Source organism: Scylla paramamosain, chromosome 10, assembly GCF_035594125.1.
Source record: "Scylla paramamosain isolate STU-SP2022 chromosome 10, ASM3559412v1, whole genome shotgun sequence".
Classification (NCBI taxonomy): domain Eukaryota; kingdom Metazoa; phylum Arthropoda; class Malacostraca; order Decapoda; family Portunidae; genus Scylla; species Scylla paramamosain.
In genome coordinates this window covers 6,047,990-6,120,078 of record NC_087160.1, presented here as the reverse complement: position 1 = coordinate 6,120,078, position 72,089 = coordinate 6,047,990, and the positions used below count along the sequence as shown (strand labels likewise).

The window sequence follows — 72,089 nt, the reverse complement described above, 5'->3', positions numbered from 1 at the left end:
CTTCTTCCACACTGTAGCCCTTATTTGCCTGGCAGAAAACGGATACAGTTTAGGAAATCAGGAGTACTGACCTTGCCGAGCAGGAGTGGCTGGGGATCAGCAGTCATGCCTTCATTATGTGTGGGTGTGTGGTTCTGTTGGAACAGAAGACCAACAACCCTGCCTTTTTGTGTGTGTGTGTGTGTGTGTGTGTGTGTGTGTGCATGCATGAATATGTATTAAGAGAGAGGGGGGTGGGCTGTATATGAGCATGAGGTTCTTTCATGCATGTTTCATTGAAAGTGATGGCCAGTTTGGTATTTGTAGTTCTTTTAAGGGTATCTTCCCTATTACCCATTAAGACATTTTCTCCTCTGGTAAATGGTGGATGACTTTCCTATAGGAAGTCATTGCTACTGTATTGCAATTTCAGGTATCTTGACACTCCCTTAGTAACTCTCTTCTCTCCACTGGTCATGGGGTGAGTGGGTCAGGTGGACTGGATTTATCAATTTATGCTGTTTTTGTTGGTGTGATTCCTTCTCTCTTCTGATTGGTTGAATCAGGAGTGGTGGTGGGCAAGTAGCCTCTCAACCAATCAGGATAGAGGAACCACATTTGCCCACAAAAACAGCCAAGCTCAATCCACCTGAGCCATTCACTCCATAATCAGCGAAGAGACAAGAGGTACTGAGGAGGGGCCAAGAGGCTTCTGAATTGAGATAGAGTGGCAAAGATTTCCTAGATTTCCTACAGCAAAGCCATCCATCACCTACTAGAAGAAAAAAAGACTTGCTGAGTAATAAGGAGAAAAGAAGAATACCCTTAAAAAATTATAATAGCCAAACTACCAATCACTCTCATTTAATGAAATAGTTATTTATTCATTTTATTATCTATATTTACCTAGTTGTGACATACAGGAAAGGAACCCTATTCATACTGTCCTATCTTCAACTTTTCCTATATTCATGTATATTCCTTGCATGGATTGCTTTCTCATCAGATAATTCCAGGCATTTATTTTTATATGGGGAGAGCTGTGTTTCTTGATGTTTCTCCCATAAATGGTCTTCAGTTTTCTTCCATGTTCCCTTGTGTCCCTTTTGTTCTACACAAATGGCAGAACATGGAAACAAGCCATTTTCAAAACAGGACTGGCCATGAGGTTCATGGTCCAATTAGTAAGACTTGTCCCTCCAGCTTATCAGATCAGAATTCAAACTCCATTTACATCCACCTCCCTTATTTGTAGTATATGAATTTCTTAGTGGTTTGTAATAAAGAACATAGTTCTTCATACAATCATGCCATCGGTGGTAGTGGTGGAGTGGTGAAGATTTGGTAAAGAGGGAGGGATCAGCCTAGTTTGAGCTTAGATGGTGTGATATAACTGAGTCAGCCAGGAAGTGAGTGTTCCCCCAGTGAGAGAGAAAACAAGGATTTTAGTATGTACTGTAGTAAACTTCTTAAATTCCATAAACATGCTTTTGAGAGATACATACCTACACCTTGGACTGTTCAGATTCTTAAATTACCTCATTAAATCAACAAGACAACAGTAGTAATGAACCTAGGTGGAGAGCCATGTAATGTTGTGGCAGGACACACAAACATCAGCCAAAGCAGGGCTGGCTATGAGGCACCTGATATTCAGTCAGTTAAGGCTTGTCCTTTTGGCCTGTCCGATCATGGATTCACACCCCCATCACATCCATCTCGTTTATTGATAACAGTTTATCTTTTTTTTAAATGTTTTGTCACAGATAAAATTGTTTTTCAAACAATTGTGTTTGCAAATATACAGACAGTACTTCAAATTAACTCAAGTACTAAACAGCTGATAATGAAACAGTGATGTGTGTTAGGCCTGATTTGGCAGAACCATGAAGGGACTCTTGTAAAGGACAATGCCCAAACCAATTTAATTTTTTTGGAAAGACTATAATGAACATGGTGTGTATTTACCTAGTTACCTAATTGTATTGTACAAGGTCCAAGCTAAAGTTTATTTATCCTGCCTCCATATCTACAGTTATCCAATTTCTCTTTAAATTTGCTCACACTAACAGCTGTAACCACCTCCTCGCTTAAACTATTCCGGAGATCAATGCTTTTGTATAGGAAACTATATTTCTTAGTGTCACTGAGACATTTATTCTTCTTAATGTTTTTTTTTATGTCCTCTTACATCTTGCCCCCTCATCCATATGCATCTCCAACACTTGTCTGTCTACCTTTTCCATACAGTTTATTAATTTTATATTGTTATCAAGTCTCCCTTTTCTCTTCTCTCCAAATATTATTAATCTCATTTCTTCCAATCACTCTTTGTAAGTTCTTTCCTTCAATTCTGGCACCATCTTCATTCCTGTCCTCTGTATTTTTTCCAATATCTTTATATCCTTCTTTCTATGTGTGTGTGTGTGTGTGTGTGTGTGTGTGTGTGTGTGTGTGTATTTACGTAGTTGTAGTTTACGGGAGGTGAGTAATCTCACAGTATCCCTCATAGTCTCTATATCTATCCAGTTTGGTCTTAAAAGCATGGACAGTTTTGGGATTCACAACATCTTCACTGAGTTCATTCCATTTGTTCACACTTCTGTGAGGAAAACTATGCTTCTTGATGTCTCTTCTACAGTTAACTTTCTAACTTCTTATTGTGTCCCCTTGTACTCTGTGTGTGTGTGTATGTGTGAGAACTTCCGCTATAAGAGACCATGGCAAGAATGATTCTAGAGATGAGACAATTTTAAGACTTTAGAGAGATGAGAGATGAAAAGAATTATGAAGATAAAAAAAAAAAAAAAGAAGGATGAAGGAAGGTATAAACTTACAACAGAGTGCAGAAGAGGAGGGTGGATGATGGTTATTATTTTGTTAATCACTAGTGACTAATTTTGAGAGTATATGCCAGACAAATGTTCATGACTACATTGTTAATCAAATGCTCAAAAACTGTTGCCTAAAAAGTTAATTTAAAATAAATTTGGGTAATAAATTATGTGGAATGAAAACCTTAGCAGTAGAAGAGTGAACAATCAAGGCTTCAATGATCTATTACTGATAAGAAATTAAAGCTTTAACTAAAAGTGACAATTATAGTTGCTGGAACATTACTTAATTTAAATGCATTGTTAAGTCTATCAAATTTGACATGGAGTCATTTTGATATTATTGCCTCCTATTTGTGTCCTTATTTAATCATTCAATAACAAACCCAAGGAAATATTTAGGATCACATGTCTCAGCCCAGGTTGCTTCACAGGTACACCACGAGGAGGGCTGGAGAGCAAATTCCAGGTTTTGTGTGGTTGCTGAGCTGTAGCAAGACCAGAGCAAGACTAGATCAAAAATCTTGCCTTTTGGATGCAACTCCTCTCAAGATAATTCATCAGCGAAATGGGAACCCAAGTTTGTTCATCTTTGCCAAGTGATTGCCAGAAAAGAAAAGAATTATTATTCATGTTGCCACAATTGTGAAGACCCTTAGATATCATCACTACTAAAATTGAGGTATTTATGTAGTAGTTGTTTATCAATACTTCAGTTAATCTCTACTCTCTAGATATACTTTTAAGTTGCCTAATTTACCTACAGTGATGAATCAATGCCCTAGCTGGGTATCCTCTGTAAGGATTATCTATACCTTTTATGCACTAGTAAAGCAAGAATTATTTGGATGCCATTTGCATATCCTGGTCAAGATTTAAACCTAACCTGGATCTGCACCATTCAGATTATCACTCTGTACCTGTATCACTCTGTATCTCTGTATCACATCTGTATCTCACATTTGTTCTTGGGAACTGCAAAAGTGGTTGACCAAAACCATTCTGTCTTTTATATTCAAAGCCTTTCATTCTCCTTTCACCCTTTTTCTTATGCACTGTAGTGGTGTGTTCTCATATTTCAATGAGGGTCTTTCATTAGCACCTTTCACACATATAGTACTAATGCATTCTCCTAAGTTATCTCACCTTTAGCCTTCCTTCCCATGTAACCAAAGTACCATAGCGTACTTCTCTTGATTCTGTCAACCCTGACTGGACATTTCAGATCTATATATTTTTTCACCTTCTATTCTTCACAAACATTTGTTCAAATAAATTATTTTAACTGCTTGAATTTGGTCACACACGTCTCTCATACAAATGTGGACATTGGTACAATCATTACAATATGCAGTCTCATTTTAATCCCTTATGCTCTTATCATGAACACTAGAGATGAAACTACTTTTTCCCCTTTACTTTTTTTTCTCCTTCTCTTACCTTTGGTGTTTCTTTGCTTGCACACCATCTAACAGGTATTTAACTTACCTAGATATCTCCCTCACTTTTTTTTCAATATTTCCAGTTATCTGTAAATCCATATTTGCAATACTTAAGTCTGACTGTTGTTTTCTCTTTAACTCATATCAGCACAGACACTAGCTCTCCACCTTCTACGCCCATGCCCGTACTTGACAATTATTTCAAAGTTACTTTTCTTTATTCATTTCACACCATACTAGTTAAAAGAATTCCATCCTCTCTAGTTTCATATTTCCACCCCTCCATTCTCTCTCTCTCTCTCTCTCTCTCTCTCTCTCTCTCTCCAAACTTCCTGCAACAGCAAGTTGTTATTCATAATGAACTCTTCAATTGGCTTTCTGACAGTCTTCATCTACTCTTCATTCATTTTCTTAAACCAAATCCTTTACTTTCCTTTTCCTAGACTTGTTATTCAGTATTCCTGCTGCTCACTATTACTTCCATAGATATCTTCCTTCATACTCATTACACATGCTCTCCTTCCCTTTTGTAGCTTCCTGTTAGCTCACAGTCCATCATGCATTTTTTTTTATAGCCCTCATTAGATTTTACCCAACCACATCTTAGTCACTTCTTTAAAAACCAGGTCATATGACTGTCATCAACTTTGATTCTCAAGTTGAACATTCCTTTGCATATTCTTCTCTGACTTTCATGCCCATCCTCTCACCAACTAATACCTTAGCTTTCTTCATCTTTCATATTTGCCTTGAAATCATTGCTAAAATGTAATCTGCCTGTTGAGAGGCTTCCAGCATATGCATATTTCATGTTGGCTCAAAAAGCACATAATTTCCAATTGCATGGCTATGGCTAATGCCAGAGCTCATCACCAATCATTGTAGTCATTACAGTGTTCTGCTACTCAGTAATGGTGTTAATCTAAAAATTAAATTCATACAAAACAGTTTATTAACACTTATAAAATTCAAATCTTGTTTTCTCCACTTTGAGCGTGTAAATGTCAAAAATAACAGGAGGGGATTGCTTTGCAATATTTAAGTATGTAATGTAACAAATGCATGACAATAAATACACAAGTATAAATCTCACACAAACATCAAATGAACGATTAGGTAGTTAGAAAATAAAGCCTAAAACTTTGTCCAAATAAGGTAAATGAACATACCCAAAATGACAAATAACACCACGCAGGAATAAGAACAAGATTCAATGCCTTTAAATGGATGGATATCAGTATATAATATAGAACCATTTAGCAATGTCTGGCATTGCTACATGTGAACCAATGATGCAGGAAATTCTAATACAGTTCAGGGGTCAGTACTGGTAAACATAATGATGCACCCAAAATAAATAACCACCCACAGTCAATATCCTAGAGTCCTATCTTTTTACAGTTCCCCTCTCATATATTTAGGTTTTAGCATCTCGATTCTCTTGATGTAGTCACCCTTCTCTAGACAGTCATTACATGATTCATCCCAGTCATTCAGAATCTTCTTGAGGTCACGCACCTTTAACTTCTTCAAGTCCACATTGTTGAGGTCAATCTGCTTTTCTGTAAAGAAACATCATTATTATAATGTTGCTTTATGTATGATAAAATTCATCTTCCAAAAATTCCTTCCAGAAACAAAAAATTATGTAACCATGTATCTTCAGTAATCAAAAATAAGTCCTCTTCAGATTCCTAATATAAATGTTACTAAACACTTAATGCGCCAAGTATGTAATTGGCATTTCAAATAATGCATTATTTTTCCTGTCTTGTATCAGTCTTTGTTGAAGATTTGGAGAAAATTATATATGCAAGGGGCAGTGGTGAGTGACTGTGGTTCATAAACATACTGTGGGGAGACATTCTGTGGGTCTGTGAGCTGTGGAGAGAGAGAGAGAGAGAGAGAGAGAGAGAGAGAGAGAGAGAGAGAGAGAGAGAGAGAGAGAGAGAGAGCAAACAATATTCCAAAATTTCCCAATAAGCATGTTGCCACAAATGATTCTACTTTAATTCATATGTATCAGTGGACTTTTAACTTTAATTTGTATGTATCAGTGGACTTTTAACATGCATGAGTTTCATATTATTAATATTACTCAAGTTTGTTACATCAACCTGGTCAGTTTAGTCTATGAAAACCACATCCATGTTACTAAGGGTGCTGGGTCTGACTGGTTGCCTGCCTGTTTCTCTGTCTTGTCTGGATAAAGAAAGGGGTTTACCTATCACCACAACTATAATCCCACCACTTTTAGCTAAAACCAAGGTTTGGGTGGGATCAAACCTGGGCTTTCTCTACCTGCAGCAATTGCTATATATCCTCATCTTCTTTTCCTCACTGAAACTCAGGTGTCTGAGGCAAATGACAGTAGCCCCTTTTCTGTTCCCTCGTACTTTCTCTATCCTCATTTTCGATCCAAAGCTGGATGTTGCGTTTATGTGTGCCCTCACTGTGACTTAACCTGCTCTCATGCCCACGCTCTTGAATATTCCAAGTTTTCCACCATCTGGCTACGACTACAGAGTCACTCTCAAACTAAATTTATCTGTGCTGTATACCTCTCACCTAACTCCTCTGACTATAAGAAATTCTTTGACTACTTAACTTCCAAAGTGGAGCACACTCCGATTCTCTTCCCTTTTGCAGAGATCTCCATTATTGGAGACTTCAATGTTCACCATCAGCTTTGGCTTTCCTCTCACCTTCACTGACCATCCTGGTGAACTAGCCTTCAACTTTGCTATCCCCCACAACTTAGAGCAAATGGTGCAACACACTACTCATATTCCTGACTGTCTTGAAGATACACCCAACATTCTTGACCTTTTCCTGACCTCTAATCCTTCTGCTTATGCTGTCACCCTCTCTTCTCCGTTGGGCTCCTCCAATCACAATTTCATATCTATATCTTGTCCTATTGCTCCAATCCCTCCTCAGGATACCCCTAAGCGAAGGTGCTTCTGGTGTTTTGCTTCTGCTAGTTGGGGGGACCTGAGGAGGTATTTTGCCGATTTTCCTTGGAATGACAACCGCTTCTATGTCAGAGACCCGTCTTTGTGTGCTGAGCGCATAACAGGGGTGATAGTGTCTGGCATGGAGGAGAACATTCTCCACTCTTTTTCTCAACCTAAACCTTCCAAACCTTGGTTCAACAGCTTCTTCTTGTGCTATACATGATAGAGAGGTGGCCCAGAAAAGATACTTAAGCCTTCCATCATCAGAATCTCATGCACTTTATATTTCTGTCCGGAACCATGCCAAGTCTGTTCTCCAACTAGCCAAAAACTCCTTCATTAACAGAGTGTCAAAATCTTTCAAGATCTAACTCCTCTCATGACTTCTGGCATCTAGCCAAAAGTATCTCCAATAACTTTGCTGCTGCTTCTTTCCTTCCTTTATTTCAACCAGATGGCACCACTGCTATCACATCTATTTCTAAAGCTGAACTCTTCGCTCAAACCTTTGCTAAAAACTCTACCTTGAACAATTCTGACTACTTCATGCTACCTATTAAAATTCTTCGCAATGACATTTTCCATGCCCTTGCTGGCCTAAACCCTCAGAGGGCTTATGGACCTGATGAGGTCCTTTCTGTTGTTCTCCAAGACTGTGCCTCCGTACTTGCACCTTGCCTAATCAAACTCTTTCAGCTCTGTCTGTCAACATCTACCTTCTTGCTGGAATTTTGCTTACATTCAGCCTGTTCCTAAAAAGTGACCATTCTAATCCCTTAAACTACCATCCAATTGCTTTAATTTCCTGCCTAACTAAAGTTTCTGAATCTATCCTCATCAGAAAGATTCTTAAACATTTATCACTTCACAACCTTCTATCTGATCACCAGTATGGGTTCCGTCAAGGCCGCTCTACTGGTGATCTCCTGGCTTTCCTTACTGAGACTTGGTCATATTCTTTTAGAGATTTTGGTGAAACTTTTGCTGTTGCCTTGGATATATCAAAAGTTTTATCAAGAGTCTTGCACAAAGCTTTTATTTCCAAACTATCCTCCTACAGCTTCTATCCTTCTCTCTGTAACTTCATCTAAAGTTTCCTTTCTGACCATTCTATTACTGCTATGGTAGACGGTCACTGTTCTTCTCCTAAATCTATTAACAGTGGTGTTCCTCAGGGTTTTGTAATGTCACCCACTCTCTTCTTATTCATCAATGACCTTATAAACCAAACTTCTTGTCCTATCCACTCCTATGCTGATGATACCACCCTGCACTTTTCCACGTCTTTTCACAGACATCCAACCCTTCAGGAAGTAAACATTTCACACAGGGAAGCCACAGAATGCCTGACTACTTCTTTCTAAAATTTCCGATTGGGGCAGAGCAAACTTGGTATTGTTCAATGCCTCAAAAACTCAATTCCTCCATCTATCAACTCAACACAACCTTCCAGACAAATATCCCTTCTTCAATTACTCTCAACTGTCCCCCTTTTCTACACTGAACATCCTCAGTCTGTCCTTTACTTATAATCTGAACTGGAAACTTCACATCTCATCTCTAGCTAAAACAGCTTCTATGAAGTTAGGCATTCTGAGACGTCTCCGCCAGTTTTTCTCATCCCCCCGGCTGCTAACTCTGTATAAGGGTCTGTCCATGTATGAAGTATGCTTCACATGCCTGGGGGGAGGGGTGGAGGTTTCATTCATACCGCTCTCCTAGACAGGGTGGAATCAAAAACTTTTTGTCTCATCAACTCCTCTAACTGACTGTCTTCAGCATCTCTCATCGCCGCAATGTTGCATCTCTAGCTTTCTTCTACCACTATTTTCGTGCTAACTGCTCTTCTGATCTTGCTAACTGCGTGCCTCCCCTCCTCCTGTGGCCTCACTGCACAAGACTTCCTTTTTTTTCTCACCCTATTCTGTCCACCTCTCTAATGCAAGAGTTAACCAGTATTCTCAGTCATTCATCCCTTTCTCTGGTAAACTCTGGAACTCCCTGCCTGCTTCTGTATTTCCACCTTCCTATGACTTGAATTCCTTCAAGAGGAAGGTTTCAAGACACTTTTCCTTCAATTTTTGACAACTGCTTTGGACCCTTTTCTGGGACTGGCATCTCAGTGGGCTATTTTTGTTACCCTTGGACAAAAAAAGTGAATGATGGCCTGACATCAGTAGGCTTTGTTGCACCCTGACCTGACTGTGTGTGTGTGTGTGTGTGTGCACCACAAATTTTACAGAGCGAGTGAGATATTAAGAGTATCATCCTCGATAGTTTTCTCTCTCTCTCTCTCTCTCTCTCTCTCTCTCTCTCTCTCTCTCAGTATTTATATTTAATTACATGCTGGTTATGGTTTTTAATTGCATTGCATAGTATGTATTAATATTTTGACTATTTCCACATCATGGCAAATGAGCCATGGAAGCACCCAACCCATCCCAGGTCATACAAGTGACATGTCATGAGGCCTGGATGTGTAGACCAAGTGCTGCCACTCACCAGGGTTTAAACAGACTATTTTCATTATGAAAAAAAAAAAAAGCACATTCTATTGATATTCCTTCCAGCTGTATTATAAACAATTATTTCACTACTTATCCATCTTAGAACTACAGAGGAAGTCTGCAAAACCAATGCTATTTTTCAGCTGCACTAAAATAAGTATGCCACATTTCATTGTTGTTGTATAATTACTTACTATGCATAAACTTTGTTTTTCTTCGATATACTTTTATACATTTACTTTAAATTGCAGTGGTAGTATATAATTACCTATTTGTGACTTCTTTTACATATATCACACCAAACACATCACTGATTTAGGAAGCTTGGCCACACCACAGGCAGGGGAATCCCTAAGTTGACCCCACCCAAACCTTGATTTTAGATTGGTGGGACTATAGTACTACAGTTGCCACTAATACTACTATCATCACCACTATAATCACCAAAACCATTACTACATTTATTATCTTCCTAATCACTTCTCACTATCACCACTGCCACCACTACTTTTACACTATATATTGAAACACATGCTCTACCATTAATAAATCTATCACTTCACTCCCCTGTATGTACCTTCTAACTTATCCAATCTTAAAATCCACTAACCTTTCCTATCTATTCTAGGTATCTAAATTTATCCTTCTTTTTAAGCCACACTGCTTCTCATATTGCTTCTTTATCCCCTCGATCTACACTGCCATACATCACACCTTTAACACAAAGTTTTTTTTGTACCTCTAAAATAAAATAACCTGATGCCACTCACCCAAGCCAAGCAGCACTATCCTACTCATGAAGCATACATTCAGCAATCTGCCTAACTAATAAACAACTGATGCAATGCCACTTGTCAAATATTCAACACCACAGCCATACAACCTAAAAGTTTTACCAACATTCATGTCATTCACTGCCTTGTGCACCATTTTCCTGTTCTTTATCTTTAATATGACACCATCTTTTATGTGAAGTCACACTTCATGTGCATGCCTCTTTTTTGCTACAGCCACATACTCAAATCATTCCCTTCCCTTCCTCCCACCACCACTCATCATCCTACCATAAACCTCCAATGCACACCCAATCACAGGATTCTTGAACAACTTCCATTCTTCCACCTCACTATGTACCTTTCAACTTCTGATACTCAACACATTCTCCTAAGAGCATGACCAATTCACTTTCATAGCTTCCCTGTCACACCTGACTCCTTGCTCCCACCCTCCTTATATCTACTCTGAATTTTTCCTCAACTAGCTTGTGGTCATATCTTAATGGAATCAAACTTTATTTTGAAGTGTTCTAGTCAAGACAAAATATGGGACATTTAATCATGAGTGAAAGGTTAGCTTACTGTAATCCACCTAGTTGAGTTACCATACAAGAACACAGCATTACAAATTCATAACATAGATAAAACTTATGTTTTGTTGTAAATCAAACCTCACATCACTTACCATATCTGAGATCACAGATTTGTGCATCCTTCTTCTTCAGCTTTTCACACACTTTGTCCATGGGCATGCCCCACGAAAGAGGCTTAGACATCTCCCCAAGAATGCCTGTGGCAGACTCCACCAGACCACCTATGTAATAACAGAAGCGGTTCTCTTTGCCTGGAAAATAAAAACGCATATTAACAGGGGGAATTTTTAAAATTTCTTTTTCACACATGATTGTCTGACTTCAATGAATGGCTCTGTGCAGGAATAAAATTTTTTTACATTGCCTCTATGATCTGCCTTCAGAATAACCAAGATGGAGTACCTCATCAGCCTATACAAGAGCAATGCAAGGCAAGCTGGCTAGGGCATCCTGGCATGGGGCCTACAACATCAGACAAACCTAAACTTACACCACCCAGCCGGGATTCCAATTTGAGTCCTCTTGGGTGTGCACCATGCACAATAATCTCTACAAGTACAAGACCTGGCAGAAGTCACTTACATATCACACACCCTGGGTAATTCAGTATTAATGCACTATCTAAATTTGATGATTCAACATCACAGTGACAATTACAGGAATACAAACACAGTTGCAAGGAATATGAATCCAAAATATTGCAAATGTCCTTTTGCTTATTCACAAACAATTTGTCTTTCTGATGGCCTTTTATACAAGGTATTAAATGAAAATTGTAGTAATTTAACAAATCTTAAATTATTATGGAGAAATACGTTAACATTCCAATTTGAACTGCTAAGCAACAACCATTCACACAATGCCAAAAAATAGCAGCTAAACAAAACCACTATTATTACTACAAAGCCTACAATATATAAAACTAGCTAGTTTCAAAAATACCCAGACTTATGGAATTTCAAATTCTGTAGAGTAAATGAATGGTCTGGTACCTACAGTGACCCTGCCTTCACTGTCAGACACTGGACAATATCAATAATGCCTTGCATAATCCCTCCTAGTGATCGTAGTTAGTACAATAACAAAGAAAATTAAACAATAATTAAAAACTCACCTTTTGCTTCTGCACAAGTTTCCTTAAATTTTCTTTCAATGGTTTGAGTGTCCCTCTTTTCATCTGATGTGAGCTGTTCCGAAAACTTGGTCATGAATGTGATGCACACTGCAATGTGAGAATGGTTTTTCAACATTGATAAAATTAAATAAAATTGGAGGGAAACATTACACACCTGCTATTCTCAATTGCCTGTACTTAAGATAAATTACAGACTTACAATGATATAATACATAATCTGTGAAATTTATATACTTTTGAAATAAAAGCATAAAAATTCAGAATAGTTTTTATATGTTTCTCTCTCTCTCTACTGCAAGATTAAGATTTTGAGATAAGTTGTAGTTGTTCCATAGTCCCCTTATTTGAAAAGTACATCAACTTTGTATGGGAATGTAGCATGAAGGAATGCAGGAGTTTGAATGTACAGTAAAGGAATGTAGGAGTTTGAATGTAAAGTGAAGGAATAAAAAGCTCAATGAACTAAAAAGTTCTCATTATAGTCTTTTCATGAAATCAGCCACTGAAAAAAAAATAAGTAAAAAACAAAAACATTCTGAATATGAAGGTAAGAATATGAATACAAAGAGGAGGAAAGGATGTGAAATTACTTAGTTTTAAGAAGCAACATAGGGAACTCCAAAGCTTAGATGACACTGCCTGTACTGAATGAGAAAATAAATCAATGAAGAAACACCTTGTCCATTTCCTTCCATTTAATGACAATCTGTCCATTTCCTTCCATTTAATGACAATCTGGTAACACTTTGTACTCGAGAAAACTCATTCTACCAAATGCCATCACTTACTATTACGATAATAACCAAGAAAAATCTGACAGCACAATGGAAAATTTTTAATAAATAATTTTATTCATTCGTATTCACTGAAATAATTATCAACTTCATTTCATTCATTCCTGATTCAAGACTATTCTATCCATTGGCAAATTAAAAAAACATTCTACAACAGAGCCACCTCAGAGTGGCCTGTTTGTAACAAGCTGCCTAACACAACTAAATATAACTAACTAGTCAGATGAATTTAATGAGTTCAACTCCAAATACATCTTAAGCAGCTTAATGAAAACTACATAACTACCAACTAAAAGTGTTGGAAATACACAAGCTAGACTTTTGAAGTGTTCCTCAATAAATCAAACAAGCAGCACCTGGCATGCTACTCTCAGGAAGTAAGGTTCTTCTAAGTAAACAAAGATCAAATCAATATTATGCTATTTATATATAATATTTTTATATACTTAAATTTTCTATTTAATGTAATCAGGACACTGAACTTTGTCTGTTTATGTGCATGATCCAAATAAAAGTTCAATTACTCACCCTCACAATCTTCCAACTTGAGGGCTGTTGTGGTGTATATGGTGGCAAGGACCAACACTGCTGCTACGTTCATTAAATTCATCTGTTGAAAAAAAGTATGCATTATTAATATTGTATCATTACAGGAAATGGTTCACATCCCAACACAAATCTTGAGTGGCTGAGTCAATGGGAGACTTGTGAAGCTGTCTGCCACCAGCCACCACTGTATGGGGCCCTACAACTAAAATACGGATCCTGAATTACTGACTTTCCTTCCTTCTTATGAGGTGTATTTCTAAGTAGCTATTAACATCCACACACATGAAATTTAATAATAATTAGTCTGACAAAAATGTTACAGGAAACTACTCTACTTCATTCTCTGAAAACTTTGCTTTTTTTTTTAAATATAGGAAAAAATTTGACCTTTTGTATTATCTGTAAAATACAAAAAATAATAGAAATAAAAAATAAAGTTTAATCTAATGTGAGGGATACCTGGCTTCTAAAAATATTTTACTTACGCTAAAAAGGCTTCTTTCAAACCTATAAAAAGTATGGTTACATTATATTTTGTTAGAAGAAAATTAATAGGGTTAGAGAAATCCCATCACTGAGTACTCACAGTGCTTGAAAATAAATGTGGCAGCAGACCATTAGTTTACAAAATGTCAGTTTCTTAGTATCTCACAGAATTGCATAAATATTGAAAGTAAAGTGTTTTTACCCTACAATTTCCTTCAATCTTAATATCCCTGCCCAGTAACAAATTATTTCAGTTTCTTAAACAAGGAGCAACACTTACAGTTATAGCAAAACAGACTTTACAAAGCTCAAGAAGCATTCTTAAGAGAACAGGACTGTCTTACAAAGTAGGAGATCCAATAAAAATTAAAGCAATTTCTCAAAATTTACAAGGAAAGAGAAAGATAACTTTGTGCCCATGATAGCAAAGAAAGAGATAGGTGACAAAAGTGGTTCAATAACATATGTACACTTCAAGACCATAAATAGTCTCCCACCTCCACTGACCCTGCAACAAGGCCTGGGGTTTTTCTGGATGATGATTCACAGGCAACACACACATGAACACTCAGATGATGTGTGTTCTAGTTACATTTCCAGGTTTGTCTATCTTATCTGGTATTTGTTACCTATTGAGGACACTGGGGTAAAGTATGTAACAATGGAGTACATGAACGTCTATGAGATATTTGTTACCTACTGAGGACACAAGAGTACAGTATGTAACAGTGGAGTACATAAACCTATTTGGCCTATCTCGATTAAAAGGTTATAAATGTGATATGATGCACTGGTTTCGAAGCCTCAGCCTATAGGGTTCATGGAGTGTGTGTGTGTGTGTGTGTGTGTGTGTGTGTGTGTGTGTGTGTGTGTGTGTGTGTGTGTGTGTGTGTGTGTGTGTGTGTGTGTGTGTTGGCCATGAAAGTTTGAGCCATCATTCAGGAAGGCCCCAGGCCTCGTCTCAGGGTCAGTGGAAGCGGAAGACTTTTTATGGTCTTCAAGTGTACATTAGGAAGAGCCAACAGTGAAGGCATAAAAAAAATGGAAAAGAAGGAGACAGATCAAGTTATGAAATAAAAATATACAAACAAGAACTGAATACATAAAAGTAAAAAGAGGAAAAAATCAAAAGGATAAAAATACTAAATGTGAGGATGAATCCAACTTATTCTATGAATGGAAACCTAAAAAATAAAGATGGTATCAATAAATTAAAGACAGAAGGCCAATCACAATGTATATGTGGTGGCCACAGCAGCCAGCCAGCTAACTACATGGATACTCAGCATCAATGGACATACATTTAAATACCAGGATTCATTGTGCATTTCCATAAGCAAGACAACTTGGGTGTGTTTTGCCGAAATAAATTGAGTGGTTAACAATCAGTGGCACCAGTACCCTTTGAGGATGAAAAAGAGGAGGTTGACTAGCCACACCCTGAACCTTTCAGTTCCTATTAAAGTATACATTTAGGTCAAGTTAGGTTAGGTTAGTTTCCTAAAGGGGATGTCCAAATCTAGGTTAAGTTAGGTTAGGTTATGGGGACTCATTGCAATATGTGGTCCATTTGGTGCCAGGCTGGCTGGGCCAGCATCCTGCAGGTAGGAGTTGCCAATAAAGCATCTTCCTTGCAGGGTTACCACATTGAGTGAGCGAGTATACTCTCTCTCTCTCTCTCTCTCTCTCTCTCTCTCTCTCTCTCTCTCTCTCTCTCTCTCTCTCTCTCTCTCTCTCTCTCTCTCTCTCCAGACAAGATATATGATTACTTTTACATCACTAGACGTACATAGTGTGTGTGTGTGTGTGTGTGTGTGTGTGTGTGTGTGTGTGTGTGTGTGTGTGTGTGTGTGTGTGTGTGTGTGTGTGTGTGTTCGATCTAAAGAAATGCATAACCCCCTCTCTCCCTCTCTCTTTCTCTCTCTCTCTCATGATTGTATGTCTTGTCTAGAGAGAGAGAGAGGGGAGAGAGAGAGAGGGGAGAGAGAGAGAGAGAGAGAGAGAGAGAGAGAGAGAGAGAGAGAGAGAGAGAGAGAGAGAGAGAGAGAGAGAGAGAGAGAGAGAGAGAGAGAGAGAGTCCTTACTTGTCCAACACAGTAACACTGCAAGGAAAATGCATAACTGGCAACTCACCTGCAGGACACTGGCCCAGCCAGCCTTGCACCACAAAGACCACACAAGAGTGGGGCAAAGCTCCCCTGGTTAAGTTGGGTGTGGCTTGTATCCTTATGGGGGATCCAGCCAGGGAGGACAAAGCCCCCTGGTTAGGTTAGGTTAGTGCCCTTAATGGGGTGGGTCCATGGGGGAGCACCCTCCCGGTTGGGTTAGGTTAAATTAGATAAAGTTGGGTTAAACTAGAAATTTTCAATTTTCAAAATATGGTGTATCATCCTTAGACTTTCATGAATGTCCAAATTTGGCCTAATGAGGCTTCCCGCTACCTTAAAACCAAACTTTTCCACCAGGTCCCCAAGTTTGTTGGAGATTGAGGAGAAAAAGAAAATATGTATTGTGTTAAACTGCAATTTTACCTCCTTTCCTTCTAATAAATTCATTTTCATGTTGGGATGAGTCAGCTGGACTAAGATTAAACTGCTCTCGGTCACTCTGATAATAGGAAAATGATCATATATAGCTTTTTTTTTCCAATGTAAGTGAAAGTTATCGTTAGAGTCCAGTCAGTCAGTCAATCAGGTCAGGCCGCTAGCGAAGAACAAGAGTATACAAGATCACCTTACAAAATCTAACTAAAATCCTGTGGACAGACTGAAGGACATATGACTGAGAAAGAGCATTAAGCACTATGAAAATGTATTGAGCAGGATACTGGACTACTGCTAGAGCTTGGCATGATGCACCGTACCTTGACTGTCTCGTGGCGGGTGGCGGCCAATTACGTAACAAGACACACGAGGATGCTTTTGAGGACTCCTGCTTGTGGGATGACGTGTGTGAGGCTGGGGCGTAGTGTGAGGCAGCCTGGCGATGTGAAGAGCAGCAGGGGTTAGTGTGGCGGGGACGAGGTGGTGTGTGCTCACGGCCGCCACGACTCACACGTAAACACAGTTGGCGCCTCCTGATTGGTCCGCCACCATGCCGCTCTCGACCTAGGGACTGTATCGCTTTTTTGCTTGTTCTTCTTCCTTATCTTGCGATAAACGTATCAAATTCTTTATTTTCTCCCTCTTCTACAAATTTTAATAACTTTTTTTTATCATCAAAATGCAAGTAAAATAGGTTGAATTAAATTCCAGTGCATCTCTCATCCCAAGGACTGTACTGCTATTGTTACCTTTCAAAAATTTTACATACTTTTTATCACAAGCTGAATTATGTCACAGTAATGTTTTATAAAATTTTCAATCAAAGAGTTCTACTGCTTTTTTTATTCTACTTATCTAGTTATCATTTTTTTTCCTGTAACTTTGCTGTAAAATTCCATTATTGTCATGATACGTTCACAATATGTTGCAATAATTTAACTTTCCAATATATATGCAATAAATCTTATTAATATGATCACCATCGGTTATTTTCTTTGTTCTTGTAATTAGGCTTGTTATTACACATACGCACATTTTCATTAGTAGGAATGCCTACGAATGAAAATGTGCGTACAGATATACGAGAAGATAAAGAATAAAATGTGCAGGAATCGGCAGATATACATTTATGTTATATGAATAGAGAGCCAATCATGACTAAAGTAAACGCACATCTTGCCATGAATTACTGCTACCTAAAGATCCGCCTACATTTTCTTAAGTATTGGTGTTGAAAAATTTCGTCTCCGGCTGCCTACACCCACCCTACGTGTCATTAGAGATCACGAGCTCTGACCAGTGTGCTGTTGAACACTGTTGACACCAAAAAAGTTATTTTCTTCTTCATAAAAAAAAAGAGCATACGTGTCATAGAGACACGTATGCACACCGACCAGTACAGTGCTGCCTATATAAGGCTCCGCATTACCTTAAAATCTCTCTCTCTCTCTCTCTCTCTCTCTCTCTCTCTCTCTCTAAAAAATAAATAAATAAATAAATAATAATATTATTATTATCATTATTATTAAATAACTAAATAAATAAGTAAATAAATAAAAATAAAAAGTAATAGTCTACTCAAACCATTTCTGATTTCATCCGACACAAGCACTGCTAAACCATCCGGCGACGAGCGTCCTACAATACTCACGAAATCAATGGAGCTCTTTATTTTTCCTTTTTTTAAATTTTTAACATCCTGCAGTAAGTACACATGCATCACTCTGCTTGACGTCCTCTATCCACAGAAAACGCAGGTAAATTCTGCGCAAGTCACCGCACCATTTATGCAAGTTCGGTTTTCTTTTGTACAGAAACCAAAGAAATCATACCTACAGGGAACTGTTGGGAAAGTACAGTATATGCCTTCTTAAAACCTCCCACACGCCGATTGTGCTGTATCACGTGGAAAAAATATAATAATAAAGAAATTTAAAAAAATAAGAAAAAACGTGTGAAGCAGGCATTACCGATTCCCCAAAGTCATATGTCAGTGACTGATAAAATTATTATATTGAAGCTGCAACAGAGGTCGCGTGTGATGTCGCGCTGTAACAATGTTCAAACATAGATTTAATAAAGACAATGCTAATGAATAAATAAGTCAATAAATAAATAATGTAATAACAATAATAAAAAAGTCAAGTTAAACATCTATCTAGCAGGAGAGAGAGAGAGAGAGAGAGAGAGAGAGAGAGAGAGAGAGAGAGAGAGAGAGAGAGAGAGAGAGAGAGAGAGAGAGAGAGAGAGAGACTCTGGAATAGTTTTTGTAAGTCTCGATTTTGAAAATGCTCTGTTCTCTTATTTGCATCATTTTTAAAGGTCTCAGGGATTATTAGTCGGATATTTATGAGTCTTTCCTCTTGACGATTAACAATGAAAACACCATTGAAAATATTAATTACTTCCATTATAAAGTTCGCTGAAAGTAATCTAGTAAGACGGCAGTGTTGGAGGATGCAGTCTCCTTCAAATGCATTACTGTTACCGAGGAATCGATCTAACAAAGTATCTAAGCTTTATCACGAGGAATAATGAACAACAGCAGTATTTAGATTATCCCGGGATTATATTTCACTCTAGGGTGCATTTACTTTTTAATGTTCATTATTTTTTTTTTAGATAATGATTTTGGCATCGTCACTTCACAATGGATATAATCAGAATTTTGTAATCAACACAAATAAAATTACAAAAATTATTCAAAAGATGAAACATTTACCGTATAAAAATCTCAACTGCATCCCTTAGAAAGTCGAAGGGTGCACCTAGGTCACCTCTAATGTTTCACAAGGACGACATAAATAATGTTCTTACAGCACAGTATGAGTCACTGTAATTAAGTGTTCAAAAAAACAGGCATGTGTATGAGTAATATTCCTGCAGCAAATGAACAGCGCGCTAAGATTCACGACAATGGGTTCAAGTTAAATAACAGATACATATAAGAAAGATTGGCACACATCACGGTACATGTAAACATAATAGGATAGAATATAAACAGTACTGATGGAACACGTCTGCTGTAGTTGTAGTAACCAGGCAGTATAAGAACGAGCGCGATAAAAAGTTTTAAGAGGAGGATATTAAGTTAATTTTGTGGTTAAGGATGAACAATTGAGTGGGCAGGAGCAGCCTCGTGTATACTGGCACTTTGTACACACACTGGATTACTATGTTCTTACTGTGGCCGTACAGGTCCTCTATTTCATTCAAGATTTACGTCCTATAAACCGATTTTTTGAGTGGACAACTGCTCTCTCTCTCTCTCTCTCTCTCTCTCTCTCTCTCTCTCTCTCTCTCTCTCTCTCTCTCTCTCTCTCTCTCTCTCTCTCTCTCTCTCTCTCTGTTGTTTAAGCAGGATAGGCATGATAAGGATAACCTTGAGATGAATAGCTTGTGCGTAAGTGACACCAAACTTATTCTTCCTACTGAACAGTAACAATATTTTCTATATTACCTTTGCAACTTTTACTTACAACACCTGCTTCGTTTCTGGCCGTGAAGGGATGGCCGTGATGCCACACATGTGGGACGTACTTACAGTATTGGCGCCTACGTGAGGCTAACGGCCTTGATGACCCGATAATCCACTAGGTGCTGTTGTTGCATCACCCACTATCTCGCTATCTCTCGGTGACGTGTCGACCCATACCTGTACTAATAATTCTAACTCCAAAAGTTATCGACAAACAATTCTACACGATTTCAAGATACTTATTTTTGTATTTTTTTTGGACAGTTCTCCTTTGAAACTGGTATCTCCAGTGCTCCCCTCCCTTTTTTTTTTTTTTTTTACTACCAGAACCCGTCTTACATAAAATCATGAGCAATTATAAATATCTACGTTACTTTCTTCGTTCATGCAGGAGGTGACAGAGAACCCCTCGAATAGCAGTACTCAACACTGCAGAGCTTAAAGTGATGGGGCATGCAACCTAACCACCGCGATATCGACGAACAGATATGCCATCGAGTGAGGCGTTGGTCTGGGAAATCACTAATAATAGACGCTACTGGATGCATGTTTGATAATTTCTTGCGAAATTTATGTGTGTGTGTGTGTGTGTGTGTGTGTGTGTGTGTGTGTGTGTGTGTGTGTGTGTGTGTGTGTGTAGGTGGGTGTGTGGATTATCAATGGACAGAGCCGAGGTGGCATGGCAGCAATCTTCTCTTGTTGTGTACGTGTTGAGGGAAATCACATCCACCTGTTCCATTGGATGTGATCAGTACATTAATTCTTTGCTATCTTGTACAATGCATCTTTTCCACCACTGATGCATACGAGTGCCTATACAGTATAATCTGAAAGTTGATTTACGAGATGGATGGTTATGACAAGAGATAGACGAAGGGGTTACACAGCTGACAGGGTTGACTTATAGTACGGTCGTAAACCCATGGAGGTTTAATTGAGTCTAATCAATGGCTTTCCTTCTTTTTTTATCGTACTTGCAATGATTCACTCAACAAATTTTGAAGGTTCTCCCCACAGAACATCTGCTTCTTCAGAAAACTGACTTACGGGTGGGATAATGCCAGAGGGCAGAGCTTTCCAGCATCTACCACACCGACAAACCCTCTCATGCCTGTTCAGTCCCACCCAGTGTGCCAACTGAGGTACAATTCCCAGCAGAACTGACCGAGCAGTAGTTCATGTGAACTGTACTCCAATGCGCTGATGGATTGTGTCTGTGTGTATGGAAATGAACATTTGTGGGAGAGACGAAAAAAAATAATAACAGTGTGACCTATCAACTAACATAACAACTTTATGTTGTGTTTCCTCGTACTTCACAATTCGTGCTATTGTGGCGATGCCTTTAATCTCCCATTCTACAGTACTACTTCATATGAGTGTTTTCCTTATATGGGATTGGCAAATGCTAAAGTTAAATAAATTCACCCCAGACGCGGACTCCCTCTTGAAACATCATAGGTTTTGTTGATAGCTTTTGATAGCGCGGGAATTTTATTTATTTATTTTTTTTATTTTTTTTTTTTTCGAATGTTTTCAGCTTTTTCATATCAGGGAGCCTGCCCAAGGACATACACAAAAATATGTATATAATAAATAAATAAACAAATAAATTCATTAATTAGAAATCCCGATAATACTGCCGTTTCCAAAGAAAATAAAATATGAAAAAATGAGCATAGAGGCAGCTAATTGATTTTTTATTCGTTTTGATACTCATTTAGTTGAAACAGTTCAAGTCTTAGTTAGGCAGAAATGCAGGAAAACGATTTCACAGTGTCAGGCATGAAAAAAAGTGAAGATACTGCCTGGTCAGCTCTTACATTAGCAAGGTGGACAGAACATGGGTGAGAATAAAAGTTGCAAATCTTGACTCACGAGCCGCGAGGCCGCAAGAAGGGAGAGGTGTTTAGTTAGCAAGTCTAGTCGTGTTGGTTTATATCCGCAAACTAAGCCTTATTGCTGTGAAAATATGAGACAAATGGAGAATCACTGCACTCTTAGTGTGTGTGTGTGTGTGTATATATATATATATATATATATATATATATATATATATATATATATATATATATATATATATATATATATATATATATATATATATATATATATATATATATATATATATATATATATATATATATATATATATATATATTGTATTATTTAGTACATAAAAGCGTACAGCGTTGGTGTTAGAGATGGGCTATGATGCAAGGCCCAATGTGTAATCAATGCGGCACGGGCCGGGTGTTGGGTGCCGCCGCCGGTACGGTCTGCTGCTGTAGTCACGGACACAGACGGTAGTCATGGCGCTGTCTAAGGTGCAGGACGATACCGGACTCCCAAAATGGAAAGTAGCCCTTGCGGTAGGGGGCACTTTGGCCGCCGGGTATGCCATGTACTACTTCATATTCAAACAACCAAGTGAAAAACAAGAAAAGAAGAAGACAATACCTAAGCAGACTTCTGACGAGACCGAGAGCCTTGCCTCACCAAACACTGAGGACACAGCTCACTTAGTAAGTGGAATATTTACCTGATGCTTATGGTTTTGCATACAATTATGTCTTGTGAGGAAGGTTACACCCAGTGCCTTGTGTGTCATGCAGGAGTGAAAGCCCTGCTCATGTGATGCAGGCAACATGTATAGGCTTACTGACGACCATCGCATTACGTGAGAATTTTTTTTTTTACTGTAGTTGTACCGTTTTAGAATGTTTCGATGACATGATTGGCAAGTTTCAACCATGGTGTTCACACCAAAGACGCCAAATATTGACTTGTATAATGGAGAGCTGGACGTCTTGTTAAACCACAGTCGACACTTCCAAGGACATTACAACGGTATACTAGTTTCAACCTACTGACCCAGTGTCGTAGTCAGAGTGCTGGTGTTGCCTGCTACAAGTGCCAGGTCTGGCACTTGCATAGGCATAGAGCTGGCATTGCTAAAGTGAACACTTGCTTGTCCACTCCACATGTGACTTCCTTGACAGAAATGTTCCTGTAGTATTTCATCTAAATGCCATATGTGTGTCCAAAAGCCCTTTAAGATGCTGTAACTCACCATATGTGCTCATAAAACTGTATCTTTTATTTATTTTATTTTATTTTATTTTTTTCACCAGCAGGGCTCCTTTAATACATCACACAATTCCTGTAAAAAAAAAAAAGAAAAAAAGAAAAAAAGAAAAAAAGAAAAAAAAATGCAGCCTTTTTGTGCTTGCTTAATGATGTATGATCCAGCCTTAACCAGAAAACCAAAGCATATTTCATGCTGTTATTGTAGCATTTCGAAAAAATATCCAGAATCATTGCTTTATGTCAGTAGGTTTACATGAACAGTGTTAAGCAAATATTCCCTTTTTAACCAATATTATTGCCCAAGTGTTAGAAAAGAAGGCTTGACATATAACTACTGATGGAAGGTCACGATAAGGGAAAAGACTGCCAGGCTTAGTGCTTTTATAAGCATGTGGATGTGTTTTATAAATCTTTGTAAAAAAAAAAAAGAAAAAAAAGATTCACAACCTAGTTTTTGAAGCAAATGCTACTCAAGTGCTGATATCTATTCTATGCACATTTTGTTTGAGTAACTACAAAGCACCATAATCATTCAGACATCTTTGAACATTGTTTAATTCTTGATGTTATTAATGTTACTTTGCCTCACATTTCTTTTGTAAGGAGTTATTAATATTTCCTCAATTTTCTGCTCAGAGTCCACTTGAGAGGGCACAGAGTTACAAGAACAAGGGAAACAAATACTTCAAGGGCGGCAAGTACAAGGAGGCCATCAAGTGTTACGATGATGCTATTGAGGCGTGTCCACCGGAGAGCAAAGCTGACTTGTCTACCTTCTACCAAAACAGGGCAGCTGCATATGAACAGCAGGTAAACTCTACCTTCACTTCACATGATAATATTTTGGAAACAGCATATTTTCTTAAGATATGGATTTAAAATTTTTAAGCCCATTGTAAATGTAAACTGAAAGGTACTTAGAATCTTCTAAAGAATGACAAGCTGTTATTAGGTACTATGTGCACTCATGAAATCCTCACACATTCAGAAAAACTGGGAATGTGTACTTCGGGACTGCACAGCTGCTCTGGAGCTGAATGAACGTTATGTAAAAGCCTTACAGAGGAGAGCCAAAGCCTGTGAGGTACTAAAGGACCTGGAACAAGCTCTGGAGGATCTCACAGCTGTGTGCATAATAGAATCATTCCAAAACCAAGCTACATTAGTCAATGTAGACAGAGTCCTAAAAGAACTAGGTAAGTCATTGAAGTATGTATTAATTTACTCAGGCTGATTGAACCTACCAAAGAAATTGTTTTTATCCCTTTTGGTTACATGAAGTTATCAAGGATGACTCACATAAAGGTGATATATGCCTTTTACATGAATTATGATAATGACAATAAAAAAATGGCATAATATGTAGACTGGACATGCATCTATCCAAGTCACGCATACTTTTCTCTCTCTCTCTCTCTCTCTCTCTCTCTCTCTCTCTCTCTCTCTCTCTCTCTCTCTCTCTCTCTCTCTCTCTCTCTCTCTCTCTCTCTCTCTCTCTCTCTCTCTCTCCATTAAAATAATGGAAAGACACAGTGTTTACAAGACTTGTGATGCAATTCTGTAATGAAAAAAATATAAAAAAATTTTTAAATGTATTAAGGTAGGCCCATATTCGACACCTTATAAGATATGTGGGCTTATAAGACGCGCCTCAATTTGGGCAGGCACTGGAGGGAAAAAATAATAAATAAATAAATAAATAAGCAGGTTTAAGCTCTGAATATGAAGTGAAGAGTTGTGTGAAGCCTTCTCATATGTATTTAGATAATTATTAGATCCCAATATTTTACATTTAAAAAACCTTAATATTTGCTAGTACCTACCAAAACTGGTCCTTAAACCAATCCTGCTGTGAAATGTAAACAAATATGGCATAGGCAGTGACATTGTTAGAGCCCAGAGGAGTAACAAAGTTTGTTTCATCCTCTCTTCACTTATAAAATCTTTTGTTTTGTTAAGTAGTAAGCTATTTTCTAAAACAGCAATAGTTTCTCATTAGCTTCAAGTTTTGTTGAACATGTACACAAGGTAAGAATGATAAAAGATAGCTGCTATTTCAATTCTATGAATCTTTCCTCAAGGAATAATGGTATCATACTAATGAATACAGTGAATCTTGCATGTGTCACTAGGTTTGGTGTGTAACCGACAGCAAGTTTGGTACATACAATGTAAGCATCATCACTTAATTTCTTCCTGACTGGTGTTATTTTAGGTAAATTACCAGTAAGTATGATCAGTTATACATTGTTACCTCACAAAAAAAAAAAAAAAAAGTTGTTTTTGTGGTGTAGAAGCCACCATCACTTTGTTTACATGTGTGAAGATGTTTGGAGTGTGATTTAAGGGCCACTGTTGCCATAGACTTATCACCAGCCACTGCCCCAAAGCTGAACCTTGGCCTTATAGGACGCAGGCTCATTTTCTGAGACTTTATTTTTAAAAGGCACGTCTTATAAGCCATCAAATATGGTATATAGAGTATAGGGCATTATTTCATGCAAAATGTAGTGCTGCATCAAGTTTTCTTGTCAAGTTGTTAAGTTCCAGTATATTAAGATATTACATAAATTTTGTTGGTGAAGATTCTCTGTTGTTTGTGACATTACAATATACATACCTTTTTCCTTACAGGCCGGATACATGCCAAGGAAGCCATGGAGAAGCGAGAGCCCATCATGCCTTCCAACCACTTCATCAAGACCTTCTTTGAATCCTTTGCTGAGGATCCCATCTTTAATTCTGTTGACAAAGAGAAGGAAGGGGATGTGGATGAAACTGAAAATCAACCTGGGAAGAATGCCACTAACAAGTATGCACTTTAAAGAAAAGAATATGAATAATAAATTCATTCTTTTTATGTAGAAGAGATTGGAAATATGCAAGAGAAAGTCATGTTGAAAGTTTTTATCATTACTTTAAGAATAATTCAGGGTAAGAGCAGGATTATCCTAATGCATTACTTTGAATCAAATTCTCAAGAAAAAAATAGTTTTCCCAAGGATAGTGCTTTATTTTGGATAAATTATGACTTGCTTTCCTATGGTGAGAAGTTATTATTTAATCAGCTATTTTAAAGCTATAAAAAAAGCTCCCAAATTTTCAGCTGATTATCAAAGTTCTTGTGTTCATTGTTTCAGCGGATACATGAAGGCAAAGAAACACCTCCAGGATGGAAATTACGGGTCAATAATCGAGTGTTGTCAGAATGAGTTAGCAAATCCCCTCACCCCATACAAGGTTGAGTCCCTTCTGCTGCGAGCCACCCTGTATCAGCTACGGGGAGAGAGTAAGAAAGCCATGGATGACCTGACAGCACTTATCAATATTGAAAACAGTCCTCTAAAGGTAAGATATTATCATTATTACCATCATCACTACCAATACCACAGATTTACTATTATCTCAGTACAGAACATGCTTTTCCCCAATCTGGTGAATTCCTTCTCTTATGAATTTAACATGGCTGTGAATTTAGGACAGAATTTCTAATAACTTTTGTCACACAGATGAAGGTGAATGCCCTGGTGAAGCGTGGGTCACTCTTCATGCAGCACGAGAAGGTGGATGACAGCCTTCGAGACTTTGACAAAGCTGCCCTCCTTGACCCCCTCAACTCAGATGTTTTCCATCATAGAGGACAGGTATAGCATTTGTATCACACACACACACACACACACACACACACACACACACACACACACACACACACACACACACACACACACACACACACACACACACACACACACACACACACACACACACACACACACACACACACACACACACACACACCACCACCACCACCACCACCACTTTAATATTGGATTAATTAAATTTTTACCGTTTTTTTTTCAGTTGTGACATTTTTCACTGCACTCTGATTGCTCAAGCTCTGGCCTAGATTGAGTTTTTAGGTTGATTATGAAATTAAGTCAAGAATAGTCTCAAGCTCATAATTCAATGCTTTCTATAGTTTTAAACAAGTTATCTGTATTTTGTTAAGTATCAAAATATTGTTTTAAGCATGAGTATAGTCCAACATACAGTATGCAAAATTCTAATTATTGTGTCTTATCTTATAGATCCATCTGTTGATAGGCAAGGTAGATGCAGCAATGTCAGATTTCAAGAAAGCTGTTGAGCTCAACTCCAACTTCCCCATTGCATTTGTCCAGCGCTGTTACACAGACTACAGGTGAGGATGGTTTTGTGACCAATGCACAGCATGGTTGTCAGGCAGGTCGATGAGACTCAGTTTTGGAAGCACTAAAAGACCTGTCACTTACCATCCCCTTGAAAAAAGATATTGATTTGAAACACCAAGCAAACAAATGGTGTCATTGTTATGTTAATATAAGAGAAATGGTACAAACCCTGGATGAATAGGACATGATTTGTGCTATAAAGAAAATTATCAGGAAGGTCTTGCAGATAAAGATGAGTTGATCATATGATGATAGACATGAATTTATGTAAGATAAATTTCATGTGTAACAAAAATCCTTCCAATCAAATATATGATTGGTGGATAATGAAGGAAGTGAATGATATTACAAGTAATGTTTTATAGAATGGTTTCAAAATCAATTGCTTCTCTAATTAAAGAGTAAGTTGCCTGGAAAGGTCAGTTGTGGTACTTACAAATTTGCTGTACAACTGGTGAAATTATAAATCCTTTTTTACTTGTTTACTGAAAAAGAAGAAACCTATTCTGATTAATACAAATTTAGAAAAAAAAATGGTCATCCATGTCACTGTGATTATTGGTACTTTATGATTACCAAGCACAATTTTTCCATATTCACACCATCCACTCAGCTAATACAATGCTCTAAACAGGTATGCGTATCAGCTTGGTGATAAGGCAAAAGTAGAAGAGGTCATGAAGAAGTTTGATGAAGCTCTGAAGAATTTCCCCAAATGCGTAGAATGTTATGTTCTTTATGCTCAGGTAATATATAATGCTATTTAACTATTTAATTGCAGTATTTAATGTTTCTAATAAATCCTGATGATACAAACCTACTGGATATATACAAGCTTAGTTCTACCATGATACCATTCAGGGATATATTTGTTGCAAGGATGGCTCTTTAATGCATATCTTCATTGTGAATTTCCTTCAGGTTCTGTGTGATCAAGGTGAACATGAACGAGCAGACAGCTATTATGTTAAGGCCTTGGAAGTGGAGCCTGACAACCCCACAACACTAGTCCACCGTGCCCTGCTCATTCTGCAGTGGAAGGGAGACCTTGCCCAGGCCCGGTCTTACATTACACAAGCCCTTGAGATAGATGACAAGTGTGAGCTGGCTTATGAGAACTTGGCTACCATTGAAGTACAGACGTAAGTTACATTTCTGTATATCTGTCTGTTTTTGATGTCTTGCTCCCTCCATTACTACTAGTACCTGTGGGTTAATTTGTATCCAAAACCTGCTTGTTTCCTCTCAGCTCATCCTGTCTCTCATTTACAGGTGCATACACACAGACCAGTACTCCTTTGAGCCTTCTCATAAATATACCTTCACATCACATCATTGTTCATTCCATCAACCTTCATGTAGGCTTCCTGTATCTCAAAAACATTAAATCTTTCCCTGTCAGAGCTCTCCACATATTCTCTTCTCCACTGCACTAATGTCTTACATATTAATAGTTGTCTCCTTCAAGCCAAACTTCATCCCCTGTGGGGGAGGAGGACTCCCATCTTAGCCCATAGCCACCTTGTCCTCTTCCCTCAGGTCTACTGGCAGCTGCCAAGACTGACACAGTGCTCTTCCTCAGACAGACCATCTAATTGACACTTCCATTTATAGCCTAGTTTTTAAACTTAAAGTTAATGTAAGGAGCATATATATATATATATATATATATATATATATATATATATATATATATATATATATATATATATATATATATATATATATATATATATATATATATACACACACACACTATGTTTGATGTAAAAAGCTTTAATCATTCATTCGTTGGATCATCATTGGATTCATATTAGTGTGGTTGTGGGGAGTGGGTTCAGTATTCATTCTTAATGATCTTCTGTCCTAATTATTATTTATTTATTTTTATTTATTTATTTATTTATTTATTCATTTATTTATTTATTTATTTTTTTTCCAGTGGTAATTTGAAGAGAGGAGTGGAACTTTTTGACAAAGCTATTCCTTTGGCAAAGACAGAAATGGAAATGGCCCATCTATTTTCCCTGAGAGACGCTGCTGTGGCACAGCTGAAAATTGTAGAGAAGATGGGCATCAATATCCCTAATCTTGGGTCTTTGTAAATCATTATGTAAGTGTATTTTTTATATTTTTTATTGAACAGAGTTGTTTTCCTTTAGTCATTATTGTTAACTTCAAAACTTTGTAATAATCTTTTCCTTTTTCAATAACTGTGTGAATGGAGTGAGTGAAACTTGGAAGCATTAAAGATACAAAAAGCTAGAAAGTTAGAAGCTATTACTTGTATATTCCACAGAACAAATGCATATGCTAAAAATCAGAAAATAAAATATTTATCATTGTCATGGAGTAGCCTGTTATTGATTCAGTCTGCCTTTTGATTGCTACTGTATTTTGTGAGGCAGAAATCAGATTATTTTTATTGTCATGGGCTGGTGAGCTGATGCGGCTTTCCTTTGCTGAATGCTAATTCTACTTTACTATTGTATGCTGTCACCATCAATATTGAGATTGGTGCCTTTGGATACAGTACTGCCAGTCCCTTCATGAAACATTGAATAATATGAGTAATTTCTCACTAACCACCATTGAACAAGCAGTGCACATGTTTTGAAGAACTGTGGGTGAAGTTGTTTGGACAAGATATCATTGTCATCGTCATTAGTCAGCATAATCATCATAGTCATAACAGTGCCATTCTTAACAGTGAGTAAGGTGGGGATAGTAATGTGAAGCATGCAGAGCTGGATGCAAGTGCAAGGATGTACTGTAACTATGAAGTCTATTTTTCAGGAGGTTATTTAAATCATTGACTGTTGTAAGTTGTAGTATTCAAGTGTAGGATTTTCTTAGACACACATTATGGGCATGCATGGTGTTTGGCTCCAGTACTCACACAGTACAGTGAGAAAGGTGTATATATACAGCCATACTGGTTAATGCAAAGATATTCACAAGCATAAACTTTTACATATTTACCTATTTTTGGACAGCCGTGCCAGAAGGTCAACAATTCAAATTAATGTATTAGATTATAATGTTACTTGTAGCCTTTTTATGAATGCCATACTTTCTGAAGGAAAGGGATGGTTGTGGAAAAAAATATTGAACATAAGTCTTATTGCTCTTATTACAATTTGTTTATTGGCTTTTTTATTTATGTTAAATTAATATGATTGTTCTTTGATTTATCTTCAATGAAAAAATAAAATAAAAAAAATATTACAGATGCATTGTTATTAATGGCATGATTATGGCATTAATGGCATTAATGGCACATGTTATGTGAAACATACTTAGGTATCACATTGAATCTATGCTGAGACTCTTGCTGTCCACCAAGAAGCTCTCAAAAGCTTCCTCCACATTACCGTCACCAAGGAATTGTCTTACACGTGTTAATAATGCTTATTTTTCTGACTGTCATCATTGTTGGTGGTGCTGGAACAGTGGCAGGCTAAGGATATCCAGCAAGGTATCAGGTTTTGAGAGCTTGTTGGCCAGCATGTGCACACTCCTTAAGAAAAGTGATTTGCCAGATTCTATGGAATTCTATATGGCTTCAGTACTTTTATGTCTATCCACTATTTACTGGAAGATATACAGTGTGTGTGTGTGTGTGTGTGTGTGTGTGTGTGTGTGTCCTCTCCAGAGTGTACTACAGAAGCCTCCATCTCCTCATAATAACATAGCTGATTCCTGTCTTGAAGGTGAATTTATTAAATAATTTCCAGACCATTAACACTGACATCATTGCAATGTAAACATTTTAATTGCTGAAAATTACCAATAGACAATGGACATTTGTAATTATAATCACAATGGTATCTTGAATTGTAATTTGTCCTTGGAAATTATTTTTTTAATTATTTAGTTTTGTTGCAATCTCTGCTTATTCTATTTCTGCTGAAACCCAATGCTTGAATTTTGATGGTTGTCAAATGTTGATGTGAGGACCATTTCAAGGAAGAGTCATTACAACTGGCCATCAATACAATAATCCAGTGGTTTAGCAGTGAAATATATTAGATCAAGATCGTTTTGGGCTGTGCTGCAAATTACAAATAGCGAATCAGATTTTGCTGATGAGTTACCAAGTATTATACATAATTAATTACTCTTTGACATTATGATCATATTTCCTTTTTAGACAGTTTGTGATTAGGTGGAAGTGTGTTGGTTTGTGATGAGTGTTTGTAAGCAGTGGCTTCACTCTTTTATGTGACATTAAGACACTGCTGTCATTGCTCAGATTCATCTCTATAGCAGGGCAAATATCTCTATAATATAGGGAGTAAGCAGAGACTCAGATTCTGATACAAAATGTTGATTCAACACAGTTTGTAAATATAAACATGTTCAGAAATGCCGTAAAAGAATGTTGTGTATAGTTAGATTTATTAAGTTTTTTGGACACATGAATTTTGCTTTCCTAAACTGTCAGTACACTGCTTTTGTGTGTGGATTCTTGGAGTTTTTTGGAGTTGTTATATTTCAAATGGAATGACAATCTGCAAACATCAGGAAGCAGAAGCAAGCCATTACTGTTCTATAGTGGCATCTTTAATTATCAAACCTCAGCACAAGATTAAGTGTTGCCAGACCATAAAACTCTTGTGCAGTCACCAGAATATGGAGATTATTATTATCATTATTATTTATTTTTTTACCATAATTGTACAGCACACACACACACACACACACACACACACACACACACACACACACACACACACACACACACACACACACACACACACACACACACACACACACACACACACACACACACACACACACACACACACACACACACACATTAATACATGTGACAAGGATGACAAGGATGTAAATAGTTTGTTATTTGCAGGAAAAGTTATTTGCTTCTAAACAAAAACTACATACTACTCAATTATCAAAGATATTCAAAAGCATTCTATTTTGAAAGTAAAACTGTTATGCATATCTGAAGTTACCAGTTAAGGCAAACCATACCTGAACTTGAAACTCTGTAATTATTTAAGGCAAGCTGTTATGCTATTACTAATGTAAATAATGCTTAGAAATATGCTGAGAATACATAAGCTTGTACTTAACTGTAAAGTGTTACCCATACTTCATGTGCCTTCATCTCATAATACTGAAATGGTATTAATATTGTGTCATATTTGTATTGATACGCAAAAGTCTTATCAAGGTAACACTTTTTTGTAACATCCAGGGGAACACTTGGATACTCATGAACCATTACATAACATGTGACTCCTTGCACTTGTCAGCAAAGCACTGTGTCTGTTGTATGGTACTTTTTCATTTACTCTGCAGACTCTTGTTCTTCTATAATTTGATAAGTACCTAATACTACTGTGAAAGATAGTAGTATACCATAATAACTCAAAGCATGTGGATTACTTGATGTTAAATGGTGAGTAAAAATAAATAAAGGCTAAACCTATATCACTTGTACATACATAAATCATCTGAAATTGTCCTCATTCATAGAAAACCTTGATATCAGTGTTTCTGCAGCATTGATATTTATGGCTATATAAAACTGGAAATATGTATGTAAATATGCTTGTCATTATTTAAATAATTTTGAAGGCAATCTTCATGTGTTTGTCAGTTTTAAAGAGGCTGCATTTTGATATCACTTACAAATTCAAGCTGTAAGGTTAAAGATGTTTACCTGAGTAACAAAAGACATTAGTGGAGAATTTAATTAAAAAATTATATCTTTGCTGAGTAAGCCAGGGAAGGGAAGCCACTGCAGACACAGGAAAATTAAATTGTCTGTTACAAATATACCTAAGAAATAAACAGAGTAGTTGATAACACATTACTCGAGGCTTGATGATGTAATTCAGTGAATGCATTTCAACACAACACTAAGCAACAAACTTTTTTTCTAATTTTACTGTACTGTAATGATTTCATGTTTTTTTTTATATATCTTGTGCCAGTCATGATCTATTGTATACTAGATGGAAGGAGTTAAAAGAATGCACACGAGACAACAAAGATCAGTAATGATGAATATCTTGACTGGAAAGTATATCAGCAACTGGTTGGCAGCTGATGTGTATGATCAATCTTAATGTTATGCCTATAATCTGAAACTGTCATAAAATGTGGTGTAGAAAAGTTATGTGGGAAAAGGAAAATATAAACATGAAACAAGGGAAGAAACTTCAATGGAAATAAAGTAGTATGGCTCTCACATTGGTGATTAATGAAATATTAATAAATATTCACCCAAGGCCAGCAAAGCATTCAGGTACTGCATATTTACTATCATAAATGAAAAGAAATAAACATTGTGTACTTTGATGTAACTGGCAGTATCATGTATTTATGTAAACACAGATATCTACTTTCTGAGCTTAGATGAGTAATAGTTTTTTGCTGTGGATGAATGCAAACTCCTCAGCTTTGTATATTTTTGAGGAAGTAGTGTGACATCATTGAGTGGCTGGTATATTCAAAATGACCACATGTAAACATGCAAACTTGTTTGTAAATTCACATACAGAATGTACTGCCTTGAAGTATTAGTTGAATGTATTTAGCCATGTGTATGAATGGCAGTTTGTCAGACTCTTAGTTATGTCAAACATTTCCAAGCCCATATTTTGTTTGAGTGTGTAAATATAGTTTTGTATATGAAAAAAAGATCAACTTGTCTTTGTAGATATTCTTGCACAGACATGCTTATCATAATGGCTATAATATTCATATTTTGCTCCATAGATTGCAGTGATATGTAACCCATCATCATTTTTGCCACTTCTGATTGTGGCCAGTTTACTAACAAATGCAGAAACATGAGTTATTCACAAGGTGGGAAGACTTTCACATTTGAATAACATCAAATTTACAATTATAATGAATTGTCAGATATCTCTTCAATATGTTCTGATCAAAGTCATGGACTCTGGCCTGAACAGATCCCTGGTTTAGGTGACTACCTGGGAAAAGCATGTAAATTCATTGTATAGCACCATTAGATACATGTTGTTATTAGGACCAATTAAAATAACATAATGAAATTGTCTTTTTTTTTTCCAGTGAATGGAAGTCACAGTGAGGGTTCATAATGAGAAGGGTGGTCACACACACACACACACACTCTCTCTGTCTCTCTCTCTTTTAAAGAAAGTAATTTAATAAAATAAATTAGACAATTGGTGTCAATGGTCAATCAGGAAGTCCATCAACAAATGGACAAAGAAAGAAACTGAGGAAAAAAAAAAAAAGGATGGGGGGGAAGAGGGATTGGTGAGGAAAATACATTTATTTTTTTTTTCCAGGAGGCCAGTGAGTTGACTTGAACGTGCCTGGGGAACATCTCAGTAACATATCTGAGGGCTTTATATATATATATATATATATATATATATATATATATATATATATATATATATATATATATATATATATATATATATATATATATATGACAGTTTCACCAAATTGCTATTGCATGGAAGGCACTTACTCTCTTGAGGATATGTACTGTATGTAGATGATTTTCCCCAGAATACCTGTGGGTTGCCTATTTTTTTTTTTTTCTTTGATGACATAATCAAGGCTAAACAACTCAAAGAATCGTGTCTACAGGAATGCTCTTGCCTCAAAAAAAAACGTACTACAATTTATAAGCGCAACTATGAGGTATTTTCTCCAAAACGTGCTGGAAGACATTACCCCCGTCATAATCGTGCTCCTCCCTCGAAAATGAGGCTGGATGGAATATTTTCATTTCGAGATGTGCCTGGAGGACATTATTTTTCCCCATAAAATCACGCCCGAACATTTTACGTCAAAAAAAAAAACAACCAGCAAACATATTTTTTTTTTTACATCATACACGCAAGGTAAGTAAAAAGGAAATGTAGCGTTATCTCCACTGAGCTCTGTTTGTACCTTTTTATTATAATAAAAAATAGCATCGCAAGCTTTAAAAATGGCGACTCTTTGTGGTACACATACAAAATACTGGGAATTAATAAAAAAAAATGAAAACCCGTAAGAAACGGGAAAAAGTACCTTTCCTGTGCTCTGTTGGCACTTTTTTTTTCTTACGAAAACTGACCTATAGCCACATTAACATTAAATAACAGGCTAGTGAAAGTTATCCAGAATACTGAAAAATCTGCAATATTCAAGAAAAGACTTTAAGACTACCAGTGTTATGACTTGCCTGGTAACATGCATCACAACCAACATCATCGAGGAAGACTCCGTAGAGCGCAGCACGACGGTGAAATGGAGCATCTAATATCTTCATACAATTATAAATTTTACAAGAAAAGTCCTCCAGACATGGACGAGAGAGAGAGAGAGAGAGAGAGAGAGAGAGACTTCCTCAATTATATCCTACACATTCGTTAGATCCAATCAAGGAACCTGGAAAGTCAAGTCTTTAGCTTCCTCGGACACAGCCAAGGATGATGGATACGTTTCTGGGTACAGCCCAGCTAGCCACTGGTAAAGATTATACTGACTGCACTGTGTCAATCGAACTTACTTATCTCAACTTTTGCTACCGTATACTGATGCGATCATCTTTAACCTTACCTGCAGTATCGATGCTTCTGTCCATTATCCACAATCAATGAATAGTCTTAACACATAGGACACGTTTAGTATTAGATTTGATATATCTGCTACTATGTATTCACACACTTATTCTCACTACCAGCTGTGCAAGTCTGTGGTTTGTCAGCAAACCTCCCAATACTTCTCTGTTCAAGGAAGTACATCTAAACAGTTTCCGTAACTGACAATCACTTAAAACAATCTAGATAACACACACTACCACTGAAAAGAGGAATGTTCGCCTCTCCTTAAAGGGCCCGCGATCAGCTGATCAATTGTAAACATGTCACAAGGAGCATTAAAGTGTGTGTGTGTGTGTGTGTGTGTGTGTATATATATATATATATATATATATATATATATATATATATATATATATATATATATATATATATATATATATATATTACACACACACACACACACATTCCTCATACAAAGAGGAATATTATAAAATTAGAAAGAGTACAAAGAGCAGTCACTAAGATGGTTCCGGAGTTAAGTCGACCTATGAAGAGAGATTAAGAATGTTGGAAATTCCTACCCTTGAAAATAAGAGAAAGAGAGATTTAATACACATTTATAGAATGATAAATGGTATGGAAAATGTGGACAAAGGTTATATAAATTTAGACTCAGTGAGTACTAGGGGGCAATAAGTTGAAGAAAGTTAACTGTAGAAGAGACATTAAGTAGTGTACCTCATAGAAGTGTGAACAAATGGAATGATCTCAGTGAAGACGTAAAATGCCGAAACTATCGGTGCTTTTAAGACTAAACTAGATAGATACTGGGATGGGATGCTATGAGGTTACTCCTCTCCTGTAAACCACAACTAGGTAAATACATGTGTGTGTGTCTGTGTGTGTTCTTACTATATGCTAATCCAATGCACTAACATTTGTGGCTTGATTATTTTCTCCAATGTTTTAAAATACACACTTTATGTGGTGGATGGAAACTCATAGTTTAAATTAAACTTTAGGTAATTATGCCATTTCCAAACTACTCTCTTCAAATTCTTTCAGCTTGTTAATTTCTTTATTCTCGACTAATCTTTCATTTTTCATTTCACCTTGATCCTTCTGTTCATCAATGGAGTGCCCTTCTAAGAAAAATGTCCAGCATAGGGACTAGATTAACCTATCATATAATTTTACCTTTGTTACCTAGTAGTAGTTTATCAGCTGCCACATGAAAATATGAACCAAGGCTTTCAACATTATGGTGATATGAAAGACTAGGAAGCACCAGTCTGGCAAGTTGTTCAAAGAAACAGAGACCTTAGATTAGGCCTAATCAACCTTTTTGCATTTACTTAACTTTTCAATTGTAACAGATGTTTCATTTGTTTTTTTTCTTTCTTTTTAATGCAGTCTTTACTTATAATTAAACCATCTCAACCCATAATTTATTTTCACCGTGTAATAAATGTGGAATACGTTCTCTTTCGTAACTATACCAACATGGTAGAATTCACAGTCCTAATTCAGTCCATGTCATCCACATAGCAAGTAATGTCAATGACAACAACTTTTAGGAAAAATTTTTTTTTCTATCAATCTAGTAGACAGTACATACTACAGGTAACAGCGTGCCAACATGAGCATTACCACATTACCAGTAGACTGCATGTAGCTATTCTCAAAGAATTATTCTGAAGTGTGCATCAAACCAAATGGCACTGTCCTTGACTGATAACATGTAACAGATAGCTAAAGCTGTGCCAAAACAGGACTCCTTTATTACAGACTCTCATATATTGGATTTTCAGTCTCTGCTTCACAGTGCTATTGATATTCTGCATTTCTTTGGGGATCATGCATTTCAGAATTCACAAAACTGAAATGTATAAGATATTTACACAGGTTTTTTTTTTTTTTTTAAGATACAAACATGAAATCATAAAATTCATATATTCATAGCAATTTTTACAAGTGATGGTTCTGTCTATAAATACATACAAACAGTTTACTAAAGATGCATCATCAAATCTAAACCTGGTATCCAACAAATGTACCCTTTCCAATACACTCGCCAATGAAGAACCAACACAGGACTTCAGTGGTCACAAGTACATTACGCCAGGCATCCTGAAAAGCAGATGTTATAGTAAGAAATAAGAACACAAGCCAAAGAACATGACAAAATAAAGGAAGCAGCACAAAACCACAAGGTCTGTATGTGAAACTCCAGTATAAAAGATATCTATCTACATCCTTTAGTAGCCCATAGTGATACTTTATCCCAGGTATGTAAGAATTTAAGAATTCATGCTTTTCTATTTTTTTCTAATCTATCAAACTTGAACATACTATCCATCCTGATCACTAATCACAAGGATTTTGCCTATGTTCTATTCGGATCACTAATCATTAGGATTTTGTTTATATCATGGCTCTGTTAGATCCTCTTTTATCTGTGCTTCTGTATTGAATAACCATAGACAGCATGTTGAAGCGGTTAAAGCCAAGTATATGTAATCCATTCATGTTTGCCCAGACAGTGTGTCGAAGCAGTTAATAGCTGAGTACATGTAATCCATTCATGTTTGTCCAATCTGGTTATTAATTTTCAATCATATAAAATCATAAACTATTCATCCTGAAGCTAGTGGTGAGCAATAAAGAGACTTAACCTGAGCCTCAAAACTCTCTAGAACCTTTATTGTTTGGTGTGTGAAGATCTACTAAGCAATCATTTGATTATAATGCTACAAAGGGTGGTGCAAGAGAATCAATATTCTAATGACAGCAAAGCATTCACTGTTCATAATTATCATCACTGCACTTCACCAATACATCAGTAAACAATTATGACAAGCTTTGATTCCTAAGAAAAAAGCAGCAGTATTCATCAACCTATAGGATTTGCAGCCTCACCTTAACAGGAATGTTCTTCCAGGCACCAGTCTGTGCACTCTTCATAATATTGTTGAATCCCTGGGCAACACCGCCAACCTCAGCTGGTGTGGGTGGTACCAACTCCACTTTGGCGTATCGCATAAATGTGTTCAATTTTGGTGTGGCAGAATCCACGGCCGCTGTAAGATAAAACAGTGGATCAATCAATAAAATATTAACCTTTGAAAGCTAACAAATTGGTATCATACTTTCATAAGATGAATGAAGAATTATTACACTTCATTAAACGTAAATAATTTTAAACAATAATTTGGTCCTTCAATATGTATATATTTTTTTCTATAAGTTACGGTGCTGCTATAATGAACTCATTGAATGGGCTTACAAGACAAGAGTGTTTCATGACACAATGAAAGACTGTCAGACATAAGTTCCATCAAGGAATAAAATATCACAACAAACCAACTATAAATGTTCCACTGCAGCTCACTTTATATCATTGTTCTCTCTGTACTCCACTAGACCTTATCAGAATTTTCCCACAATAGTTAAACATTCAATCCCTACTTTTGAGCAGCACTTTCCAAAATAAAGATCAGTAAGTTACCAGGAAGTTGAGGTATAGCATGGTTTACTTGGTTCATTCATAAGAAAAATCCAAGGTGTAATTACAGCAAGCCACATCCTCCTTACTCATATTTCATAATGCAGCTCATTCCAAATATTACAATGGTTAAATTAGTTCAGCAAATTTGGGAATAGTGTGACAAGAAATTCTGAATGTTAAAGTGCAAGTATTCATAGTAGTAGCCCACCACTTAGATTACTTTGGTTATATTCAATTTAATATGAAAAATGTCCATAAGCATCAGACCATGATTTAACTTTGTGGGAATTAGATTACCATACAACAATTACATAGGAGATGGCTATTCAGGATTAAGACTGTAACATGGTAGCTGTATTTCATCACCACCAACCAAAATTCCTGCATTCCCATAGGGTTTCCAGTTTGTTTTACAAGAAGCATGTGGATTTGCAGTGAAAATGAATACTAAATCATTCAAAACATAAAGCTGATTATATATATATATATATATATATATATATATATATATATATATATATATATATATATATATATATATATATATATATATATATATATATATATATATATATATATATAATATATATATACACACACACACATAGAGAGAGAGAGAGAGAGAGAGAGAGAGAGAGAGAGAGAGAGAGAGAGAGAGAGAGAGAGAGAGAGAGAGAGAGAGAGAGAGAGAGAGAGAGAGAGAGAGAGAGAGAGAGAGAGAGAGAGTTTTGTTAGGGAATGGTCAGAGAACTGTGTGGCAGCAGTTGAATATTACATAATAGTTTAGACACGGTATTACAAGTTACAGACCCCACCCTCATTGACAAAGTCTAATGATTTCTAAACTTTTAGGTTTATAAAACAAGGTTTCAAGGATATAATGATTTTCCATGGGAAATTACTTTTGAAAGATTTTCCAATATATATATATATATATATATATATATATATATATATATATATATATATATATATATATATATATATATAAACTCAAAACATCAAAATTTATCAGGATAAAAATATATTGGTAAATCTGCAGTCTCATGTGACAGTTCCAGTTTTCTTCATCTCTTTCATAAAGCACAACAAGCTTTGGGGGTAACAATGTTGATAGGAGCCTGCTTCTGGCATAAGTGTGGTTTTTGGGTGGAGTAAGTGAAGACACACTATATAACATTAAGAGGGGTAAAGCTTTCAATTATTGTGATAACTGAATCTGCCACTTACAACACCCCATTTGAACTCCATTTATTTAAATTTAAAAACCCAACCTAACTTACCTACTTGAGACATGACTCTTGGACCTCCATATGTGTGTGTGTGTGTGTGTGTGTGTGTGTGTGTGTGTGTGTGTGTGTGTGTGTGTAGAATAAAAATAAATATTATAGGTGAGAGAAAATATATATCAATACTCACTTAATCCAAACAGTGGAATGATGCCATTTAGTTAACAACATCAAAAAACAAAACAGAGAGAGAGAGAGAGAGAGAGAGAGAGAGAGAGAGAGGGGGGGGGGGGTAATGCTGCAAGGAAAATAAACAACGGACAACTCAGACCTGCCGGACACTGCCCAGCCGGCCAGGGACCCCACATTGACGCTTTACCAGAAATTTAATGTTACCTTTGCTTTTAAATTCACTTGTTTAACCATAATCATTCTCTGAATGACGAAATTTACATGGTGAATCAAATAAATCTTTAGGACTTAGAAGACGAGGTACATTGAATATCCGACTTGCTTTTCTACAATTGACTTTGAGAATTATGTCGACTTCCTATTTTTTGGCATACTGATGTAAGATTTATTGTCACTCTTGCCACCCGCTGTGTTCGACAATCTATCACTGAGGGCAAGCAGACCACAACACCCAGTCTAGGCTGAGGCAGGCTAGGCAGGGCGGCCACCACCACAACCCTGCCTGAATCCCCATTTCTGACCAACGTGAGGATCCACATTTTTCCTGCGACGATGACCTACAAAATCACACAAAAAAAAAAAAATAAATATTAATAATAATAATCAAAACAATGTAGCAGCAACATCAAAATAGCAGGCTACCGTCCACCGGGGGTGCCGCTGCCGTGCCTAGCTGTGGTGAAGGCAGTGTCCCCACTGCCTACCCCATCCGTGGATCTACAACACATCAAGGGGGCATCAGGGCGTCTTTTAGTTGACTTACATTTGGCCAATACCGGGATTCTAGCGATCAGCTTGCTCATAATGGCGGTGGAGATGGAGTCAGCTGAGTGTCGCCGTCTGGCCGCCGGTGGACTGAGGCAGGGCAGTGCGCAGCGGAGGGCGCACACTGGTTGCCAATATTGTATAATTTGATTTTTTTTTTTCACCTGCAAAGATGAATAGACCAAAGCTATTGCTGTCTCTGACACCTGCAAAAACAATGAATGAATGCAAAGTATAGTTGAGTCGCTTAAGAACAGGGACGGTTAGACTCACTAAACTGAGGTGGAAACGAAAAAAAATAAATAAATAAAAATGAAAATAAATAAATAAAGAAAGAAAATAAAGAAATAACTACAATGCATATATGTATTATCAGTATGAATTAGAAACAAATAAAATAGCAAAACTAGAATATTAACACTTCACTTACCCAAACATTCTGAGGCACAATCTACAGATTTGCGACTAGCGGCGCGGGCCAGCCAGGGGCCAGCTGAGCGGGGCGGGGCGGCGCAGACCCTTTAAACTTTCAACATGAGGGCTAGGACTAGGCGACCTAGGTGTATTACTTGTCTCACCCCAGCGAAGGCGTTATTCAAGAAGAGTGATGGAGATTTCATCAAGCTTCTGGAGTGTGTGAGTGCTGTGCTTCAGATCACTAGTTTCTAATGTGATGGATAAGATTTTGTTTATTTTGCTTTAAAATGGAATGAATTATCTGATATAAACAGTATTTACATTGCAATATCAGTTTATTTACTTGTGCTGAATTCAAAGGTGTTTAATTTGTCCCAAAGACTTTTGTTACACTGCCATTCTTAGTATAAATTGAACATATTTTGGACCAGCTCTGTTACAAAGCTCTCCCAGTGTGCTGTGATATCCCACAAAGTCTGGAGTTTTATTACTCAAGATAGCACTCCTTTATTTAAATGAGGTTTTAAACAATAATTAAAAGATGGTAAGTTATATAAAAAAGCCAATTACTTTAAAATAAGGTTTAAATGATATCCAAATCATTGTAGGGAATACTATACCCTCATCAACTGTCAGGCATCATCATCATCATTATCATCATTATCAACATCACCACCACCACCACCACCACCACCTATTCGGATCACCTGAAGATCCGCCACCCCACAGGGATCACCTGAAGATCCGCCACCCCAGATTGTCTCACCTGAAGATCCGCCACACCAGATTGTCTCACCTGAAGATCCACCACCCCAGACTCTCTCACTTGGTTAGGTTAGGTTAGGTTAGCCTAACCTAACCTAACCTAACCTAACAACATGAACGCATTAAAAAACTGAGTGGATATAAAAAATGCAGAAAAAAAGTTTACTTCATTAAAAGTATGGGATCACCTGAAGATCCGCCACCCCAGATTGTCTCACCTGAAGATCTGCCACCCCGAGTGCGGCTGGGGTGGTGGATCTTCAGGTGATCCACCTATTCTAGCCCATATAGCTACCACACTAAACACGCTTAGGACACTTGGGCAAAGTTGTTTGTCCTCAATGTCACATCTCAAGGAACATTCATACCTGTCTTCTACAAGGCTGCAGTGTGAAAATAGACAATCCAAATTATCTCCACCCGACCAGCAATTGAAATCTATGATCTCTTGGTTGCAAGTCAAACACACTAATTCCTGCAACACTGGGTCATTTGCAGTAATTCAATCTGGATACATGTATTAGCTTATCTTTTAATCCCCATTGGCTATCTTAACCTGTATATCCTCTTTGCTGTGTGATCAAGAGAAATAAATTAGCTAAAGACTTCATAAAAAAACAAAAAATAATAACAATTGACTAACTGTCCCAGACTCTGCACTACTTGTACAGTGCTGGTGAAGAGATGCTTCCAAAATTTCTTGATATCAATACAGTAGAACCATATTATATCATCTGATAGTGTAGTGGCTCATTTGGGCACTTCCTATAAATACTGAGGAATTGATAAGAAGCCCTTGCCTGAGATCAGACCCTTGACCAAGAGAATAAAGTACAGCAGTGCCTTAGACATAAGGACCTTAATGATCGTTAGATCCTTAAATAATTTCTTGGGTCTTTGTACCTCCAGTGACAATGATAAAGCCAGGTCTGCCCAGCAGCAACATTAGGCATGCCAGGTTAAGAGGAAGGAATAGGTGGGGCTACATATTTGTCTGAAGAGTGAGATTGGTAAACCTGAGGAACTCAAATGATAATTGTAAGGGATTGCACAAATGTAGTCTTTTCATGTCAGGAAACTGGCTAAGGAAAAAAAAAAAAAAAGGCTGAAAAAAGAGAACTAAAGAAAAAAGCCTGCTCAACAGAAGGCCAGAGAAAGAGTCAAAAGGGTTACTGAAATAAAATGTATAAATATTTATTTACCTGTATATTAGGCTGAGATTCCCTAAGGGAGTAAAAGTACATAGGAAAGAGTTCCCTCAGTCTCTTCCCTTAAATCATCTTTGATGACATGCAGGGAAAATAGTGGTAGTATTAAATCCCAGCCACTAGGTGTGGCCTAGCTGAGTACCCTCTGTCACATAAGGATGGTTATTCATATGAAATGATAAGGCAGAAAGTAAAACGGGATGCTGATTGGGATATGTTGAGGATTAATTATATAGAATTACATTAAATATGTATCAGTCAAACATTGAGGGAACATTGAACCTATAAAACAAAGATAAATTAGTATATGGAAAACCAAAATTTAGGAGAATATAGTTCAAAGAATGAACATAGAAAGATACACAAAGAATTTACTCAATGAAAACCATATGTATTTCATTAAAGGAGTTATTAAAGTAAGAGGTTGTTTGATGGACTCATCAGTCTTTTACATACTTAACTATTTCATAAAAATACATTTACTTCACCCACTATTTTCACACTAACTGCAACTGTATACCTCCCTCCTCCTGTGGCCTCACTGCATAATACTTTCTATTTTCTTGCAGTCTTTCTGTCCAACTCTTGAATGCAAAGTTAACCAGTATTCTCAGCTCTTCGCATGTTTTTCTGGTAAACTCTTTGTCTGCGTCTTTATTTCCTCCTTCCTATGACTTCAACTCTTTCAAGAGGGAGGTTTAAGACACATACTTCAATTTTTAGTAATTGTTTCTAACCTCTGTTTGGTGATTGGCAGCTCAGTGGGCCTTTATTTATTTTATTATTTTATTTATTTATTTATTCATTTATCTATTTATTTATTTATTTATTTATTTATTTATTTTCTTTATTAATTTTATTTATTTATTTATTTATTTATTTATTTATTTATTTTATTTATTTATTTTTATTTTTTTTTATTTTATTTTTTTTTTGCTGCCCTTGGCAAGCACCCCCTTACATTAAAAAACTCATTATTTAAAAGTTTCAAGTACCTTCTAGTTGCATTTGCATCCTGCAAATGCAGTTTCATCAAGGTATCAGACTCATTAAAGCATATTTTTATCTCACCTCAGTGACAAAGTATTACCATGATTGCAGCCCTCATGTGGCCAGACAGTGGATCGGTATGTGGAGTGTGAGAAGAGCATCATCTTCATGGACATGCTGCTTCAGGACATTGCAGTATACAGGCACATATTATTCAATGCAGACAATTTTGTGAGTATTGTACTCTATTATTTTTTAGTGCATTCACATACATGATGTTTTTTGTCATGATTGAATGAAGAACACTATTCTCAGTTACAAAAACAGTGAGAAGTTGATTTCTTCTAAATGCAGAAGGTGGATGTGATCCATTCTTCTCTTCTATCATCAAGTATTTCTTCCAGGAACCCCAGTTTTATGTGAAGCTTGCAGTATCCCTGTTACTGAGTGAGGGCTATGTTCGCTGGTCCACCCTTACCCATACCTTCGCCCCAGCCACAGGGATCAAGGATAATGAAGTCTACTTGTACATAATGTGCTTGTTAACTGCAGTTGGTAAGCTGTCATGCATTCATTATTCTTGAAATGCAGGCTAGTTAAGTTTTATTTGTTGCTAATCTCCAAAGAAGCAGACTCACATGTAACAGTTTTGGTTTTGATTTATAAAGCTGATCATCCATCCATAATATATATACATATTCCAAAACTGCATTCTTCATTTCATTTCTCTTTCAGAATTTGGTGTCTTTGGAGCAATAATTATGCTGTACTCATGGATCAGGTTTCGTGACAGGTAGGTAAGTACTGTACATGCAGGAGCTCTTTACATTAAACCTATTTTATTTTATTTTATTTATTTATTTTTTTATGTAGGAAGGATACTGGCCAAGGGCAACAAAAATCTAATAAAAAAATGCCCACTGAAATGCCAGTCCCATAAAAGGGTCAAAGCAGTGGTCAAAAATTGGTGGACAAGTGTCTTGAAACCTCCCTCTTGAAGGAATCCAAGTCATAGGAAGGTGGAAATACAGAAGCAGGCAGGGAGTTCCAGAGTTTACCAGAGAAAGGGATGAATGATTGAGAATACTGGTTAACTCTTGCATTAGAGAGGTGGACAGAATAGGGGTGAGAGAAAGAAGAAAGTCTTGTGCAGCGAGGCCGCGGAAGGAGGGGAGGCATGCAGTTAGCAAGATCAGAAGAGCAGTTAGCATGAAAATAGCGGTAGAAGACAGCTAGATATGCAACATTGCGGCGGTGAGAGAGAGGCTGAAGACAGTCAGTTAGAGGAGAGGAGTTGATGAGACGAAAAGCTTTTGATTCCACCCTGTCTAGAAGAGCAGTATGAGTGGAACCCCCCCAGACATGTGAAGCATACTCCATACATGGACGGATAAGGCCCTTGTACAGAGTTAGCAGCTGGGAGGGTGAGAAAAACTGGCGGAGACGCCTTAGAACACCTAACTTCATAGAAGCTGTTTTAGCTAGAGATGAGATGTGAAGTTTCCAGTTCAGATTATAAGTAAAGGACAGACCGAGGATGTTCAGTGTAGAAGAGGGGGACAGTTGAGTGTCATTGAAGAAGAGGGGATAGTTGTCTGGATGGTTGTGTCATGTTGATAGATGGAGGAATTGAGTTTTTGAGGCATTGAACAATACCAAGTTTGCTCTGCCCCAATCAGAAATTTTAGAAAGATCAGAAGTCAGGCGTTCTGTGGCTTCCCTGCGCGAAATGTTTACCTCCTGAAGGGTTGGACGTCTATGAAAAGACATGGAAAAGTGCAGGGTGGTATCATCAGCGTAGGAGTGGATAGGACAAGAAGTTTGGATTAGAAGATCATTAATGAATAATAAGAAGAGAGTGGGTGACAGGACAGAACCCTGAGGAACACCACTGTTAATAGATTTAGGAGAAGAACAGTGACCGTCTACCACAGCAGCAATAGAACAGTCAGAAAGGAAACTTGAGATGAAGTTACAGAGAGAAGGATAGAAACCGTAGGAGGGTAGTTTGGAAATCAAAGCTTTTTGCCAGACTCTATCAAAGGCTTTTGATATGTCCAAGGCAACAGCAAAAGTTTCACCAAAATCTCTAAAAGAGGATGACCAAGACTCAGTAAGGAAAGCCAGAAGATCACCAGTAGAGCGGCCTTGACGGAACCCATACTGGCGATCAGATAGAAGGTTGTGAAGTGATAGATGTTTAAGAATCTTCCTGTTGAGGATAGATTCAAAAACTTTAGATAAGCAGGAAATTAAAGCAATAGGACGGTAGTTTGAGGGTGAATCTTGTAAATCCAAAATACTGAGTTAAGAGGTAGAGTGGCAGAGTACCTAGGTAGGATTATATTGTCCTCAGTGCCACACCATAGTTATCCCTAGTCTGTTTCTTGGACTCTGATCTTTGGAGTCTATTTAAGCTTTCTACAACTTGTGTACTGTGGATGGAGGCAGCTTATTTTGGCAGCCCTCCATCATGGACATGTCAGCTTGATTGCAAATAGACTCATTATACTTTCATCACAGCTTTCCTAAAGTATACATCTAAAAAGAGAAAATATTTTTCTGGACAGTAGATTAGTAGATTGTATGATGTGCCTCCTTGAATATATATTTAATTTGTATACATGGTAATATACAGTATACTTTTATATTGTCAAATCAGTTACTTATTTTTTTTGTTCATTATTTTTTTTTTTCATTTACCTATTTTTATTTATTATTAATTGATTATTATTACATATTTATGATTATTATTTATTTTGTTTATTTATTTATTTTATTTATTTATTATTGCTTTATTTATTTATATATACTTTTGTTTTTATTTATTCATTTATTTATTATTATTATTTATTTACTTATTTATTATTATTTTTCATTTATTTATTTATTTTATTTATTTATTTTTTTTTTTCAGGATTGAATTATCTTCTCTTTACAATGGACTGCTTCTAGGTCAGTATGGAAGACTTGCTAATGTTGCAGCCATCATTTGGTACCAAAGCCCAAGTCTGATCTTCCAGGGCCTTGTTCTTGTCTTCATCATCATCTCTACCATACAAAGCACCAGAGGTGAGTTTTCATTGGATATATATGTCCTCATAGCACTGGAAAGCTGACATGTATTGTGTTACTGTTATCAAGTAAAAAGAATGGTGCATGTCCAAAAGCTTATTTTTATTATCTGTGTGCATGTATAACTATAAATGACGCCTTGTAAGAGCTCCCCCAGAAGGATGGCCATAACAGTTCTACTTAACCACAACTGAGATAAGCTGGGTGCTATTTGCCACCATCCATAGAAACTGATACTTCTAGGAAAAAAATCAATGCTGTGCCAGTGAATTCCCATTGATACTTGAAGAATAGGAATAATGGACATGCATCCTCAGGAAAAGAATAAGAAAGATGGCAAACAGCATGTTAGTAGACATAAACCCTCATTTGTGAAAGAGACCAACTACTACCAGATAGACTTTTACTCTATTTTTTTTTTTTTACTAGATTTTTATTATTTGTATCAGAAAATTTTTCAAAACAATACATAGGAAAAAATAATTCCAGTATGTATGCCTCAGAATGTAAGATATAAGAGTAATAATGCCCAGAGCTGTGTTGTGATAGATCTTGTAATAGCTAAGGAAATCCAAAGGCTTCTTATAAGAATCAAGTCCCTGTCAAGCTTTTCTGAGAAAGAATAAAACCCATGTACCATAATGTGCTTAGTGCCACAAATGTGGTCTAGTGTCTTTTTTTTTTTTTTTTAATGTAGGAAGGACACTGGCCAAGGGCAGCAAAAATCCAATAAAAAAAAAATGCCCACTGAAATGCCACTCCCATAAAAGGGTCAAAGCAGTGGTCAAAAAATTGATGAATAAGTGTCTTGAAACCTCCTGCTTGAAGGAATTCAAGTCATAGGAAGGTGGAAATACAGAAGCAGGCAGGGAGTTCCAGAGTTTACCAGAGAAAGGGATGAATGAATGAGAATACTGGTTAACTCTTGCATTAGAGAGGTGGACAAAATAGGGATGAGAGAAAGAAGAAAGTCTTATGCAGCGAGGCCACGGGAGGAGGGGAGGCAGGCAGTTAGCAAGATCAGAAGAGCAGCTAGCATGAAAATAGCGGTAGAAGACAGCTAGAGATGCAACATTGCGGCGGTGACAGAGAGAGGCTGAAGACAGTCAGTTAGAGGAGAGGAGTTGATGAGACGAAAAACTTTTGATTTCACCCTGTCTAGAAGAGCAGTATGAGTGGAACCGCCCCAGACATGTGAAGCATACTCCATACATGGACGGATAAGGCCCTTGTACAGAGTGAGTAGATGGGGGGTGAGAAAAACTGGCGGAGACGTCTCAGAGTGCCTAACTTCATAGAAGCTGTTTTAGCTAGAGATGAGATGTGAAGTTTCCAGTTCAGATTATAAGTAAAGGACAGACCAAGGATGTTCAGTGTAGAAGAGTGGGACAGTTGAGTGTCATTGAAGAAGAGGGGATAGTTGTCTGGAAGGTTGTGTTGAGTTGATAGATGGAGGAGTTGAGTTTTTGAGGCATTGAACAATACCAAGTTTGCTCTGCCCCAATCAGAAATTTTAGAAAGATCAGAAGTCAGGCGTTCTGTGGCTTCCCTGCGTGAAATGTTTACCTCCTGAAAGGTTGGACGTCTATGTAAAGACGTGGAAAAGTGCAGGGTGGTATCATCAGCGTAGGAGTGGATAGGACAAGAAGTTTGGTTTAGAAGATCATTAATGGATAATAAGAAGAGAGTGGGTGACAGGACAGAACCCTGAGGAACACCACTTAATAGATTTAGGAGAAGAACAATGACCGTCTACCACAGCAGCAATAGAATGGTCAGAAAGGAAGCTTGAGATGAAGTTACAGAGAGAAGGAGAGAAGCCGTAGGAGGGTAGTTTGGAAATGAAAGCTTTGTGCCAGACTCTATCAAAAGCTTTTGATATGTCCAAGGCAACAGCAAAAGTTTCACCAAAATCTGTAAAAGAGGATGACCAAGACTCAGTAAGGAAAGCCAGAAGATCACCAGTAGAGCGTCCTTGACAGAACCCATACTGGCGATCGGATAGAAGGTTGTGAAGTGATAGATGTTTAAGAATTTTCCTGTTGAGGATAGATTCAAAAACTTTAGATAGGCAGGAAATTAAAGCAATAGAATGATAGTTTGAGGGATTAGAACGGTCACCCTTTTTAGGAACAGGATGAATGTAGGCAAACTTCCAGCAAGAAGGAAAGGTAGATGTTGACAGACAGAGCTGAAAGAGTTTGACTAGGCAGGGTGCAAGCACGGAGGCACAGTTTCGGAGAACAATAGGAGGGACCCCATCAGGTCCATAAGCCTTCCGAGGGTTTAGGCCAGCGAGGGCATGGAAAACATCATTGCGAAGAATTTTAATAGGTGGCATGAAGTAGTCAGAGGGTGGAGGAGAGGGAGAAACAAACCCAGAATCATCCAAAGTAGAGTTTTTAGCAAAGATTTGAGCGAAGAGTTCAGCTTTAGAAATAGATGTGATAGCAGTGGTGCCATCTGGTTGAAACAGAGGAGGGAAAGAAGAAGAAGCAAAGTTATTGGAGATATTTTTGGCTAGATGCCAGAAGTCATGAGGGGAGTTAGATCTTGAAAGGTTTTGACACTTTCTGTTAATGAAGGAGTTTTTGGCTAGTTAGAGAACAGACTTGGCATGGTTCCAGGCAGAAATGTAAAGTGCATGAGATTCTGGTGATGGAAGGCTTAAGTACCTTTTGTGGCCCACCTCTCTATCACGTATAGCACGAGAACAAGCTGTGTTAAACCAAGGTTTAGAAGGTTTAGGATAAGAAAATGAGTGAGGAATGTACGCCTCCATGCCAGACACTATCACCTCTGTTATGCGCTCAGCACACAAAGACAGGTCTCTGACACAGAAGCAGTTGTCATTCCAAGGAAAATCAGCAAAATACCTCCTCAGGTCCCCCCAACTAGCAGAGGCAAAACGCCAGAGGCACCTTCGCTTAGGGGGATCCTGAGGAGGGATTGGAGCGATATGAGATTGTGATTGGAGGAAACCAACAGAAAAGAAAGGGTGACAGCATAAGCAGAAGGATTAGAGGTCAGGAAAAGGTCAAGAATGTTGGTCATATCTCCAAGATGGTCAGGAATACGAGTAGGGTGTTGCACCAATTGCTCTAGGTTGTGGAGGATAGCAAAGTTGTAGGGTAGTTCACCAGGATGGTCAGTGAAGGGATCATAAGATGATCTTCCCAAACAATGCAGTATCTTCTATGAAATGACCTTCTGGCACCAAATACCTTGCAGATTATTACATCATCACTGAAACCTTTGCCTTTGGATCTTGAATTCAACTTGAGATGAGACAATATTTAGGATACTTGAAGTCATTACTTTGAGTATACCAGACTTGGGAGCCATGAGTGTTGCTAATGTTCACATATGCTTCAGTAGGAGACACTAAGATATTTATTTGAAGATGGGTTTCAGTTGATTGAAACTCTGCCAGGGCACTCGTGGAAACATGATTGTGACAAGTATTCAGGCCAAGGTGATCACCAAGGCCAGAGTGGGTTGTGGTCACCCTTGTTTGTCCTGTTACTGCATAACCAAGTCATAAAAGAAGCATTTGATTTTGTAAAATACATGATTTACATAAACTGTAATGGTTTATTAGGAAAGTGTTATAAATTTACTGAATTTTTTCTACAGCTGCTATGAACACTGGGAGGTGTGAGAGCAGCTTGCTGGTCATCACAGCCACTATCATCAGCACATCATCATCATACATACTCCAGTCATATCTTATTGACATGTATGAAAAGTATTCTTTGTAAGAATCACCAGGTTGGTTCATATTGAAACCATGGGAGCTAATCCTCAATAAAACAGTTACCTATGACATGTTTAATTTTTCCAAAGTAATGCAGTAACCATAGCTTCATATATGAATTTCATGTTACATGTTTAATTTTTCCATAGTAATGCAGTAACCATAGCTTCATATATGAATTTCATGTTCATGGAGCTTACATAACAACACAAATAAATAATGTTTATTAGAAACATTATAATACATGTTTATTTTCTCAATATATCATAGCCTGACAGTAACTGCATCGTGCAAATTTGATGTCTTTCATTTCCCATGTACACTGTTCATCTTGTAGAATCCTTTAATACAATGTATTTACCCAGTTGTAGTATGTCGGAAGGGGAGCTACGTTCATGATGTCCCATCTCTGTATCTACTATCATCCAACTTGGCCTTGAAATCCTGAATGAACCTTGCATGAACTACACCTTTTTCCAAGCTATTCCATGTCTCTACTATTCTTTGGGGAAAGCTGCTCTTTTTAATATCTCTTCTACAGGTGGCCTTTTTCAACTTCTTTTCATGTCCTCTTGAATCTCTTACATCCCATGTTATCAGATCCTGCTGGTCCACTTTTTCTGATCCATTCATCATCCTATACACCACAATCAGGTCTCTCTCCCTCTGTTGTTCCGTCTGTAGATTCAACCTTCTCAATGTCTCTTCATATGATAAGTCTTGGAGACTTGGAACCAACTTTGTTGCTGACCTCTGAATCCTCTCCAATTTCTTCATATTAGTTTTTGTACTTGGTGATCATACTGTTGCTGCATATTCCAACCTTAGGCATATCATAGTTAAAATGAGTTTTTTCATCATTTCCATATCTAGATATCTGAATGCTACTTTTATGTTCTTCACAAGGTTGTAAGTTTCACCCATAATCCTATTTATGTGTTTCTCTAGTGATAAATTATTGGATACGGTTACTCCCAAGTACTTTTTCATTGTCATTTTCTTAATCTTTTTGTTTCCCATTTTATAGTTGCCTAATATTCTTTCTTTACTCTTCCCAAATTCCATCACACTGCATTTTCTGATACTGAATTCCATTTCCCATCTATGACTTCATTCCCAAATTCTGTTCAAATCCTACTGGAGTGCTTGGCAATCCTTTTCAGAAGCTTCCCACCTTCCTAAGTAACTTGGCATTATCAGCAAACAAACTCACATAACTGTTCACTCCTTCCATCATTTCATTAATATGTACTGCAAACATTACTGGAGCCAGTACTGACCCTTGTGGAATTCCACTGATCGATTTCCCCACACTATCTCTAATTACCATTCTCATTTCTCTGTCCTTCAAAAAATCCTCCATCCACTTCAGAATCACTCCATCTAGACCTCCAATCTTTTTGAGCTTCCATAGCAGTCTCTCATGTGGCACCTTATCAAATGCCTTCCATAGATCTAGAAAAATTCCATCTGCCCAGCCATCTCTTTTTAGTACTACATCACCCTCAAGTAGAAACATGTCAAATTTGCTGTGCAAGATCTTTCTTCTCTAAAACCAAATTGCCTGTCAGTCAATCTGTTCTTGTCATTTAGGTACTTTATCCACCTGTCTTTAAATTATTCTTTCACAAATCTTAACAACCACACTTGTCAGGGACATTGGTCTGTAATTCAACAGTTATTCCCAATATCCTCCCTTTATAAATTGGAACAATAAAGGAGGATGTCAGGAAGAACCATTGAATTATAGACCAGGGTCCCTGATAAGTGTGGTTGCTAAGATTTGTGAAAGAATATTTTTTTTTTTTTTTTTTTTTTTTTTTATGTAGGAAGGATACTGGCCAAGGGCAACAAAAATCTAATAAAAAAAAATGCCCACTGAAATGCCAGTCCCTTAAAAGGGTCAAAGCAGTGGTCAAAAATTGGTGGATAAGTGTCTTGAAACCTCCCTCTTGAAGGAATTCAAGTCATAGGAAGGTGGAAATACAGAAGCAGGCAAGGAGTTCCAGAGTTTACCAGAGAAAGGGATGAATGATTGAGAATACTGGTTAACTCTTGCGTTAGAGAGGTGGACAGAATAGGAGTGAGAGAAAGAAGAAAGTCTTGTGCAGCGAGGCCGCGGAAGGAGGGGAGGCATGCAGTTAGCAAGATCAGAAGAGCAGTTAGCATGAAAATAGCGGTAGAAGACAGCTAGAGATGCAACATTACGGCGGTGAGAGAGAGGCTGAAGACAGTCAGTTAGAGGAGAGGAGTTGATGAGACGAAAAGCTTTTGATTCCACCCTGTCTAGAACAGCAGTATGAGTGGAACCCCCCAGACATGTGAAGCATACTCCATACATGGACGGATAAGGCCCTTGTACAGAGTTAGCAGCTGGGGGGGTGAGAAAAACTGGCGGAGACGTCTCAGAACACCTAACTTCATAGAAGCTGTTTTAGCTAGAGATGAGATGTGAAGTTTCCAGTTCAGATTATAAGTAAAGGACAGACCGAGGATGTTCAGTGTAGAAGAGGGGGACAGTTGAGTGTCATTGAAGAAGAGGGGATAGTTGTCTGGAAGATTGTGTCAAGTTGATAGATGGAGGAATTGAGTTTTTGAGGCATTGAACAATACCAAGTTTGCTCTGCCCCAATCAGAAATTTTAGAAAGATCAGAAGTCAGGCGTTCTGTGGCTTCCCTGCGTGATATGTTTACCTCCTGAAGGGTTGGACGTCTATGAAAAGACGTGGAAAAGTGCAGGGTGGTATCATCAGCATAGGAGTGGATAGGACAAGAAGTTTGGTTTAGAAGATCATTAATGAATAATAAGAAGAGAGTGGGTGACAGGACAGAACCCTGAGGAACACCACTGTTAATAGATTTAGGAGAAGAACAGTGACCGTCTACCACAGCAGCAATAGAACGGTCAGAAAGGAAACTTGAGATGAAGTTACAGAGAGAAGGATAGAAACCGTAGGAGGGTAGTTTGGAAATCAAAGCTTTGTGCCAGACTCTATCAAAGGCTTTTGATATGTCCAAGGCAACAGCAAAAGTTTCACCAAAGTCTCTAAAAGAGGATGACCAAGACTCAGTAAGGAAAGCCAGAAGATCACCAGTAGAGCGGCCTTGATGGAACCCATACTGGCGATCAGATAGAAGGTTGTGAAGTGATAGATGTTTAAGAATCTTCCTGTTGAGGATAGATTCAAAAACTTTAGATAAGCAGGAAATTAAAGCAATAGGACGGTAGTTTGAGGGATTAGAGCGGTCACCCTTTTTAGGAACAGGTTGAATGTAGGCAAACTTCCAGCAAGAAGGAAAGGTAGATGTTGACAGACAGAGCTGAAAATAGGTGGATGTATTTCCTTCCAAATGCACTTCAGTGCAACGTTCACTAATGGAATCTGTGAAGATCTGAGAGTGAGTGCCAAACTAATGACAAATCATATTGATCTACCAAGGTTCTGCAAAGTCTTTATACATTACAATAAAAAAAACTTTCAATCTGCTTCTTTTGTAGATCACAAAAATATCTTTGTGCCATTCATTCAAAACAAACTTTGGCAAGCTTGTGGACAAGGTCAGCTCTTGAAAATTTCCAAGATCACATAAATCCACAAAAATAATAAGTGAGTAATTGGTGTTAATTTAAGTGAATTAATTTTGGTGTTTTCTAGCTCACTTGTATATGAATCTTGATAAAAAAAATATTAATTCTCTCTCTCTCTCTCTCTCTCTCTCTCTCTCTCTCTCTCTCTCTCTCTCTCTCTCTCTCTCTCTCTCTCTCTCTCTCTCTCTCTCTCTCTCTCTCTCTCTATATATATATATATATATATATATATATATATATATATATATATATATATATATATATATATATATATATATATTCATTGTCATAACATTAAAAGTACTGAGTATTTGTATATATCTTAGGAATTGGACTTGCTTGAAGAAAATTTAAATCAGGTTTGAAATCACAATGGAAATATGTAATGTAAATTCTTATGGGAATAAAATTTTTTGTTTTTTTATCACAATTTTGTGACATGTAGGTAGGAAATAAACAGCTGTAATGCTGCTGCTTTAGACCATTCAGAGAAGAACTGAGGAATTTATCTGAGAGCAAGATTAATCTTTAGCCATGAGAGCCAGATTGGGGACTGGACCCATGATGAGAACAAGACACTGCCTTAAACACTGAGACCATGCTGACCAGGAAGTTCCAAGATCATGTTTGAAGCCTTTGTAATCTTGGTCACTATATGGCTCTATCTCTCCATTTAGATAAAATTCTGGTGTTTCAGTTTCCCCTACACCATGAACTCATGACTCAATTTTCCATCATGCCAACAAAGCTTCTTCAGAAAGACCATAGGGTAATACCCACCCAGATGGTAATGGGGATCTTTACTGCTTGCCGTCATTGTAATACCTTCCTTGTGATTATAAACACAGAACAATTTTATATAAACGTGAGATAAGTCTCAACCCATGAGAGATCATTGCTGACAGAGATCAAATCACTGGCCCAAGTAGAAGGGCAGTGCCTTGTACATCAGGACCATGATACCATCAGCTCCCAAGATGATTTTAAACCCTTTGTACTCCTTGTCACTGCATAGCAACTCATAAATATAATGGATAATATACACAGCATTTTTTTTTTTTTTTTTCTACATCCAGTTTCCCTAGTTTATCAGGGCTAGAATTAAAATGGTGCCTCCTAATGAAGGACTTTGGATTTGACATTTGGAAATTGTTCTCCAAGTTGATGCCCTTCACACCCTCGGACTGTGGTCAGGATTTGAGCCCATAAGCCCAAGAACCCCTTGGCCCTCAAACATGTGGATCCACTGCACCACATCAGCCCTCAAATAGTATACACAGGATACCAAAGATCAATTTTGATGTATTTCATACACAGAGAAAATTGTGGTTTCTATTTTTTTTTTTTTTACACAGTAAGACCCTGTTCACATGGTATTTTCAAATGTGAATTTGCAAAGACACTGGCAGAGTATGAAGCTACACACATGCTAGTTTTTCTCAAACACTGGTCCAAATGTGTGACCTGAGATTTTCCTTCTTTTTTTGCATGTTTGGTTGGTGACTTTAGGTATTTGCATGAAGGCAGAGGCACACAGTGGGAGATAAATTTCAGTGTTGATGTGGTGCCTCTCTGGCTAATTGGTTTATAATGCTAACCATTGAGAATGACCACATGTTGCTGTGGCAAACCTAGTCCTTGAAGATGCATGGGTGGAGTCCAGGAAGGAAGATGACACATCCACATGCTTGCTGATGCTGAGTCCCCATAGAAACTATTATTTTAAATAACACTATTGAAAATGCTTCATGTGTGGTACCACTGTTTATTGTGCAGTTGCAGCTACTTTCAAAATGTCTTAAGTGGAGAGGTCCTAGAGGGAAGTTGGCAAGGAAAATTGATGAACAATACTCTGGAAAAAAATATAATTAAGATATACTAAATACATAAATCAGCTTTTTTTGAATGATATATATATATATATATATATATATATATATATATATATATATATATATATATATATATATATATATATATATATATATATATATATATATTTTTTTTTTTTCAAGTACAGTCACAATGATATGTAGCTTGCACACTGCTGAAGCCATGAAGTAATAACCAGTAAATATTCTTTTAAATTTTATTGTACTGATATACACATACAGGCAGCAAATAAACTGGAGTACTGAAAGCTATTCTTCATTTATTTAAAATGTCATCATAGTGTAACAAGTTACGACTTGAGTATTCTAGATGTACACATACATACTCTTAATACTGCAGAATAACACCCTTAAGTTACTTTGCCAATATTCTACAGTACCTTTCATCACTCACAGTTATCATGGTATTAGTTGCAGGCCATTATCAATATCATGACCTTAGAATGCTTTGTAGAAGATGTATCTGTTGATTAGAAACTCCAGTCATGTTGCTCTTCATGCTGTGTCTGGCACAAACTGTTTTCTGATATATATAGAGTATGAAAATACAGTAAACTTTTCGTGTAAATAAATTTATCCCTTTGTTCTAGAAAATACTACTAAAAAGGGCAGCCCAACCAGTTTTAGCTCAATTTTCTAAAGATCATGGAGCCAGTACTGACAACACAATCAAGGAGGAAATGAGTAGTACATCAACTAGAAAACATAACCAGTAGTACACACCAGAGTATGATCTAGCTATCATGATTCTCAACTTACGTTATTTATGTTCATGAAAATTAACCTATTTAAATTGTGGTCCAGCAGTGCTCAATGAGATTGAGACTTTGTTGGCACAACAAGGTCAATATAGTCATACAATTTTACATAAAGCCATTCTAGTTCTCAAATGTGGTTTCAATACATACAAGCTTTCTATAACTATTCTAGCAGGCCTGAGAAGACCCAAGTGCATGGGATTCTGTATAACTGTATAGGGTGCATTGACGATATTTAAAAAAAGGTACAGGACATGGACTAGAAGCTATTGCACATAACAGCATTTTTACTGTACAATAAATAACTTCATACAAAACATAGTTAACTGTATCACACACTCTTAAATCACTTTATATTTTGTTTCACTAACAACTCTCATAATTATAAACAGCGCAAGTAGAGGTACCACTTCACAGTATCTTAAAACATGATATAGAATCTGATACAGGGCTGCAACATGTAGGGACCAGAGAGGGTTTTGACCCTCATGAGGAAACTGGAGTTTCCTTAGACCCATAAGTCTGATCTGACCAGTCAAGTGATGCCTTAAGGGAAGGAGAGGGTTAGTTGAAGTAACAGACAACCATGATATCTCTCAACTTATAAATAATCTGAATACACCTTCTGGGTGAGATGTGTTCTTCATAAACACTGGAGGATACAAAACTTTGCATATTTTACACTTGCACATTACCATTTTTATTTCACTAGCCTGTTGCTTTCTGCATCTCAGACCTTTTAATACATCTCCAGTTTACTAAACAAAATATACCAGGGAATGCAGTGGTATGATCATATGGTGATATACAAAGAATGGTAGAGGGAAGAATGACTTAGAGATTTCATTTCTGGGTGGCAGATGATGGAGAGATGGGGCCAAGAAAGTGCCAGGTCACAGAGGCCTGAACACAGAGGAAGATGAAAGCCAGGCATACAACAGGATGGCTGCTGCAGTGTGATAACAAGGCAATGGTGAAAAAATGCAACTGAAGTAATATGAAGCAACTGGAGTACACCACAGGCAATGAGGGTTGGCTGTGGAGGAAGTTAGGGTGACAAATATGCATTATGAATATGGATATGTGAATTTACACATCTATATGTGTACATACAGGCACATAAATATAACAAGAAAATGCTGTAACATAATATGGAAAATGTAAGAAATTAAATAATAAAAATAAATAAATGTGGTAAGATGAATGTGAGTGAAAAGAAAACACATATATCTGAAAATATGTTTTGGCTGGGAAATTGCTACATCTTTTCAACATGCTAACATCATTAAGGTTTCATTATAATTGCAAACTGTTTGCATCTCAGCATGAACTCCTCTCCCTTTTGGCTCCAAGGTACACTCAAGGCTGCTTCAACAATACCTGTGGCAAGTGATGGGGTCACCCACACATACAGTTTACAGGATATAAATAGAAATAATCTGTAGAAAAATTAGATTAAGTTTTTCCTCTTTTCCTTTCTCTCTTCAGTTTCCTCAAGTTTCCCACATCTTGATGCAGTAGTTGCTGCCCTGATCTGATGGAATAAATTTATACACAGAAATTCTGTTAACAGCTCAACAGAATCAAGTTAGGACAAGTGAGTAAACTATCACAGTTAGTAAACTTGCTAAGATACTTTTCACTGAGTTGTGTTTATATATATATATATATATATATATATATATATATATATATATATATATATATATATATATATATATATATATATATATATATATATATTCCTTTGTCTTTTTATAAAAGAAAGAGAAAAGAAACCATCATTTTTACTGAGTATATTACAGTTATAAAAATCTAGTGACATATACATGTATGAATGAAAACACAAGTTCCAGTAGAAAACCACGGGTAAAATTTTTAACATTCATAGAAGAAATATGACATGACACCAGATCAGGAATCTGCAGTGAGGTGATGCTCTGGGATACTTTGTATTTTTCTTTATAAAATAGGGACATAACAAATGGATCTGTAAAATGTAGGTCCTGCCAACAAAGTCTGAGCATGTATATAAAACCATTCTATTTTGGGTAATGCACTTAATGAATTAGGCTTTGATACCAATGAGATAGCTTGCAGTGCATCATCACCTATTCATGTTCATTGGTTTTTGTTTATATTGTCCCCAACCAGTAAATCCTAAGTATAAATACTCTTGATAATATAACTGAATGTTTCACAGATACTTAGAAAAAACTGCTTGGGAACATGGGAAGCACAAGTTATAAATGTAACATATTCAGACACAGGTGAAGAGGTTTTCAAAGAACACACAACTAGATAACAAACTACACAATGATAGCTTCATCAGGTTACATATGTGTATTCACAAAAGCACTGTTGCACACACACACACACACACACACACACACACACACACATTTCTATGTCTTTGAAACAGATCGGTCTATCCATGGTTTACTAGCCATCAGCATAAGAAATATTATCAGTCACAGTCTGAGAGATGGTTGTCATTAACCTCTGTTGGTGTTGTGGTGGTCCTGAAATTTTTTCTTTATCCTGTTGGCCTGCAAATGTAGAGCGTACTTGGAAAATCTCACCAACCATTATTTATATCATGCAGCAAGCCTGTATAACTTAATTATTCTAATGAAAAAGGAATTGACAAGTATTATTAATATATATATATATATATATATATATATATATATATATATATATATATATATATATATATATATATATATATATATATATCAATGCCAAGAATGCAATAGTAACAAGAGTTCATCCAATGACAAGCACATTAAGAAGCACCTCATTTTAGTTCAGTGTAAAGAGCGCAATAGTGATAACACAACAATATGAGATGAAAATGGAAAAGTATGGTAAAAGTTCCTTAATTTGATGCCATGTAATATGAATTGTCCTACAATCAAAATTTTTGAAGTAGGTGACAAAAATTCCAAAATTTTGCTCCATAAATGTCACACAAAGTCAGTTTGTATCCTACCAAGTTGATTTCCAGATTTATATCTGGCAACAATGCACATCAATAGTGCTTATTTTCTGCTACCATTATTATAACACATAAAGTAACACAGATTAAGAGAAACACAGTGCCTGACCATACTGACACAAAAAATTTTGTAAACCACATCCAAAGTCCTATGACTCAACCTCTGTGCTTCCAATGTAACATAGCAATTCTCCTCTTCCTCACAAAACTTTTCATTACTGTGCAATATCTCTTTTAATGTAAAAAATAATAATAATAATAAAAAATACATTGATAACAATAACCAGGAATATAATGGTCACCATTATTTTGTTGACTTTGAAGATCAGTAAAAAAAATAATAAATAAATAAAAAATCTTATATTCTTTACTGAGTTTGTCTTGTTTTAATAATGATTTTTATTCACTTTTGAGCTTTTAGAAACCTCAACTTATTGGTATTATATATATATATATATATATATATATATATATATATATATATATATATATATATATATATATATATATATATATATATATATATATATATATATATATATATATATATATATATATATATACTGGTAATTTTCATGTAAAGTCTAAAAAAAATTTAATGAGAAATAACTGTATTTCATAGAACTTAAAAAAGAATGTATATCATTTATATGAAGGTGTTATGTATACACCATCTATATTTTAGGGGTTACCACCCAACAGTCTGAGAGTAACTAATTCCACTGTCATTTGGATTATGGGACTTTTATTGTACTGAGCAAAAAACAGATCATGAAAATCACAGGTAGAAAACTCATGAAAATTTAGCTGTGGTTTCCAACATGTTTAAAAAAGAGAAGAAAAATAGAAAGGCAGTTTAGATGAATGAGATGATGGATGGTGATGGAAAGAAAGTGATATGCATTTTAAAAAAATTATGATGACTGAAGGCATCTAATAAGTTGGATGTCATGGGTCTTAGAAAAGTTAGAAAAATCTTGGAAAAAGCTCAAATTCAATGTTTATCCTGTCTCTTCACTAATGAAAAGTACTGTTTTAAGTAGAATTACTACATTTAATTTTGAAAATTAAAAACTTCAACATGCTCATGTTCCAAAATCTAAAATTATCGATTATCACTAGTTCGGAACCAAAAGTATTGGTGATACCAATGAATCAATAACACAGGCAAAATAATCATCAGATAACTGATAACCTGATATCGTGATAAATTATTGCAATAATTTATTGCAATAATGCCCATCTATGGGAGCAGAGGGAAGTTTTCAGGTAGGGAATCAGAAAATAAACTTTGATAGTGGTAGGAATTTGGTATTCCATTCTTTGACTGTTTTAATTGAAACAAATATAGTAAGTAAAAGAAAATTTAATTAGGAAGACTTAAGAAGGGAAAGGGGAATTCATGCATTAAATTAAGAAGAATAAAGGATGATTATTTACAGAAGGCAGAAAATTGTATAAAGAATTCTGACACTTGGAAATGCACTGAAGTAGAGGATGACAGGGCAGGTAACAATAAGAGCAGCTCTACATCAAACCGTAATTTATTCTCTTTCTCTCTTTTGCTCTCTCATATTCTCTTTAGCACTCATTTCTTTTAATTGTGCTCCTTTTAATCTGTTACTCAATGTTTCTCGGATGAAAAAATACACAAACAATAAAAGACAATACATGATGACAGATGAACCATGAAGCTATGCTCTCTGTGAAGGTTTCCACACTACTGACTCTCTCATTGCCCACACAAAAGGAGACTTAAGAAGACATACTGCATGGTAATAAAATTATTACAATATTCTCATCAGTAAATAAATATTCTCAGCAGCATAAAAATTTAAATATTAGCTATGTGCATGCAATACATTTGTAATGGACCACTAATCTTTGATATTCCTGAAATTATTTTATATTTCAATGACATCTTTCAATATAAAATTCTGTTATCTTCATCATAACACACAATATATGAAGATCAATAATTTGATCTTCATGTACTTGATGTTTATAAGTAGAATATAGGATTTTCTTGTAAAGGAAAAAAAGAATGTAAGGCTGAAGACTTGCACATGTATGATGAATGTTGAATAGTAACTGCAATTATTGCAATCTACTGATCCTCATACAATGTGGGCAGTGAGGGTTGCTCCTCTCTCTCTCCTGGAATCTTACAGGTAGAGATATGAAAAAAATGCATATGAATGTGAGTATGAATGTGAATATATGCATGTAAACTACCAACTTTTAGGGGAAGATGCAAGCAAGGTATATTAATAGATGCTACTTTACTCACAATGATATTAAATCATAGGAGGCAAAAAATCAAAGTGAAGAAACATAATAATAAGCATTGTACTGAACTTGCACATCTTTGCAGACAGACAGACAGCCAAAATATTAAGAATTACATTAGGTTTATGTTTTTTACAGATCAAAATAAAAAGTAGATGTCTGTGGCAATATCTGCAGGTAAATGATCCATGTCTTCAATGCATTGCTAATGTATTCACAAGTACGTCTGTTGCTGAACAGACTTTGCATTCTGTAGGTCAAGGGCACATTTCTCTGTCAAAAAGACAATGGAACACTATAACTGGCACACTTTACATCCTACTTTAGCACTAAATTTTATGATCAGTGACATAATGGAATACTATAAACAGCTTGGTTTCATTCCAGTTCATCCAGGCTGGTCCCGTCATATGCAAATTTATTCATTCCTTGACAACAAGTTGAATATTTTGGAATACATAGTAAAAGGAGAGGGTTATTTTTAATGCATAAACTCACCAGCATGAAATTAAATATTCTTTGGCTTTCAGTCATAATGCTACAGTCCTAGCCACTAGCTTTCACTATTCTCTGTTGTGACTATAAGATAAACTATGTTAAAAGGCTTAAACATTTCAATCAGTTCAATGTAATACTGTTGGTACTGTTGAGGATCTGGAATGTTTCTGTACCTTTTTTGAAGGTGATATTTTGGATATAACAAGATCTGCCTGCTTGAACACACATCTCATACATCTTGCTCTAAGGATTAGGTATATATATATATATATATATATATATATATATATATATATATATATATATATATATATATATATATATATATATATATATATATATATATATATATATATATATATATATATATATATTACACATCTCATACATCTTGCTCTGAGGATTAGGTATATATATATATATATATATATATATATATATATATATATATATATATATATATATATATATATATATATATATATATATATATATATATATATATATATATGCCTACAATACATTCAGATGAAAACACCTTATACACAAAATTTGGTCAGATCCATTAATCAATTTACTGACACCCTTAACCATATTAGGAGGGACCAGAAGCGTATTGAGTAGAATTGCAATATTTACTTATATATATATATATATATATATATATATATATATATATATATATATATATATATATATATATATATATATATATATATATATATATATATATATATATATATATATATTCTTATTAAGGAATCCAGCTAATGGCTCAAAAAATTGCAAAACAAAAAAGCCCATTTCATTGCTGCTCCCTATATATACATATACTCATATGCAGCACACTATAACAACATGCATAGATTCAATGCCATCTAATCAACACGTGAAGGAAAATCTTACACAAAAAAGACACACTGAATATCAATCTAAGGAACTCTGTATTGAGTTTTATTTAAAAATTTTGAAGTAGTCCTATTGTACTTGGTGAGGATTTTAGATACAAGAAAAAAGGTTCAGTTGTAAACCATTATTTCCCACAACACAGTGGGTGGAGAGATCACTGTCTTAACATATATACTCACTTTTAAAAGGCCATGATCATTCAACAGTTTTAATTAAATGGCAGCCCTCAACATCTGTGGGATGGTTACATTCAGAAAGGCAACACAAACTTTACAGTCCAACCAAGGGGTGTAGTCCGTCCATAAAGCTGCGTAGAGTTTGTTGCTATGGGTCGGTTATCAGTGACAAATAAAAAAAATATATGCTCATGATTAGTGGACACAACCAGGAAGAGTCTGTATGGCTATTGGTTGTCTGCTACCTGTCAATGTCACTTCATTCATACTGATTAAGTAGCTTACTTACCTTTCTCCACTCCATACCTCTCAATTCTGTAGACTGCACTATACTTGTAGTGTTCATAAATGGTATAAACATGTTGAAAAAGAATACCAGAAGAAAGCACTAAGTTTGCTACACTGCAATCCAATGAAAAATCCTTTTTTTATTAGCTGTCTGCCCTACAAGTGGGAGATGGCTGATTCATTATGTGTACATCTAGCAGTTGTGTACAATTTGCTACGCATGAGAAAATTACATAATACTGTCTGTGCAACTTCAGCTCCTGTAGGTAAAGAATATCCTGCTGCTCATTTACTAGCACAATTTTGCTATTTTACATGTGAATAAATAAATAAATAAATTATTCATATATACAATATGTATATATATACTTTAATAAGATTACTGAATTCTTGTTTTACCTATTTCTTTACTGCTGAACTATAAATAGTTGTACCATCACTATGAATACTTAAGTGGTATGGAATTATAACAACTGACTTTTACCGTGAATGTTACATCTAGTAATGTTGAGGGCCACCTGAATATTGTATATATATATATATATATATATATATATATATATATATATATATATATATATATATATATATATATATATATATATATATATATATATATATATATATATATATATATATATATATATATATATATATATATATATATATGATTTTTTTTTTTGATGAAAGACTAATATACTAATGTTACCCAAGAAAATAGTAAACTCTGGATAGAATTTGAATATCAATATAGTTAACCATTCCTATGTTAAGTAAGAAGTCTAAATACATTAATAGACCACTGTCACTATACAGCAGCTCTTATACCTACCAACTAGCTATTAAATAAAATAAAATAAAATATTAACTGCTACAGACACATGAAATAAATATATCCTGAGATTAAGTTTATCAGAACAATGTGAGTAAACTTTCAGTTTAGAGAGTAAAACAAAACACAAGAATGTGACCGTTCGGCCGAACCTACACAAAGTGGTGACTTTGGGGAATTCCAGCAAAATTTCTATTATAATTCTTTTTCCTGTTGTAAACAAACCATATTGATAAGCATCACAAAGCGGTGCACACATCAAAACTGTATGTTTGAAGAAAATTCAGCTCTGTTTATCAGAGTACTACTTGGTGTTGCTATTACAAAACTTTTACCAAGATCCCTTTGAAATCATGTGACACAAATGATATACACAAGTGATAAGGTCATGAGCTAGCATAGAGCAAAATCTGACTTAATTTCAAGAGTGATTCACATGAGTGTCTCCTGAACACTGTCAGAAGTGCACCAGCCAGTGTTCCTCAGTTGAGGTATTGAGGAGCTGCTACTGGCAGAACCTCAGCATTATACACAGTAATGTCTGTTTCATTGGACTTTATGTTTCAGTTGTCCTGTACCTTTCCTAGTACTATTCTGTTATATACTCACTTGTAACATTAAGATTTCCAATGCAAAACCAATCATTATAATTTATACCAGACATAGCAATCCATGAGCATTGTAACACTAAGCTGTGTCAGGAGTTAATGGACACACTAACACCTCATACTCATATGGTTGGGACGAGATTGTGAAGATCCCCGAGACCTCATCACTCCCTCACTTGCTGAAGCTACCCGGACGGGAAAAGACGTAGTCCGCTTGGCAGAACTGTAAAATAATTTTTGTATTAAGAAAAAAATAAGCAAAGCTTATGATGCTGCATATGTAGAGAGCCAAACTTGATATTTTATTTAATACTTAATTTGTCAGCTTGACAAAGAAAAGTATATTTGTTATTTACAGTACTGAATAATATCGGATGCAAATCTAATCTTTGCCCATATTAAGTGTAACAGTGTGTTCTAAAGGTCAATCTTTTGAGTATATTATAATTTGACTAGAAAAACTTTTAATCTTGAAATATTGCAAAAGGAGGCAATACATTCCTCAAAACCCAACATCCACTTCCAATATTTTTAGTGACAAGGGGACCGTCCGGTGAAATTCAAATGCAATGGACTCAAAGCATGAATTTCAGTTACTATACCACAGGTACGCTATGTATATGGTAATCCCTGCATGAAATGAATAAATAAGTAAATAAATAAATAAATAGATAAATAAATAAATAAAATAATAATAATTATGATAGATTTTGATTGGCCAAAATGATCATGATTAAAGTACAACAGATAGAGAGATTTGTCTCTCCTAGCCAATATTTCAACCTATTTTAGGTAATGTTATGTACCCTTGCAGTAGCAGAATTAGATGAGGAAATGTACATAAGTGATAGTGATGGTGCCTGACTGAGGAGATAAAGCCATCTCTGATACAAGTAATTAGACTGAAACACTTATCAGCACTCATGAGGGATGAAAGCTATACTTGCAACTTTCAAAACAGTATATAGATTTAGTGTCCAGTTCTTTGTAGCTGGTGAAAGATATTGATAAACTTGATTGAATATCTTAACCGAGTGAGTGAGTCAGTTAATTGACACATCACTCAATTCTGGGCAATGAAGGGCCAAATTTCATCCTCATCTTGAGTTTACAGAAAATGTCTGTTGGACAGTGTGGAGCAGGAACAGACAATGGAAGTCATGGAACATAAGCAGAAGGACTGCTGTGTAACACTCCCATCAAACAGTGGTTAATATCCTGCTCCTGGAGGGGTCATGTGCATGATGCACTCCAGATAACCCTATATAATATCTATGCTATCAACTCATGACATTCATAACTAAAGCAACAGAAATCAAATAGTCTTCTGAGATATAAGCCTTCACAAATTTCTAAGCATCTTAAAAGATTTTAACCTCAATTCATAGTCAGTTTTCAATTTATGCTACTTATACTCATATTCATATAACTGGGAAAACTGACATTAATGAGATGATTAGATTCAAATATGAAAGAATAGAGAATGAACACTTGAAGACTGTTATATAACATGGAATCTTGTAAATTAACATTGTAACAATCTGTCTGCAGCTAACAAAACATTTATGTTTAATAAAGTTTAGATGCTTGTGTCTCCTGTTATGATGTGAATCAACATAAAAAGTCAAGTTTGAGTAAAATATTATCACAAAAAAAGAAGGGAAAAAAAAAATCCATAAAGCTGACAAGTCAGTCAAAAATGTGTTGGTCCTTGAGTTACTGAAGGCCAAACAGCACAAAAACAACTCACAGCTTCAAGTACTGCACTGTATACAAAACGTTCAGTAAGCGGACGGTCCCCTTAGTAACACATGCCTTCAAAAATGTCTACAATATTATTTCACTAATTTATGTGTACGTCAAAACATTAAATCTTGCCTTATGTTTTTATTCATACATTAATTTACCTGACAGATATCTTCTACATTTACATAAAGATTTAAGGAAGGAATTAATAACAACCTAAGATTACATTATAAATAGCAAAACTTATATATTCAATTGTTACCTCATATATATATATATATATATATATATATATATATATATATATATATATATATATATATATATATATATATATATATATATATATATATATATATATATATATATATATATATATATATATATTATAGTTATGAAATCATCATTTCAGTTTAGATGTATTTAAGTCATGGAATGATTTAAACAGAATGATGAGAACACTGTGAAGATTAGTAAAGGCAATGAGGAGAATTAAACATGCAGAGGAAAACAATTACTAATGCCTAGCTCACACAAACTCTGACCCAGGGAGGTTCTAGTCTCAATTGTTCAATCTATATACAAGGGTTAGGAAAAGGTTATGGAGAACATCACTGGGCCAGTCTGCTGGCAGAGAGTGGGGAATGAGCAAGCATCAAGTGCAACCCAGTCATCTTTAGCCTTAAAATACACAGACATAAAAAAATAAGCGCTGTGCAATCTAGACAGCAAGATTGTTGAACCCTGCACATACTGCCCATACTATCTGCTGCCAAATCATTCTTTGCGATTCGAAGACACTTTTTGGGCTGCCCAGTATCTGCAAGAGATCATTTACACTAAATCTAGAGGTTCTGCATAGCATGTGGCAGTGGCTGTACACTAAGCACCGCTCTGCAGGTAATGTGGTGGTCTAATAACCTCTTCAAAGTCTAATTTTGTACACTGAAAATATTTGCCATGTCTGTACACTTAATTCATAAGGACACAGATTACAATTTTGCCCACAACTGTAAACAATTATCAATATCACAATAGTTTCATTCAGATGAGACATCCATTGAAATATGAGGATTTTATGAAGAAATTCTTGATACAAAAATTGTACAAATTAGACAATGATAAAGATAGTAAAGTAAAAAAAGAAAGAAAGAAAAAAACTACATTAAATCAATTATATATATACCCACCTCTAAGAGTAATGCATTCTGAAAAATCTTGAACTATTTATAGTAAGCTTTCTTTCTTTTCTTTTTTTTTTTAGCCTGAAGGTATAATTATTATTACCATTAATGGTTGTAACTAGAAAGCTCCAGTTTACACACTTACTTTTCTTAAAGTAAAATTAAAGTCAACGGAATTCAACACAATTAAATATATATTAACTGTCTTACAATTTATAGCCAGGTTTCTTCTTTTAATTAATTACTTGTTCATTGTATAATTTTCTGCCACAATTTAGCTATTGTGCTTGTTCATGAATGTTCCACACTGTCTACTTAGATCATCACTCTCAAAAATACTTGATATTTTTATTGTTGACTGTATATTGCATATACCCTTATTCTAAAACAAAAATTGAATTATAACAATTAATAAAAAAACATCAAGAGATGGAGAATGAGGCACCGAGAGGAATGGAGAATGCAAGAATTAACTATTGGGACAGAAGCATGTGGGTGTGGATGTTCTCTTGTGGGAGTACCGAGTAACAAGCTTCAGCACTTAAAGATATAATATAAAATAATTCATGAAGCAATACTATTTCATATCACATTCACTGCACTGGCTAACAGCTGATGGGGAGTGAGGTGGTGTTGATGAAAGAGTATTTATGAATGTTGGTCACTGATGACAATGACCAAGAGGGAAAGTATGATAAAGAATAAGAGGAAAGGAGTAATGAGATGAAAACACTGAGTTCTTCCAGCTTCTTAATTTCTAAATCAATGCTTAATGTTCTTCTCCAATGTTATTATGGGGTATCATTTCTGTCTCCCATACTCAGGCTTAAGGACCACACCATGGAGCAGGTAGCATGCTCCAGATATTCTCTCTCTCTCTCTCTCTCTCTCTCTCTCTCTCTCTCTCTCTCTCTCTCTCTCTCTCTCTCTCTCTCTCTCTCTCTCTCTCTCTCTCTCTCTCTCTCTCTCTCTCTCTCTCTCTCTCTCTCTCTCTCTATATATATATATATATATATATATATATATATATATATATATATATATATATATATATATATATATATATATATATATATATATATATATATATATATATATATTATTATTATTATTATTATTATTTATTATCCTCCTTCTGAAGCCAGTTGCAAGAGCACTAAGACATGCAGTAACTCTCACTGCCATTACACACACATCACTTCACCAACAAGAGGAGCAGGACAAGCACAACCACTGCTTCCACCTTTCTCATTTGCTGGATCTCCAGGATCCTTGTGGAGTGCAATTTTCTCCTGTGACATGTATTAATTTATTCTTTGGTGTGTGTGTGTGTGTGTGTGTGTGTGTGTGTGTGTGTGTGTGTGTGTGTGTGTGTGTGTGTGTGTGTGTGTGTGTGTATTTACCTAATTGTAATTTACAGGGCCTGAGCTATGCTCATGTGGTCCCATCTCCATATCTACACTTGTCCAGTTTTTCCTGAAAGTTGTGCACATTTGTTGCCAATACTACATCCTCACTTAGCTTGTTCCAAACTTCTATATTTCTGTGTGGGAAACTATATATTTTTTTATGTTATTCAAGCATCTTCCTTTTCTTAGTTTTTTGCTGCGTCCTCATGTGTAACTGGTATTTCCTACTTCTCTTAGCAGCAGTTTCTCATTATCTATTTCTTCCACTCTACTCCACAGTTTACAAATTACTATTAAATTTCCTCTTTCTCTTCTCTGAATATCTTTTCTACATGCTTCTCCGACTGTTGACTATCCTGTATTATCACTCCCAGATCTTTCTCTTCTTGTACTTTTATTATTTCCTCATTTGCCATTTTACATGCCCATTTTGGTCTCTTTTCACTTTCTTCCATCTCCATTACATGGTATTTCTTCACATTAAATTCCATCTCCCATTTATTATTCCAATCCCAGATTTTATTCAAATCTTCTTTTAGAATTTCAGTCTTTGTTGTGTCTAAATTTATAAAACATTTTTTGTACACATTTTCCATACCATTTATCATTCTATAGATGTTTATTAAATCTCTCTCTCTCTCCTATTTTCAAGGGTAAGAATTTCCAACATTCTTAATCTCTTCATAAGTCAACTTACTCAACTCCAGAACCATCTTAGTGACTGCTCTTTGTACTCTTTCTAATTTCATAATATTCCTCTTTGCATGAGGAGACCACACCACTGCCACATATTCCAATCTTGATCTTATCATGGAAATCAACAACCTTTTTATCATTCCTTTATCCAAGTATGAGAATGCCACTCTTACTCTTTTTAACAAATTCATCATCTCTCCAGTAATTTTACCAATGTGTCTGTCCAGTAACTGTTACTCCCAAATCCACTTCCTCTTTTGACTTCTTTAACTTCACACTTTCCATCTCATAATGATACTGTATTCTTTTCTTACTCTTACCAAACTCCATTACTTAACATTTACTAAAGTTGAATTCCATTTGCCAT

The 72,089-nt window shown here is 36.1% G+C and overlaps 7 protein-coding genes across 19 annotated transcripts in view; 3 read left to right on the top strand and 4 right to left on the bottom strand.

Moving 5' to 3' along the window:
* Positions 1 to 12,486, top strand: part of LOC135104175 (bursicon-like) — a 19,278-nt gene extending 6,792 nt beyond the window's left edge. The window contains exons 4-5 of the transcript XR_010270319.1: positions 3,248 to 3,495; positions 11,472 to 12,486. The gene's annotated coding sequence lies outside the window, so the exon portion shown is untranslated. The remainder of the gene's footprint in view (positions 1 to 3,247; positions 3,496 to 11,471) is intronic.
* LOC135104174 (mesencephalic astrocyte-derived neurotrophic factor homolog) lies at positions 5,190 to 17,165 on the bottom strand. The gene is made up of 5 exons (XM_064011274.1): positions 16,916 to 17,165; positions 13,546 to 13,627; positions 12,203 to 12,310; positions 11,181 to 11,339; positions 5,190 to 5,817 (listed from the first exon to the last, which is right to left on the bottom strand). Exons 2-5 carry the CDS (start codon positions 13,625 to 13,627, stop codon positions 5,651 to 5,653), a joined length of 516 nt encoding a protein of 171 aa, XP_063867344.1. The 5' UTR covers positions 16,916 to 17,165; the 3' UTR covers positions 5,190 to 5,650.
* A 5,140-nt stretch (positions 17,166 to 22,305) lies between these two features.
* LOC135104172 (mitochondrial import receptor subunit TOM70-like) lies at positions 22,306 to 34,426 on the top strand. The gene is made up of 10 exons (XM_064011271.1): positions 22,306 to 22,598; positions 23,800 to 23,973; positions 24,152 to 24,359; positions 25,798 to 25,975; positions 26,304 to 26,511; positions 26,673 to 26,807; positions 27,252 to 27,364; positions 28,009 to 28,120; positions 28,296 to 28,516; positions 29,317 to 34,426. Exons 1-10 carry the CDS (start codon positions 22,386 to 22,388, stop codon positions 29,477 to 29,479), a joined length of 1,725 nt encoding a protein of 574 aa, XP_063867341.1. The 5' UTR covers positions 22,306 to 22,385; the 3' UTR covers positions 29,480 to 34,426.
* A 3,086-nt stretch (positions 34,427 to 37,512) lies between these two features.
* LOC135104176 (ATP synthase subunit g, mitochondrial-like) lies at positions 37,513 to 41,795 on the bottom strand. The gene is made up of 3 exons (XM_064011277.1): positions 41,634 to 41,795; positions 38,861 to 39,021; positions 37,513 to 38,071 (listed from the first exon to the last, which is right to left on the bottom strand). Exons 1-3 carry the CDS (start codon positions 41,671 to 41,673, stop codon positions 37,973 to 37,975), a joined length of 300 nt encoding a protein of 99 aa, XP_063867347.1. The 5' UTR covers positions 41,674 to 41,795; the 3' UTR covers positions 37,513 to 37,972.
* Positions 41,796 to 42,074: 279 nt separating this feature from the next.
* On the top strand, positions 42,075 to 51,913 carry LOC135104173 (protein ARV1-like). Of its 2 annotated transcripts, none has more exons than XM_064011272.1 (6): positions 42,075 to 42,271; positions 45,127 to 45,246; positions 45,408 to 45,570; positions 45,751 to 45,808; positions 47,933 to 48,087; positions 51,727 to 51,913. In XM_064011272.1, exons 1-6 carry the CDS (start codon positions 42,170 to 42,172, stop codon positions 51,849 to 51,851), a joined length of 723 nt encoding a protein of 240 aa, XP_063867342.1. In that variant the 5' UTR covers positions 42,075 to 42,169; the 3' UTR covers positions 51,852 to 51,913. The 2 variants fall into 2 exon arrangements, with proteins under 2 accessions (XP_063867342.1, XP_063867343.1); XM_064011273.1 differs by having other exon boundaries at positions 42,078 to 42,271; positions 45,420 to 45,570.
* Positions 51,914 to 52,240: 327 nt separating this feature from the next.
* LOC135104013 (uncharacterized) lies at positions 52,241 to 52,624 on the bottom strand. Its single transcript, XM_064010875.1, has one exon. It carries the CDS (start codon positions 52,622 to 52,624, stop codon positions 52,241 to 52,243), a length of 384 nt encoding a protein of 127 aa, XP_063866945.1.
* Positions 52,625 to 64,799: 12,175 nt separating this feature from the next.
* LOC135104171 (protein retinal degeneration B-like) overlaps positions 64,800 to 72,089 on the bottom strand; it is a 159,132-nt gene continuing 151,842 nt past the window's right edge. For 11 of the 12 annotated variants that reach the window (XM_064011261.1, XM_064011262.1, XM_064011259.1 and 8 more), the window contains one exon: positions 64,800 to 66,910. In XM_064011261.1, the coding sequence (XP_063867331.1) occupies positions 66,796 to 66,910 (115 nt within the window). In that variant the 3' untranslated portion in view covers positions 64,800 to 66,795. Of the gene's footprint in view, positions 66,911 to 69,187; positions 69,254 to 72,089 lie in introns of all 12 variants that reach the window. The other variant, XM_064011268.1, reaches the window with a different exon arrangement.

Bases quoted from the DNA above. Each gene is read 5' to 3' on its own strand.
- LOC135104176 (XM_064011277.1), bottom strand. From the start codon at position 41,673: ATGAGCAAGCTGATCGCTAGAATCCCGGTATTGGCCAAAT. The intron at 39,022-41,633 runs GTAAGTCAACTA...TTTATCTTACAG, and splicing joins AATCCCGGTATTGGCCAAAT to CGGCCGTGGATTCTGCCACA. The intron at 38,072-38,860 runs GTGAGGCTGCAA...TCTGCTTTTCAG, and splicing joins GGAAGAACATTCCTGTTAAG to GATGCCTGGCGTAATGTACT.
- LOC135104013 (XM_064010875.1), bottom strand. From the start codon at position 52,624: ATGAAGAAATTGGAGAGGATTCAGAGGTCAGCAACAAAGTTGGTTCCA.
- LOC135104172 (XM_064011271.1), top strand. From the start codon at position 22,386: ATGGCGCTGTCTAAGGTGCAGGACGATACCGGACTCCCAAAATGGAAA. The intron at 28,121-28,295 runs GTAATATATAAT...AATTTCCTTCAG, and splicing joins GTTATGTTCTTTATGCTCAG to GTTCTGTGTGATCAAGGTGA. The intron at 28,517-29,316 runs GTAAGTTACATT...TTTTTTTTCCAG, and splicing joins GCTACCATTGAAGTACAGAC to TGGTAATTTGAAGAGAGGAG.
- LOC135104174 (XM_064011274.1), bottom strand. From the start codon at position 13,627: ATGAATTTAATGAACGTAGCAGCAGTGTTGGTCCTTGCCACCATATAC. The intron at 12,311-13,545 runs GTGAGTAATTGA...CTCACATTGCAG, and splicing joins CAAGTTGGAAGATTGTGAGG to TGTGCATCACATTCATGACC. The intron at 5,818-11,180 runs GTAAGTGATGTG...GTTTCTTTACAG, and splicing joins AATCTGTGATCTCAGATATG to AAAAGCAGATTGACCTCAAC.
- LOC135104173 (XM_064011272.1), top strand. From the start codon at position 42,170: ATGAGGGCTAGGACTAGGCGACCTAGGTGTATTACTTGTCTCACCCCA. The intron at 45,247-45,407 runs GTGAGTATTGTA...TCTATCATCAAG, and splicing joins TATTCAATGCAGACAATTTT to TATTTCTTCCAGGAACCCCA. The intron at 45,571-45,750 runs GTAAGCTGTCAT...TTTCTCTTTCAG, and splicing joins GTGCTTGTTAACTGCAGTTG to AATTTGGTGTCTTTGGAGCA.